The sequence below is a fragment of the Gouania willdenowi genome, unplaced genomic scaffold (genome assembly GCF_900634775.1).
Source record: "Gouania willdenowi unplaced genomic scaffold, fGouWil2.1 scaffold_62_arrow_ctg1, whole genome shotgun sequence".
Classification (NCBI taxonomy): domain Eukaryota; kingdom Metazoa; phylum Chordata; class Actinopteri; order Blenniiformes; family Gobiesocidae; genus Gouania; species Gouania willdenowi.
The window spans coordinates 497,220-558,999 of NW_021145227.1; the positions used below are offsets into that span (position 1 = coordinate 497,220).

The 61,780-nt window shown below is 37.2% G+C and overlaps 1 protein-coding gene and 4 long non-coding RNA genes across 6 annotated transcripts; 2 read left to right on the forward strand and 3 right to left on the reverse strand.

Annotated features, from left to right (window-relative positions):
- Positions 1–20,376: 20,376 nt before the first annotated feature.
- Positions 20,377–21,010, forward strand: LOC114460719 (uncharacterized). Its single transcript, XR_003673716.1, has 3 exons — positions 20,377–20,489; positions 20,598–20,725; positions 20,840–21,010. It is a non-coding gene; the product is annotated as an uncharacterized LOC114460719 (long non-coding RNA).
- Positions 21,011–40,540: 19,530 nt separating this feature from the next.
- LOC114460713 (uncharacterized) lies at positions 40,541–42,379 on the reverse strand. Its single transcript, XR_003673708.1, has 3 exons — positions 42,144–42,379; positions 41,914–42,046; positions 40,541–40,636 (listed from the first exon to the last, which is right to left on the reverse strand). It is a non-coding gene; the product is annotated as an uncharacterized LOC114460713 (long non-coding RNA).
- Positions 42,380–43,390: 1,011 nt separating this feature from the next.
- LOC114460714 (uncharacterized) lies at positions 43,391–45,226 on the reverse strand. Its single transcript, XR_003673709.1, has 3 exons — positions 44,991–45,226; positions 44,761–44,893; positions 43,391–43,486 (listed from the first exon to the last, which is right to left on the reverse strand). It is a non-coding gene; the product is annotated as an uncharacterized LOC114460714 (long non-coding RNA).
- Positions 45,227–46,237: 1,011 nt separating this feature from the next.
- LOC114460711 (uncharacterized) lies at positions 46,238–49,790 on the reverse strand. 2 transcript variants are annotated; one of them, XR_003673706.1, is made up of 4 exons: positions 49,493–49,790; positions 47,837–48,075; positions 47,607–47,739; positions 46,238–46,333 (listed from the first exon to the last, which is right to left on the reverse strand). It is a non-coding gene; the product is annotated as an uncharacterized LOC114460711 (long non-coding RNA). The 2 variants fall into 2 exon arrangements; XR_003673705.1 differs by lacking the exon at positions 49,493–49,790 and adding an exon at positions 48,660–49,277.
- Positions 49,791–55,839: 6,049 nt separating this feature from the next.
- Positions 55,840–60,156, forward strand: LOC114460698 (uncharacterized). The gene is made up of 15 exons (XM_028442622.1): positions 55,840–56,374; positions 56,489–56,558; positions 56,731–56,834; positions 56,931–57,206; positions 57,309–57,402; positions 57,541–57,608; positions 57,729–57,947; positions 58,035–58,100; positions 58,194–58,322; positions 58,520–58,585; positions 58,696–58,776; positions 58,993–59,070; positions 59,172–59,249; positions 59,332–59,415; positions 60,025–60,156. The coding sequence occupies exons 1-15, from the start codon at positions 56,246–56,248 to the stop codon at positions 60,118–60,120; spliced, it is 1,638 nt and encodes a 545-aa protein (XP_028298423.1). The 5' UTR covers positions 55,840–56,245; the 3' UTR covers positions 60,121–60,156.
- The last annotated feature ends 1,624 nt before the right edge of the window (positions 60,157–61,780 follow it).

Consider the following 61,780-nt stretch of genomic DNA (forward strand, 5'->3'; position numbering starts at 1 on the left):
AGCCATTCACAGCGGGGGGTGCGCCCCCCCCCCCTCACTATCACTAGTATCAGCACAGTCAGACTCCTTAATACACTGTTGATAAATCTGGGCGTTTGGATTTTTAAAAAATGCAGAGCCAAGAGGCCACCAATCAGCAACAGCCTCTGAGCATCCTGCTCTGTCATTGGCTATTTGCTCTGGCCTTCCGGTTAAAACCAATCTCCTCTGCTGAGCTCATTGTTCATCGGTCTTCACAGAGGTAAGGGTGTGGTTTTTTTTTTATCAGCTATGCTAGCTTTAGCATAGCTTAATGTGCTATTAAGTTTGAAGCTGCAAATGTATGTTGAATGCTGAAAGTTAGAGGAACAATTGTATAGTCGATTCTGAAGTGAAAAAAACTATGATTAGAAGAGTTTAGACTTTTTTTGTCGATGAAAATATGTTAGTTCATGTTCACGTTGCTATTATACGATTTATTAGCATTAAACTTGGCCTTTGGTGTTTGTAAGATGGTGATAAAATGTTTCTTGTGTCTCATAATGTTAGTTTAATGTAGTGTGTGCTTTAATGGGAAGGTTGAAACATTATTGATTGTTGAGAATGGTTTAGCTTTGCTAGGTGCTAGCTGTAGCACATGATGGCTTCCACATGGTACAGATACATGATACTTCACACATTTAACCTGAAGCCATGAAGGATAAACGTTTTTACATCACTTTATGCGGTGAGTCCATGCACGTGGCTGTGTGCGTGATGCTTTCACGGACTGTTGGAGAGAGACGTGTGTGCAGCTCAAACCATCAAAATGTCCGACTTTAAATAGTTTTCAGTGTCTCATGGTGGTCTGATATCAAACATTCTGAGGCTGATACAATAGACACATCATGATTGGATTGTAAACTTGTTAAATTGGATTGATTTGATAGATTACAGTGATTTGATTTAATGTTTAGGATGTGGAGGTTTAAAAGTTGAATGAAAGATCATTTATTTATTGTTACAGTTGCATTAGGTAATATAAACAGGTATATTATGTAATGGCTTTTAACAAATTATACTGATAGGTTAACATTAAATACCAGAATATTTTATTTCATTACATGTATTCCCTAGGTTGTTTTTGACAAAGGTTATTAATGATAAATGACATTAACACCAAATAAAATCATGATATAATAATGTCAACCTAAAAATAAATAGCATTGTGCAATAAATATCATTAACCAAATTCCTGGTAAGATAACTAAACCAACAAAAAGACTATTCTGGAAGAAAATACAGATTTTATTGTGTGGGGAAATATTTAATTAACTGCCAACGTGCAGGATTAATAAGCATATGTTGCAAGAAATTAGCAATGAGTATGTTGACTAACATAATCATGTGTTATCAAATTCAAGTAATTTTTTGTAGCACTAGAAATACATCAACTAAAACATATATATATATATATATATATATATATATATATATATATATATATATATATATATATATATATATATATATATATATATATATATATTATTTGTCATAATTGTAACGATGTATAGAATTTTCTACACTGTTTTGTCTTCATTGAGCAGGTATTTTTTTATATCCATCAATCATAATTTGTTGCACAACTCTTTAAAATCCACCAAAAGGTGAAGTTTAAGTTCTAAAATGAGCAAAAATAATCAGAAGTAAATGAATAAAAAGGCCTAAATTCAAGGTTAATGTTGGCTGAGACACAGGAAAGAGTTTAGACGCGCCTACAGACACTAATAGATCATGTATAACATGAGCTAAGGGGTACATGGGACAATAACGTTTAAGAAACACTGTTCTATGTCAAAATGGTTCTATTTGAGGATCCTGTTAGATTGGGAATCAATAATTTTAGCAATGCAGTTTATTTTATCATTACAAAACTTGTAAGTGCAGTATTTATAAACAGCCAGGAGATGGTGGTAATGAGAGGAGAAAAAAGTTTATATTTATATTACACAATATAAATGTACTTTAAACTTATTGTTATTTTTAATGTCATGTTATAAGTAAATATGCAATAATTTTCTATATATAAATTAAAAGCTTAAACAAATTGTATCTTTATATATTTTTTTTAACACACATTAAAATATATTCATGACATACATTTGTTTAAGTATTGACTTTTCAAGTATACTGAACCTAAATATGAGAAAACTAGTGAACAGTACAGAATGTGGAGTGAGTGATGATCCAGAACCTGCTTTGCTTTGATTAATACTGAAATGCTCTGAGATATTGTGGCTTGTATATGTTTTTTGTTTGAATTCCAATTATTCTTTCATCTATTAAAACATCCAAGAAATTTATTATCATACACTCTTTCAATGTTAACCCTATCTACTTGTATTTCAACCTTAGTATTAGTTTTTCTTCTTTATGACTGTGTTTAGTCTCTCTTTTTTTTTTTTTTTTTTTTTTTTTTTTTACTAATTATATGCAATGCAGAATTGTTTCTTTTAATTCTCCTTTTGCCAAACTACTGTTTAAATGATTTGAAATGCATTTGCTGGAAAAAATGCCTGTAATTGGTTTTACTAGTACAGTGCCCGTCGGAAGTATGCATTCATGTGGGAACGTAAGGGAAATAATTGCCTATTTTTGTATCTTTCTGTTGTGTTTTTGTGCATTTTTTGTATAATTATAGTTTTTTTTTGTTGCCAATGCAGTGTGATTCTGGATTCTTTTTGTGTATTTTTAGTGTAGTTTTGTGCATTTCTGTTATTTTGTGTATTTTTGTATAAATATTTAGTTTTGTCTATTTTGAGTCATTTTCATATGTATGTAGTTGTTTGGTGTATTTTTCTGTAATATATGTATTTTGGAGTAATTTTGTGTGTTTTTGGAGCCTTTTAGTATATTTTTATGCATTTCTGTTGTCATTTTGTGTTTTTTTTGTATAAATATTGTTTAATATTTATAGTTTTATTATACTGTGTGTGTCATATCCTCCGTGCGTTGTCTATCACACATGCGCGTGCGCTTCTTGCACATAAACCATCGCAGGTTAAGAGAGACACGGTAACTACGGTAACCAGTTAAGTCAACTATTCATCAGCATGTATGTCTATGCTGTACAACCCCTCGACTAACAGAGAAAGTTTGTCACACCAGTGCCACCACTGGATAAGTTTGTGTAGAGCCCTGATAATAATAAATATGTTAATAGGGATATAATATTAATAGTGAAACTATTAATAGTAATAAAAGTAATGTTGTAATGGTATTAATGGTAATAATTGCAATGACAAAATAATAATGTACTAAAAACAATATTAATAATAAACAATATTAAATAATTATAAGGTAATATAATGATTATATAGCAATGCTAATAATACAATGATAACACCAGTAACTATAATAAAAAAATATATATCAATAATGAAAAAGAATATAATGGTTATTATAAGAATAGCAATAACTTCAATACAATAGTAAAATTATACAATAGCAATAACAATAATATAATGAAAATCCAGTAACTATAATACAATAACAAAGGAGGAAGTGACATCTGTGACCCGAGATTTAAAGAAAGTTTGGAATCATGGGAATAATATTAAATAACCATGAAATATTAACTTAAATGACTTTTAGCGGTACAAAAACCTTTTTAATATCGACCAAATTACTCCAAAATAACAGATACACACTCAGGGTATTTGGAACGTGGATGAATAACAGTTGATTCACAGTTCATCTGTTTCGCCTTCAAAATGGATGCCGGAAGTCGTCTCTCAACACATGGTGCGCTAGCGCCCCCTCACACCCTGAGGTCAAAAGCTGAATAGGTTTGTTTTCGAGGCCATCCAGAAGTGAAATAAAATTAAAATAAACATTTTGAAATGACCAAATTACTCCAAAATAACAGATACACACACTCGGGGTATTTTGAACCCGTCGACCGAGTTTCAAATTGAACTTGCACTGCGTACTGGAGATATTTGCTCCACACACATCCCCACAGACCGCCCTTGCTTTTTAGTTAGATATATAATGTATTTTGAAGTGAAAAAACTAAAGTAGCTTTAAGTGACTTAATTAAGGTTGAACCATTTTCTTTGTAAAATGGTGACTGATTAAATATTGCCTGTGCCTCGTAATACCTGTTTGCTTAAAAAAATAATGTGGTTAAATGAGCAAACGTGTTTGATATGACTTTTAAGCAAAAAACAATTTAGCACTTTAATTCAGTAGTTGTTGTCAGGCCTTTATCTGTCATATTGTAAACTGGTTGTGAGCTATTTCAGTTTGTGAGTCAGCAGTGACGGTAGATTATAGATGTTTTTTACTGTAGTTTAATTATTGTTAAGTTGTTGTGAATATGAAAAACAATCATAGCAATGCTGACATAGTGGAGACATTAGATATTTAGTTATTGTGTATTGTTGCTAATATTGTGGTTTACTGATTTATATCAGGGATTTCAGCTAACGGATTTGTATTTTCTTTGTTCTTTTCAGCCTTTGGACACCCTTTGGTCAGCCTTTTGGTCAGCCCTTTGGTCAGCCCTTTGGTCAGCCCTTTGGTCAGCCCTTTGGTCAGCCCTTTGGTCAGCCCTTTGGTCAGCCCTTTGGTCAGCCCTTTGGTCAGCCCTTTGGTCAGCCACTTCATCTCACTTCATATTGCTTCACGTTATTTTAAGAGTTTTTTTCATTGTTATTGTTAGTATATTAAGTTAGATTAGATAAATATTATTAGATAGCTCAGAGTTCACTTTAGGTTAGCTTAAATTAGTTTAGGTTAGATTAGGTTTTGCTTTGTCTCTCTCTCCCCCCCCCCCCCCACTCTTTTTGTTTCAGGATGCCTCGGAAGGGAAGACGCTCCCAGGCCCAGAAGCAGCGCTGGAGGAAGCTGGATGCGTCTGAGCTGCCCGCCCCAGCTCCTCATCCCAGTGACGCAACCCCCTGCCCCCGCTCTCCTCTGAACAAGGTATGTTTGCACCAGAACTGACATGCTGACTTATACAACCCACAGGCTATTCAGTGTGACACGTTGACATAATTCACACAATGTGGAGTTTAATATGTTTATTATTTTCAACAGAAGGTTGGTTCGTCCCTGCCAGCTGGACCGTTCTGGAGAGTGGGTGACACGCGTGCCACCTTTCAAGCACGTAAGTATTCGATTGTTTTTATCATTAAATATCTTAACTAATTATTTTGTGTATCACACTTTTTTTTTTTTTTTACTAGTGTCTTCATTCACTAGTAAAAAACAGTTATAGTTGTATGTTATCTCTATGTCTGAAATCCCTTTTTAATTCTCTTTTGCTCTGTCTTTTTGTAAACAGGCGGCGGTACTGGTCACCGCCACAGGGTCCTGAAATGGCCAACTTCGCCCCTAACCGGGCGCCGCTACAAGTTGGTCAAACCGCCTGAGCTCCCTGGCAAGAAGGTATTACTGTTATTGAATTTTTCACTCTGTTAAAGAAGTACTTTATATTGTATTTTAATTGTGATTTTAATACTAAAGCTGTGGTATTTGTTTTGCAGACTGTTCTGATTGTCGGGAACTCCCATCTACGCGCCATTGTAGATGGCTTCGTCCGGATGCCAGAGTCTCAGCTGAGCTTTGGTTTCCTGTCGGCATGCGGGGCTTCTGGTTCAGAGATCCGCACTGAGGTTCTGCACGCTGCAGTTCCTCACGCGCCTGATGCCGTCTGCGTCATGGCCCCCGGCAACAACCTGACCAGCACCACCGTTGACGTGGCTGGTGGGGACTTTAAAAACCTCCTCACCACTTGCAGCAACCGCTGGCCAAAGTCTAAGGTAAGCTTTTCTTTCATACCTTGTAGCTTTTGACTTGGTGAACATGTGTGTAATTTTGCATGATGGTGTAATCTTAATTTTGTCACATTTTATTTTGTGCAGGTTTTTGTTGTCGACTTCCCGCCGCGCCTGGCTGTTGAGCCCCAACACCAGGACTTGCTACGGCAAGAATACCGCCGTGTGACTGCTCGTTTGGGTAAGAGAAAAAAATATTATCTACATCCATTCATTGAGAAATCAAAAGAAAAAATATATGAACGACATTTTAACAATTCATGAGTCTAAATGGATATATTGGTACTATGATGACTCATGTTTTATTTTGTTTTTCAAGGTGTGAAGTACTTCAGCGCTACAGAGCACTTTCCCCTGAGCAACTTGGCGCTGTGGAGCAAGGATGGTGTGAGTACAATATCTTAAGAAAAACAAAGTTGTTGACTTAAAATGAGTTCACACCAGATGCTCATTGACACATTGATATTAAAATATTTTGTCTTTCTCTTTTAATGTCTTATTTCTGTAGGTCCATCTGAGTGATGATAAGGGGATGCCCATCCTCGTCCAGTTGTTCTGGTCCGCTGCCAGCCAACATCTGGCGACACCACCTCCTACGCCCTGGGTCTCTCCCAAGCCATCACCTCCAGTTAGGAAAGTCACTCCTATACTGGTTGTGAGGGAGAGCTCCCCAGCTCCACGCAGCCCTGATACCCACCAGTGGCGGACCATCGGTCAGGGTGGCAAGGTAAAATGTGGCATCATACAATGATCACTTTAGGACTAGTGACAGTTTACCTGTTTTAATTCAATTTGATGCTTTTCATCATTGCAGACGAGCCCTCCTGGAGAATCTCCTAAGTCCAGAGGTTCTCCGCAGCGCAGGATGGCTCATCAGCAGGTTTGTGATTCTTCAAATGTTCCTTTAAGATGCTGTTGGATGGTTTTTGACAGGACAAACTGTAAGTAGTAGTGTCTGCTTTGTGTTTTACAGGAGGAGGAGAGCTTCCTTCCACTGAACCCCGTCTGGTTCAGCGGCACAGCGCTAAGTGCCATGGAGAAAGTCTCTCCCTCTCATCTCTCTTGCCTGGCGGACTTCCAGCTTTCTCCTAAAGCAAAGAAGGTAAGTTGATTGATTCACATTTTATCTCTTGCAGAAGACTTTTACATAAAACGTTAAACATTTAATTCTGAATGTTTCTTAATATCACCTGTAATAAAGTAAAACCAATAATAAATCATCTTTGATTGCTACAGTAAAATATATTTTTACATTGTTCTTTAGCTCTTCAAGTAATTGGTATCTTGTTGGTTGCACAGGTGGCGTCCCCTGCACCTAAACGTCGCTCCCGCCCGCGGGACAACCCACGATCTCCAGCGATCAAGGTAAAAGTGATGCACATTTGCAGCTCATTTATTTGCAGCATTCACAGTCCTCACAGAGACAAGTAGAATGTCTTCACCATCTAAAATGCTTTTCTATGATATTTTGTTAGGTGGCTGGAACGCCTCCAGCCCCCCGTTCCTGGAGATCGGAGGAGGACGCCCCTTTGGGCCCTTCTTCCTCAGCTCAGACAGTACGTTTTCTTTATATATATATGATCAATGCAGTTGTTGGTTCAATTTTCTGTGAATTACTGATTTTTTTGTTTTTGTTTTGGAAATTAGTATGATTTCATTGTCTAAGAGAAAAGCTGTTTGAAGAGTGGTTTGTGTAACTTTAATGATTAATGTTTCTATGTCTGACACAGACAGCAGCTCCGGCAGCACCCAGACAGCCCAGCACCCCAGACGGGCACCCACCCCGCTTTCCAACTGCAGTGGCCAATGTAAGCTTCCTCTGGCACACACAAACACACACACACTGACGGCTTACTCAGTATCTTCATTGAAATATCTACATTGTCACACTTACATTTATTATGTGTTTTTTTCATCTGTCATCAGTTGGTTGACTTAACCCCAGCCATATTGCCCTGCCTTTGGAGTGATACAGACACCCCCATCTGTTCTCCCATTGCAAAGGTAAGGATTAGTGCTCATCAATAATATGTATCATGTGACTGAAAATGTTTGTTTCACTGACATTTTGTTGCTATGTATTCAGACGGCCAAGATTGTCCCACCTTCTCCAGATGGTCAGACCTGGATCATTACGGATGTGGGCTGTGATCCACCTTCACCTGACAAGGTATATTGTCCTCACCACAATAAACAAAAACATTATTTACAAAACATAGCTACATCTGTGCCCAGCCTTACTATTATTTTTTTTGTAGTAGTATTTTACTATGTTTTTAAAAATGTACAACAAACATTTCTTTTCAATACAAGCTCATTTCTCCCAAACTCATTGTTCTTTATACTGTCCATACTTGTATTAAAAGGAAAGCTTAAAAGAAAAGAAAATAAACAGACAAGAAAAACAGGGAAAAAAAAAAAGTTGTAGCCCAAAACCAGGGGTGTAATTGACAAAATTAAAAAATTATCTTTTCGGTCTCTGTAGAATAGAGAACCGTCCTCAAACTTGCATCACACAGACAAAAAAATCTACAAAAGCAGACATACATTTCAGTAGTCCTACACAGTCACGTCTATGTTGTCCAACATATAGTTAATACATCTTTTCCAGATGTCATTAAATTTGTCAACCTCCAGTCTAAGTGAGGCTGTAAATTTCTCCATATTATAAATGTTTAACATTATATTTAACCATTCATCAACAGTAGGCACCAGATCACAGCGCCATCTCCTGGTTGGTTTTTTACAGACCTCATAATCCTCAGTAACTTAACATGTTTATTTTTAAAGTATTTAATATTCCCACATCCAAAATCTTAAAACTATTTGGAATTTTAATTCCAATGACCTCCTTTATTTTCACTATATCTGACCAATATTGATTTATCAAGGTGCATCCCCTTCCCAGCCATACTACTATGAAAAATGTATGCTTCAATTATCAGTTCCTTTTCAGCACATCTCATTTGTGTGCTAGTGATTAAAAATTACAATTATTAGCTTTGTTTAATTAATGTAATGCATGTGCTGATTTATCTTTGCAAGGAGTTGTTTCATATTTGAACATTCATTGATATTTATTTTCATTTATCAGACAAACCAACCATCCACTCCATCCCAAGCCAAGGAGCCTTGGTTCATGACGGCTGCATCCACCTCAGCTGGACCACCCACAGAACCAGTAAGTTCATTCGTTTTCAATGTACACACTAAATATTACATTCAGGTACACCTTTATTGTTGGTAAAGTTTTGTCTGTGTGGTTTACTTCATTTTGAAAGCATAAAGATTTGTAATTGCAATAAATGTTGAGAAAATGTGTAGCATAGAACCAGTGTAAGGTGCTCTTTAAAATTCCTAATAAAATAGTTCAATATAGGGTTCAGGGAATTATACTTGGTATAATTATCATAAATATTAATGAAATATTAGCATTCTGTTTCCCTTATAGTTCTGAATAATACTAAATAATATAAATAAATCTTAATATTGGTAATAATAATGATAGTAATAAATAACATTAATAATAATAAATACTATTTTCACTAATGCTAAAAGTGATAAATTAAAACAAGAAAACTTTTTGGGAACTCTTGCTTAGTTGTTAACAACAGTGAACACTAATCCTGAATATAAAAATATTACATTACAGAATCGGAAATATTTTATTAATCCCTGAAGGAAATTATTTGAATAATCTGAAATAATAAACAATAGACATTTTTTTCTGTAATTATATATGATCATTATTGTTGAATATATGGTAGTAATAGTGATACTTAAAATAATTCCATAGTATTGAATAATATTATATTTTGACTAAGTTAATGCAATTCCAAAATTTTACTTTAGTATGTATTTGAAGTATTAAATATAATTACATGTTTAAATATAATTAATGATTTTATTATACATTTTATATACAATATATATTTAATATAACATATTACATACTTAATTCTATATTATTAAAATCATATATATATATATATATATATACACACAACTGGTCAAGTTTTAGAACTCCACACTTTTTCCAGTTGTTTATTGTGTCAATGCACTCTGAAATGAAAGCATAGAACAAATAAGCAACTTGAGTTGAAAAAAAAATCATAGAATCCATTCATAGACCCAAATGTATTTTAAACTTTTGACTCATCAATGTACAGTGTTCCAACACTGTTTTTATGCAGATACAGGGGATTGGAAGTAACTAAGAAAAGTTGGAACACCTGTTGAAATTAGTAGCACCAGCTTTCAAGGCTGATTCAACCTTTATTGCTGCAGAACAGCTTTAAATTGTTAACACACTTTGTATTCCCTGAAAAAGGATTATATGTATAATTCTGAAATGTAGATTATTTTTCAGTTTTGGGTAACAAAACCTTTTTTTTAATTTTTTTTACTTTTGGATTTTCAGTACTTTTGTACCATTTAAAGCTATTCATTAGACTTGCACAACTTAAATTGCATTAAATAACTGGAAATATTGTGGTGTTCTAGAATTTTTGACTGGTAGTGTGTGTGTGTACATGTATATAATGTATATTAATTATTATGATAAATTCAATTTCACCTCAATTTGAAAGCATAAAGATTTGTAATTTATTTCAATTTAGAGACAATATGTAGCATAGAACCAGTGTGAGGTGCCCTTTAAAATTCATAACAAAATGGTTCAATATAGGGTACTGCAAATTATAGTTAGTATGATTATCATAAATATGAATGAATATAGTTGCTGGTAATAATGCTAAATAATATAAATAAATAGTATAAATATTGAATATTAGTAGTAATTGTATTAACATTTATGACAATAAATACAATTTTCACTAATGCCAAAAGTAATAAGTTAAAATAAGAATACTTATTGGAACCCATGCTTGGTTATTTACAGCAGTGATCACTAATCCTAAATATAAAAATATTACATTTCAGAATCAGAAATATTTTATTTAATCCAGAAATAAATTATTTAAACTATAAACGATGGAAATAATTTCTGTAATTATATATGATCATTATTATTGAATATGTGGTAGTAATAATGATACAAAAAAATATTTTATATAGTGACTAACATAATCGAATGTTTAGGAAGTATTAAAAATATTTACATTGTAAATAAAATATAAATTAATGATTTAATTATATATAAAATATATATTTAATGACATATAGTACATATTTAATTATATATTAATATGTGTGCATGTATATGTACTGTATATTAAATTGTATTATAATCAATTTGTTTTATTATTTTTAAATATATAGTTTATATAAATTATGTAATTTTAAGTCAGTATTGAAACTATGTACAATAATTTTTTAGAATAATAAATCGCTGAATAATACAATTACTAGTATTAATAGAAACTTAAAAGACAATATTTTAACAAATGAAAAACGTTAATACAGAAAAAGAAAGCCCTTAAAAAATTATTAAAGCTCAATTTTTAACATTATTTCAGGAGAAAACCAGGAACGAGACTCTGCGTGTGGAGTCAGTCCGTGCCAGTCATTCACAAAACGACAAAAGGTACAAGGACTTCTCTCGCAACCATCAGTGTGCCTGTAACGTACTGACATTCCTAGCATACCAGAGTGAGGATTGTCTGTTCACCAGTACTGCACTCGATAGAGTCCTGGCTCAGGGAGATTCTCTGTATGTAGGAGTCAAACAGCAGCTGATTCATGACAACACCTTCCGGAGCAATCACCTTGCAGTCGAAGAGATGCCAAAACAAGTCTTCACAGACAGGCGTTTGTATAATGTTAGCATGGGTGACATCAGGTGTGGCTTCCTCAAAACCCAAGTGTCTAGCCCTGATAGACGGCAGTGGTGGCTTCCGCTTGCTACCCAGCTAGAATGTCTCTCAACAGATGTCAGCCAGGCTTTAATTATAATCACGCCGGAGTGTATCGCTGTTTTCCGTGACACGTCTGGTAGGTACGGAGTGTTTGATCCCCACTCCAGAGACCAAAGAGGCTTACCCACCTATCAAGGAAAAGCCATCGTCTTGACTTTTGCGGAACTCAGTGACTTGGCTGACCACCTTCACGCACTCTTCAGAGATCGTGGCGACTCTGCTAGTTACGAGTTTGTCCCCATTTCTTTTCACACCGACAGCAACACTGAAATTCTTCATAATCCTACGGAAATTGAGATCCAAGATAATGTGTGTGAACCTGCGCTCCCGGTATTACAGGTAGACCATGAGACAGCTGTCTTTGACAAGATTAATGTGGTCGTTAAAGACTCCTCAGCTGTCCCACAAACAGCAAATAAATTGTCTAAACTTAGCAAAGACCAAAGGCGAAAAGCCGTTAGAAAAGCCTGTCGGCAAAAAACCCTAACAGAACACAACGTGGTGTCTCCTGGCCTCAGTCAGGTTAAACAACGCCGTGAACGGATGAAGTATGCCACTTGTGCAGAATTTCAAAAGAAAAAGATTCAGGCACAGAGAACTCGATATATGGACGACAGCCATCGCCAACAACGACTGTCATCATTTAAACATTACTATACGAAGTTCAGTATCAAAATAAAAGAACGATTAAAATTGAGATACAAGAGAGATCCTGCATTTAAGAGCAGACAGAAAAATTACCATGTCCAGAGATACAGGACGAATCCTGCTTTCCGGATTAATCAGAAAAATTACCATGTCCAGAGATACAGCACAGATCCAGCTTTCCGGATGAAACAGAAAAATTACCATGTCCAGAGATACAGAACTGATCCAGCTTTCAGGACCCGACAGAAAGAGCACTTTATGAAGAGGTACAAGATGGATCCAGAGTTCAGACTACGTTATAATCAACACCGTCGCCTGCTCAGAAAAGGCAGGTTGACCACCGACGCTACTTTTCACTTGCATCTGAAATTGCAGAAAGCACTGAGCATCAAGAGGAAATATCAACACCTCAGAACCCCTGGCCAGCCAGTGCTAAATTCACTCATGGCAACAGCGATTGCAGCGTTTCGTGAAACCATCAGTCAAGGACCCACATATATCTGCACCGTCTGCCACAGGACAATGTTTCCGAATCAAGTCAAGCCATGTAACAGAAACAAATACTCTGCCAACATTCAAGTGGCAGAAGCATGCTTGACCAGAATCTACTTGCACATCTGTCATGCTGAGTGCTCATCCCCCTGTTCTCTGCCACCCGAAAGACTGCAGGAGTGGATTTGCCACAACTGCGACAGCCACCTCAGCAGTGGGAGGATCCCTACACACGCAGTAGCAAACAATTTGGAGTTGGCACCCATTCCCCCAGAATTGGCACAACTCAACGTGCTGGAAAGACAACTCATTGCGAAAATTCTCCCATTTGCCAAGATTATTGCATTGCCAAAAGGACAACAGCGAGCAGTCCACGGAGCTGTCGTGTGTGTTCCATCAGAGGTGGAAAGCGTCGTCAACAGTCTTCCACGTCCACGCACCGAAACACAGCTTCTACAGGTGAAATTAAAGCGTCACATTCGTTTCAAAGGCTACCAGCACTTCTACAACGTCAACATGAAGAACGTGTTGGCAGCCCTAGAGAACCTCAAAGAGCAGCACTCTGAGTACGCCGATGTGACCATTGACGAGGAGGCTGCATTCCAAAACCTCCTCCAAGATGACCACGCAGATGCTGCACAGTGGGGAGAAGACGGCATGCTCGACCAGGAAATGCTGGAAGTGGCAGGCAGCTATGCTGACAGCTATGCTGAGCCCAACCAGGCTGAAACGGTCCTCGACCAGTCTGCTTACAACAGAGACTTGCAGCAAGACATTGCGGATGCTGCACAGTGGGGAGAGGACATCCTGGACGAGGTGCTGCTACAAGCTTGTGACAGCTCCACTGAATTGCAACAGGCCGAAAAAGACACCCAACAGCAGGAGGATCTAAGACCTGGTCTTGCTCTTGACACCTGCATGCAACCGCCTGATATTGCACAGGAAATACTTTCGTACGGTGACGGCATTTTCAGCGTTGCACCCGCACAAGGCAACAAACCCATTGGATTTTTCGCCATTCCTAAACTGGAAGCCATGGCATTCCCCGTTCAGTTTCCCACCGGGAAGAACACGCTGGACGAAGGTCGACCCATCAAACTTTCTCCAAGCCGGTATTTCAACGCCAGGCTTTTTGGAGCAGACACACGGTTTGCCGAGGACCAAAGCTATCTTTTCTTTGCGCAATTTGTAACAGAGACCAACATCGCGCGAGGTAGCATGTCCATTCAAATGCGAAAAGGGAAGACCCACACTAAAGACGGGCGTGTTGTCAAAAACTCCATGCTCCAGGACAAAGAGGAGGTGGAGAGGTTAATTCAAACCAAAGAGGCCACACGATTCATGCAACCTCTTAGAGGCACGCCCGCTTATTGGCAAAAGAGCTTGAAAGACCTGCATGGCATGCTGAGGCAACTAGGCAAACCGACGTTTTTCTTGACTTTTTCTGCGGCTGAGATGAGATGGCCTGAAGTCATTGAGGCCATCAAAGCTCAGCAAGGTGAGACACTTGGAGACTTTTCAGAGATGGATTGGAAAGCCAAGTGTGACATTCTGCGCAGCAACCCCGTCACGGTCATGCGCATGTTTGAAAAGCGTGTGGACGCTCTAATGGCAAATCTGATCCTGTCACCTGCGCAGCCCATCGGCGAGGTGGAGGATTACTTTTATCGAGTGGAATTCCAGGCCCGAGGAAGCCCACACATTCACATGCTCGTGTGGGTCAAGGATGCTCCAGTATACGGCGAGGTTATTAACGAGACGGTGTGCGACTTCATCGACCGTTACATTTCCTGCCAGATGCCTGACGCCGAGACGGAACCGGAGCTCAACAAAATTGTCTCCGAGGTTCAAGTACACAGCAAAAGCCACTCGTCCTCATGCAAAAAGGGAAATGTGACGTGTCGATATGGCTTCCCCAAGCTGCCGTTTGACATCACCTGGATCACAGAGTTTTGCCCTTTGGATTTGGGGGAAGAAGAGGGTCAAGATCAGGAAGACCAGAGAAAGGCAGAGAAAGAACTGATCCAAAAGCGGCAAAAAGAAGCCAAGGACAAACTCAAACATGTGAGGGACCTCCTCTCGGATCCAAAGGTCTCGTTCGACACCTTTTCAGATTTCCTCCGCCTTTGTAACTTGGAGCGTGAGGAGTACATGACTTACGCAGAAAACTTAACAAGCGGGAGTGTGGTCATGCTGAAGCGACATCCGAACGACTCCTGGGTCAATGCCTACAACCCAGATCTACTCCGTGCTTGGAACGCCAACATGGACATCCAGTACGTCCTTAATGACTATTGCTGCGCCCAGTACATGATGTCATACATTACCAAGCCGGAGCACGAGATGACTGAATTCTTGGACTCTGTGATCAAGGCGACAAGGGAATTGGACATCAACCAGTCTGACGAAATGAAGAAGATCATGCAAGCCTACGCAAAACACAGAGAAGTAAGCGCTCAGGAGGCTGTGGCTCGCACGTGCAGCTTGCCGCTGAAAAAGTGCTCGCGGGCGGTAATCTTCCTTAACACCGACGAAGATGCCTTAAAGATGAGTCTTCCCATGAGTCGACTGAAGGAGATGGCTTCCGAGTCAGATGAGATCTGGATGCTGGGGGTACCCGACAAGTACTTGTACAGACCTAATACTCGAGAATTTGACTATATGTGCTTGGCTGAGTTTGCGTCGGAATACAGAGTAGTCTACGGTCAACAAGCAAATCGAGAAAGCGCCATCGCCCTCCTAGACGACAAAGGTTTTATTGCGAAGAGGACAGCTGGCAAACCTGCAGTCATCCGATACGCCCGCTACTCAGAGACCAAGGCTCCAGAAAAGCACTTCAGACGACTGCTGAAGCTGTACTTCCCGCACAGATCTGACGACGAACTTAAGGACGATAATCACCCCACGTATGAAGAATTCTACAAAGGTTCGGATATAAACCAACGCATCGTGGACTACAACAGGAAGCGGTACGAAGGGCGCGGCGCAGGAATGGACAAGGCATTTAAAAACGCAGATCGTAATCCGGTCGTCAATGCTTGGAACACGTTTGCACCCGAGGTCGAGGTGGACCGCGACGAGTGTCTCGAGCTCCGTGATGATATCGTAGAGGAGCAGGGAGAAGATGAAGTACCTGACTTTGCAATCTTGGATGGTAGAGAATCACTTCCCCGAATCGAGGCGCCTCAGTTGAGTCCCGACTTTGTCCGCAAGATGTTTCAGAGTCTGAACGAGACCCAGTCGTGCATCTTCTATGCCGTAAGGCAGTGGTGCCTTTTGCGCGTGTGGGGCCAGGATCCAGAACCGTTCCACTACTTTGTTTCTGGCGGAGCTGGATGCGGCAAATCCCACGTCATTAGGTGCATTTATGAGGAAGCGACAAGGATTCTGCGGGAGCTCCCCAGATTCCGAGACATAGCAGACATGTCCCAGCCCGCCGTGCTGCTGACTGCCTTCACGGGCACGGCAGCCTTCAACATCGGCGGCAAAACGCTGCACTCTGTCCTCAAGCTCCCAAGGTCACTGGAGCCACCGTACCAGGGCCTAGGAAATACACTTGACGAACTGAGAGCGGTCTTGTCATCCGTCGAAATTCTCATCATCGACGAGATCTCCATGGTTTCCAAGAAGCTGTTTGCCTATGTCAACTGGCGATTCCAGCAGCTGAAGGGAAACCGAAAACCTTTCGGCGGCTTGTCCGTTCTGGTGGTTGGCGACTTTTACCAACTGCCGCCACTGGGCCGGGCCAAGCCGCTGTGTGTCTACGAGGAGACGGAGTTTGATCTCTGGAGAGATCATTTCACCGTGATTAACCTCACAGAGATCATGCGGCAGAAGGATGACCAAGCTTTTGCCCAACTCCTCAACCGACTGCGTGTGAAGCGCAAGGAAGATCCCCTGAGCAACTCGGACAGAAGGTTGCTTATGCAGGCCGTCTCTGACGGCAAAGGTTGCCCAGCGGGAACGCTGCACGTCTTTGCCACCAACAAGCAGGTTGACAGTCACAACGCGGCCACCGTGGAAGCCCTGCTGGAAGACAACATCACAATCCTTGCACAAGACTTCAGGAAGGACGCCGCGACTGGAAGGAAGGTGCCTGTGCCGAACGTCAAAGGCAACAAGAGAGATTTGCCGGACAGCATAATGGCTGCTCAAGGAGCACGCGTTATGCTGACCAGAAATCTCAACGTGGAGGATGGTCTTGTCAACGGGACCTTTGGGACCATTGCCACCATTGTTACTCACAGACAGAATCCCAAGGATGTGAGGCTTCTGGGACTGCAACTGGACAACCCCACGGCAGGACAGACTCTGCGCAAGAAGCTGACGGGACCATCTGACGACTTGGTGTACATCGAAAGATCCGAGGAGAACATCGGCACCAAGGGCGGAGTCGTGAGACGTCAGTTCCCCCTGAAGTTGGCCTTTGCGTGCACGGCCCACAAAGTTCAGGGAATGACCGTGACGTCGGCTGTCGTGAGCCTGAAACGCATCTTTCAACCTGGCATGGCGTACGTGGCTCTCAGCCGCACGACTTCTCTTCAAGGTCTGTCCATCATCGATTTTGACGAGAAAAAGATCTACGCCGACCCCGCCATCACGTCAGCTTTGCAACAGATGCGCAGCGCCAGTTTCAAGAGCGTAACTCCTCTATTACATCACACGGAGCGACCGGAAGCCGCTGTAACGATTGTGCACCACAACACGCAAGGGCTTCCATCTCACATGGTGGACCTGAGGGTACATCACGAGCTCAAGTTGGCAGATGTTTTGTGTCTCACCGAGACCCATCTGTCAGGGTCCCCCGTATCCTCGGATTTTGTCCTGGAGGGTTACACCGTGTTCGATCGTTGCAGGCGGGCTTCTTACGGCACCTGCGCAGACATGGCAGCGAAGGCCGGTGGTGGCGTTGCTGTGTACTGCAGGAGCGCTCTGATGGCAGAGGCTCAGATGTGCACGGAACGCATCACTGACCTTGAATGTTTGATCGTAAAGGTGGGGACGCCAGTCAAAGTGCTTGTAGCTACTGTGTATAGACCCCCAGATTTTGGTTTGCAAAAATTTTTGCCAAACCTCAACGCCCTCTTGGACACATTAGAACACATGAAGCACCAGCCCATTGTTGTTTGCGGTGACTTCAACGAAGACCTCCTTTCACCAGGCACAAAAAGCATCAGAGATGCATTCCTGTCCAGAGGCTACACACAATTGGTCACGGAGTCTACCACAGACAGGAACACTCTGATTGATCACATTTACATTTCCCATCCTGAGAAATGTGTTCAATCAGGTGTTCTCCAAACATATTATAGCTACCACAGTCCTGTCTACTGCATTTTGACTGGCTAAATCTGTCCAGTTGCCTTGGCATGGCACGTCACACAATTCCTCTATGTTCCTTGTCTCCTGTTTGTTCATTAACCCAATTGTGTCAAATGTCTGAGAATTCACTGCGGCTTGGGCACCAGTAAAATCAAACACAGTACCAGAATTCGGGGAGAAGAGCTCCACAGCCTGCCTACACACGTCTCAGGTAAGAACAAATACCAGATTGAGATTTATAGCAATCACATATTTACATTTGCTTAATTGATGAGAAAAACTAATGTATATGAATTTGTCACTCTCATTTCTTCACCTCGCTTTAGAATGTGTGGAACAGTCGCCGTCCAGGAGCAGATGCCATCGAGACATGCCATTCCTGGAGCAGTGTGTACCTTCTCCTCGCTCTTCTCTGTTTTGTGTTTCAGGTGTCTTGGAGCTAGCAGTTCCTAAGCTGTGGTAGGGTTAGGGTTAGTGTGGTCTGTTGTGTGTGTGTCTGTGTTTGTCTGTTTCTGTCAGTCTATCTCTGTGTCTCTTTGTGTCTGTCTCTGTCTTTTTCTGTGTTTGTGTGTATCTTTGTGTCTGTGTGTGTGTTTGTCTGTTTCTAAGTGTGTGTGTCTGTTTCTGTCTGTGTGTGTGTGTGTGTGTCTGTCTTTTTCTGTATGTGTATGTGTATTATGTCTGTTTCTGTCTCTTTGTGTGTGTCTGTTTCTGTGTGTGTGTGTGTGTGTCTCTGTCTGTCTTTTTCTGTGTATCTGCATGTCTCTTTGTGTCTGTTTCTGTCTGTGTGTGTGTGTGTCTCTGTCTTTTTCTGTGTGTGTTTGTGTGTCTTATGTCTTTGTCTGTCTGTTTCTGTCTCTGTCTGTGTGTGTGTCTGTCTGTCTGTTTCTGTCTCTGTGTGTGTGTGTGTATTTGTCTGTTTCTGTCTGTGTGTGTCTGTTTCTGTCTGTGTGTGTGTCTCTGTCTGTCTGTTTCTGTCTGTGTGTGTGTCTCTGTCTGTGTGCGTCTTATGTCTTCGTCTGTCTGTTTCTTTGTGTGTGAGTGTTTGTTCCTCTGTGTGTGTTTCTGTCTGTCTGTGTGTGTGTCTCTGTCTCTGTGTGTGTCTATTTCAGTGTGTGTGTACTAACTAACCTGTGTGTTTGTCTGTGTCTGTCTGTGTGTGTGTCTCTGTTTGTTTCTGTGTGTGTTTCTGTGTCCGTCTGTTTCTGTCAGTCTATCTCTGTGTCTCTCTGTCTGTCTTTTTCTGTGTATCTGCATGTCTCTTTGTGTCTGTTTCTGTCTGTGTGTGTGTGTGTCTCTGTCTTTTTCTGTTTGTGTGTCTTATGTCTTTGTCTGTCTGTCTCTGTCTGTGTGTGTGTCTGTGTCTGTCTGTTTCTGTCTCTCTGTGTGTGTATTTGTCTGTTTCTGTCTGTGTGTGTGTCTCAGCCTGTCTGTTTCTGTCTGTGTGTGTCTCTGTCTGTCTGTTTCTGTCTGTGTGTGTGTCTCTGTCTGTCTGTTTCTGTCTGTGTGTGTCTTATGTCTTCGTCTGTCTGTTTCTTTGTGTGTGTGTGTGTGTGTGTGTGTGTGTGTGTTTGTTTCTGTCTGTCTGTGTGTGTGTCCCTGTGTGTGTCTGTTTCAGTGTGTGTGTACTAACTAACCTGTGTGTTTGTCTGTGTCTGTCTGTGTGTGTGTGTGTACTAACAGGGTGTGGTGGTGGGAATCCAGCCACAAAAGACACTCACTCAGTGTGTTCTTTTGTGCCAGTCCCAAGCCTGGTTAAATGGAGAGGGGCACCTTGAGTGAAAAACTCACCAGTTTTGTGTCTCTTATCTATGGTAGTATGTTGGATGTACATGACATGTTTGTGTGTAATACATTTTCCCACTGTTTCTTTTTTTTTAATTGAATTTTTCTTGTTGAAGGAGGGTCTAAGGACAGGGGATTCTCTGGGACATTTATTATTAATTTGCATAAGTTCAGCAAACATTCATGTCCCATAGAATTAAACCAGGGAAATCACACAGACAGGTTGCAGTGGTGAGATCACATGCAAAAGTGCAGACCAAAAAAGCACATTTGAAACCTATTTGTGCAGACAATCACAATTGTTATCCTGCTACATTTTTATTTCTTTTTCTTGTTGCAGAGGAGAAGTTATACTCCAGGAGATTGGAGATGCTTCCTGGACCATCTCTGCCATTGATGACCTGAGTTTATCGCCTCATGTTTTATCCCCAAAAATATTTTATTATTTGACATACTGCCTTAAATTGACACCATTTCTCTTCATTACATGCAGGTGGTCCACCCAGAAGTCCTCTCTTCCCAGATGCTCCCTCCTTCAGGAAGATGTCCACAGGCATGTCAGGTAAAAACAAATACCAGATTGAGATTTTCATTAGTCATATATTTCCATTAGCTCAATTGATGAGATGTCTAACTAATCTATATGAATTTGCCACACTTGTTTCTTTAGAATGTTGAACTTGGCTTCTGGTAGTAGATTGGGCAGCGGATGTTGCGGTGTCGGCCGACAGCCTAAATGGGTCCGGTAATGGCCACAGCTCCATGTCTGCATGACGGCTGCGACGAGGAATGTCTGAGGTAAGGAAACTAAGAACGCAATATGGATTTGCACTTGTCTGACATTTCAGTTTGCTTAATTGATGTCAAACTACTGCATGGCATTTATTCACTTTTTTGTGCCCACCACAACAGGACAATGAAGCTGTGGATGCTAACCGGACCACCAGAAAGAAGATGATCCAGGAAGAAGAAGAAATTTAAAAAAAACAAAAACTAAGGAAGGTTTAGCAGTGCATTTTGACTGACAGTAGTGTTGAAATGGATTTTTTTTCAGTGTAGAGTGGACCTTTAATCACTGACTGAGTTATACATTTTTCCTTTTTTCTAGTAATAACCTCTGCCTCCCTTTATGTATCAATATATCTTTAGGGATTGGTGGTAATAACATTTTCAAGTTAAATCATGTTAATTTTTTTCATGTACTTTAAATACCTTTTTTTTTTTTTTTTTACTGTTTTTTGAATTAAAAAAATGTTTATATGCATATTACTCCATTCTGTGCTTTGTTTTTTCTCTTGTCATTACTGCAGGAGTATTTTTCATTCATGTGTTGATATGACTTGGTGGTTTTATTTCCTTTAAAGGAGTTTTTGCTTGTTGCTGTCAATAAATGACCTTGTAATGACAAGTGGGATATTACTATAAATGAGCTTAGAATCAAATGCTGCGTCAGCATCTAGCAGGTTTTTTGGTATGTGAAGCAATTATAGATTGGGAATCAATAATTTTAGCAAAGCAGTTCATTTTATCAGTTAAAAATATTGTAAGTGCAGTATCTATAAACAGCCAGGAGGTGGTGGTAGAGCTACAATATAGAAGTGCTTGTTACAGAGGGTGGACCATTACAATAGATTATGAATTTTCCATGTGACCAGCAGTGATTAGAACTCAGTGAAGGAGAACCAGCAGCACAACAAGGATGCTTTAAAACCAGAGTCAGTTAAACTCAGGACCAGAGCAGCTAATCTGGAGGACTGGTCTGATGTCAGCTGGTAAGTGATGGAGGTTGTGAGAGATTGAAGCACTAGAAATAGGAAAGTGTTTGTCAGCAATACATAATAACTCTCCTTATGATTGCAACTTTGGGCTACATAATTATAACACTCACTTATATATGATTGTGTTAACAGTCTTTTTTTTAACTTGATATTATATACAATGCAGAATTGCTTGTCTTTTCATTCTCCTTTTGCCAAATCTCATAGTACTTTAAATTATGTTTAATGCATTTGCTGATAAAAACATTCCTGCAATTAATTTTTTTCCACAAATGAACTGAATTTGTTATAAATGTTTTGGAAATTCATTTAAACTATATATTTTAGATAAAGTAATCCATACTTTCATCGGTGGTTATGTGATCATATTCATGGTTTTCTTCAGAAAGCCGTGAACACCCACTTATCTCAAACATCCATAGCCAGCTTCACTTTAAGCCAATTGTTGCATGACACGTCACAACATGGTGTTCATGGAAAATGTAGGATTAGTGCAACCAGCAGTGTTGCCAGAAATGCATTCTGTTTTCATATCTAAACACACACAAAAACCCCTCAAATTTATTCACAGAAAAACAGCCCAATCTGGCAACAATGATGTGTCACATCGTTTCTTGCCAATTCAAATAAATGCAGTGGTATGTATTGTTCCTTACTAACAACATAGCAATAACAATATATTTTGAATTTGGAATACGTTAATAATCCAAGAAGGTAAATACAATATTAATAATACAATGAGAATACGAGTAGCTACAATATAAAATGCAATAATATGACAATATGATTATAAAAACACCATTGTATTTGTGTAAGCACATCATCCCTCTATAGATGTACTGCGCTGTACACTCTAGGTTAATGCTACTGCTAGGATAATGTTAATGCTAATATTAGGCTAAAGCAATAGCTAGGCTAATGCTTCAGAGTCCAACCGGTGTGTGTAGTTTGCAGGTTCTCATTTCTCAACCAATTTCCACCATTCAAACTCTGAAATGTTTAAAAATGGGAATTAAAAAAATCAATAAATAATCAACATTTTCTCTCTGAGTAGTTTACAGGTTCTCTGAGTGGTTTCAACTGATTTCACCCAGTCAAATCTTCATCACCACTGTTCCTCTTCATCATGAAATTTCCTTTAGTTTGGAGTTTGCAGGTTCTCCTTTCCAACTTACAACTTAAATTGTTAATAACTTGGCCATTTATTAACCAATTTTCACCATTCAAATGTTGAAATCTGTCAAAAAATCAGCTCTTCATTATCACCCATCCTCTTCATCATCAATTTCCCTTTAGTGTGGAGTTTGCAGGTTCTCATTCAGACTCAGAACTTAGTTCTTTCACAGCTCAGCCATTTTCCAACGGATTTCCACCATTCAAACTTTGACATGTTCAGCTCTTTGTTCACTTTCAGGTCATACTGGGATTTTTAAACACACTACTGTGTGAACTGGACTTCTAACTGGTTTAACTGGTTTTCTCCTTCAAACTGGGATTTTGACACATACTGCTGTCTAAACTGGACATTTCACTGGTTACACTGCTTTTTCCCTTCATACTGGGGTTTGTACACATACTACTGTATAAACTGTACTTCTAACTGGTGGTACTGGTTTTACTGGGTTTAATGGTTTTACTGTTTACTGGGGCTAATGTTAATGGTAGTGTAATGCTAATGCTAGGGTAATGGTAATACAAGGCTATTGCTAATGCTAGGCTATTGCTAATACTAGGTTAATGTTAATGCTAGGTTAATGCTAATGCTAAAACAATGCTAAAGCTAGCACAATACTAATGCTAGCGCAATGCTAATGCTAGCGTAATGATAATACTAGCGCCATGCTAGCACATTGCCAATGTTAGCACAATGCCAATGCTAGCACAATGCCAATGCTAGCGCAATGCTAATGCTAGCGCAATGCTAACGCTAGCGCAATACTAATGCTAGCACAATGCTAATGCTAGCGCAATGCTAATGTTAGCGCAATGCTAAGGTTAACGCAATGCTAGCGCAATGCTAATGCTAGCGCAATGCTAATGCTAGCCCAATGCTAATGCTAGCGCAATGCTAACGTTAGCACAATACTAATGTTAGCGCAATGCTAATGTTAGCGCAATGCTAATGCTAGCGCAATGCTAATGCTAGCGCAATGCTAATGTTAGCGCAATGCTAACTTAATGCTAATGCTAGCGCAATGCTAATGCTAGCGCAATGCTAATACTAACGCAATGCTCATGCTAGCGCAATGCTTATGCTAGTGCAATGCTAACACAATGCCAATGCTAACGCAATGTTAATGCTAGCACAATGTTAATGTTAACGCCATGCTAATGCTAACGCAAGGAAAAACACCTAAAACGTAAAACTATAACTGTTTGGCCATTTTTGAACCTTTCGAACCGGCAACCGCCCACGAGCCCCTCCCACGATTTCCGCGGAAATTGTCTAGTGTTCTCTTTACCGCCCCACTAATGAAAAGTTTGGCGGTTAACTCCTTCCAGGGCGTTGAGACAACCCACGCAAATTATACATCAAAACGTCCGGCTTGGCCGGGCATCGCGTGCTATGACTTTTCTAAGCGATTCGTGAATTTTTCGCAAAATAAATCGCAAAAAACTGCGATCAAATTTCCCCATAGGAAATGAATGGGGATTTTTTTAAAAATCAATAAATAATCAACATTTTCTCTCTGAGTAGTTTACAGGTTCTCTGAGTGGTTTCAACTGATTTCACCCATTCAACTCTTCATCACCACTGTTCCTCTCCATCACTCATCCTCTTCATCACCAATTTTCCTTTATTGTGGAGTTTGCAGGTTCTCCTTTCCATCTTAAAACTTAAATTGTCAATTACTCAGCCATTTTTCAACCGATTTCCACCATTTAAACTTTGAAATGTGTCATAAATTCAGCTCTTCATCATCACTCATCCTCTTCATCATCAATTTTACTTTAGTGTGGAGTTTGCAGGTTCTCCTTTCCAACTTAAAACTTGAATTGTTAATAACTTGGCCATTTATTAACCAATTTTCACCATTCAAATGTTGAAATGTGTCAAAAATTCAGATCTTCATCATCACTCATCCTCTTCATCAAAAATTCACCTTCAGTGTGGAGTTTGCAGGTTCTCCTTTCCAACTTAAAACTTAAATTGTTAATTACTTAGCAATTTTACAACCAATTTCCACCATTCAAACTTTGAAATGTGTCAAAAATTCAGCTCTTCATTATTACCCATCCTCTTCATTACCAATTTCCCTTTATTATGGAGTTTGCAGGTTCTCCTTTCCAACCTAAAACTTAAATTGTTTATTACTTAGCCATTTTTCAACCAATTTCCACCATTCAAAGCTTGAAATGTATAAAAAATTCAGCTCTTTATCCCCGCCCCCTTTTCTTCATCACTAATCCTCTTCTTGTGTGTATTTTGCATGTTCTCATTTTACACCTAAAACTTAAAAATGCAACTGTTTGCCCAATTTTGAATGTTTTTCCACCTTTCGAACCGGCAACCGCCCACGAGCCCCTCCCACGATTTCCGCGGAAATTGTCTAGTTAGGGGCTCGTGGCATCGCATCGAGCCACTCACTACACTCCATTACATGGAGTGCAGTGAGTGGCTCGAGGCGAAGCCTCGAGCCACTATAGTTCTCCCGTTCGCGTCTTATTATAATAATAATTTTTCATCTTCCGCCTAAAGTTTGGCGCGTAACTAGTCCCAGAGTTTTGAGAAAACCCACGCAAAAGTTACATCAAAACGTGCGTCCCGGTCGGGACACGCGTGCTATGACTTTTATAAGCGATTCGTTAAAAATTCGCAGAAAAAATCGCAAAAAAGTGCGATTTTAAGGCCCATTGAAATGAATTGAAACCTGAGATTTTTCAAAAACACTTAGGAAAATTTCACCAAAAAACAGGAGTCTCCCATTGAAATGAATGGGGTAACCATGGCAACAAGGCCTCTGAGAGCCCAAAACTGCTTCTCAATGGGGAATTTACAGGGTTTTTGACTGGTTTCAACTGATTTCAACCAGTCAAACCTTCATATTCACTCTTCCTCTTCATCACCCATCGTCTTCATCACCAATACTCCTTTAGTGTGGAGTTTGCAGGTTCTCCTTTCACATTCAAAACTTAAATTGTTAATAACTTGGCCATTTATTAACCAATTTTCACCATTCAAATGTTGAAATGTGTCAAAAAATCAGCTCTTCATCATCACTCATCCTCTTCATCATCAATATTCCTTTAGTGTGGAGTTTGCAGGTTCTCCTTTCCAACTTATAACTTAAATTGTTAATAACTTGGCCATTTATTAACCAATTTTCACCATTCAAATGTTGAAATGTGTCAAAAATTCAGATCTTCATCATCACCCATCCTCTTCATCACAAATTCACCTTCAGTGTGGAGTTTGCAGGTTCTCCTTTCACCATTAAAACTTAAATTGTTAATAACTTGGCCATTTATTAACCAATTTTCACCATTCAAATGTTGAAATGTGTCAAAAATTCAGATCTTCATCATCACCCATCCTCTTCATCACAAATTCACCTTCAGTGTGGAGTTTGCAGGTTCTCCTTTCACCATTAAAACTTAAATTGTTAATAACTTTGCCATTTATTAACCAATTTTCACCATTCAAATGTTGAAATGTGTCAAAAATTCAGATCTTCATCATCACTCATCCTCTTCATCATGAAATTTCCTTTAGTGTGGAGTTTGCAGGTTCTCAATTCACATTCAAAACTTAAATTGTTGATTACTTAGCCATTTTTCAACCAATTTTCACCATTTAAACTTTGAAATGTGTCAAAATTTCCACTTTTCATCATCACCTATCCTCTTCATCACTAATTCTCCTTTAGTGTGGAGTTTGCAGGTTCTCCTTTCACAATTAAAACTTAAATTGTTAATTACTCAGCCATTTATTAACCAATTTACACCATTCAAATGTTGAAATGTGTCAAAAAATCACCTCTTCATCATCACTCATCCTCTTCATCATCAAATTTCCTTTATTGTGGAGTTTGCAGGTTCTCCTTTCCAACTTAAAACTTAAATTGTTAATAACTTGGCCATTTATTAACCAATTTTCACCATTCAAATGTTGAAATGTGTCAAAAATTCAGATCTTCATCATCACTCATCCTCTTCATCATCAATTTTCCTTTAGTGTGGAGTTTGCAGGTTCTCATTTCTCACCTACAACTTTAAACTTTAACTGTTTGGCCATTTCTCGACCAATTTTCACCGTTCAAATGTTGAAATGTGTCAAAAATTCAGCTTTTCATCATCACCCATCCTATCTTTCACAAATTCACCTTTAGTGTGGAGTTTGCAGGTTCTCATTCAGACTCAGAACTTAGTTCTTTCACAGCTCAGCCATTTTCCAACCGATTTCCACCATTCAAACTTTGACATGTTCTGCTGTTTGTTCACTTTCAGCTCATACTGGGATTTTTAAACACACTACTGTGTGAACTGGACTTCTAACTGGTTTAACTGGTTTTCCCCTTCACACTGGGATTTATACACATACTGCTGTCTAAACTGGACTTCTAAGTGGTTACACTGCTTTTTCCCTTCATACTGGGGTTTGTACACATACTACTGTATAAACTGGACTTCTAACTGGTGGTACTGGTTTTACTGGGTTAAATGGTTTTACTGTTTACTGGGCTAATGTTAATGATAGTGCAATGCTATTGCTAGGGTAATGGTAATACAAGGCTATTGCTAATGTTAGGCTATTGCTAATGCTAGGCTATTGCTAATACTAGGCTATTGCTAATGCTAGGCTATTGCTAATACTAGGCTAAGGCTAATGCTAGGACAATGCTAAAGCTAGCACAATACTAATGCTAGCGCAATGCTAATGCCAGCGCAATGCTAATGCTAGCGCAATACTAATGCTAGCGCAATGCTAATGCTAGCGCAATGCTAACACAATGCCAATGCTAGCGCAATGCTAATGCTAGCGCAATGCTAACGCTAGCGCAATACTAATGCTAGCGTAATGCTAATGCTAGCGCAATGCTAGCACAATGCCAATGCTAGCGAAATACCAATGCTAGCGCAATGCTAATGCTAGCGCAATGCTAACGCTAGCGCAATGCTAATGCTAGGTTAATGCTAATGCTAGGACAATGCTAAAGCTAGCACAATATTAATGCTAGCACAATGCTAATGCCAGCGCAATGCTAATGCTAGCGCAATGCAAATGGTAGCGTAATGCTAATGCTAGCGCAATGCTAGCACAATGCCAATGCTAGCGCAATACCAATGCTAGCGCAATGCTAACGCTAGCGCAATGCTAATGCTAATGCTAGCGCAATGCTAATGCTAGCGCAATGCTAATGCTAGCGCAATGCTAACGTTAGCGCAATGCTAATGCTAGCGCAATGCTAACGTTAGCGCAATGCTAATGCTAGCGCAATGCTAACGTTAGCGCAATGCTAATGCTAGGTTAATGCTAATGCTAAGTTAATGCTAATGCTAGCACAATGTCAATGTTAGCGCAATGCTAATGCTAGCGCAATGCTAACGCTAGCGCAATGCTAATGCTAGCGCAATGCTAACGTTAGCGCAATGCTAATGCTAGCGCAATGCTAACGTTAGCGCAATGCTAATGCTAGCGCAATGCTAACGTTAGCGCAATGCTAATGCTAGTGCAATGCTAATGCTAGCGCAATGCTAACGTTAGCGCAATGCTAACATTAGCGCTATGCTAACATTAGCGCAATGCTAATGCTAACGCAATGCTAATGTTAGCGCAATGCCAATGCTAGCGTAATGCTAATGCTAGCGCAATGCTAATGCTAGCGCAATGCTAATGTTAGCGCAATGCTAATGCTAGCGCAATGCTAATGCTAGCACAATGCTAGCGCAATGCTAATGCTAGCGCAATGCTCATGCTAACACAATGCCAATGTTAGCGCAATGTTAATGCTAGCATAATGCTAATGCTAGCGCAATGCTAATGCTAGCACAATGCTAATGCTAGCACAATGCCAATGCTAGCGCAATGCTAATGTTAGTGCAATGCTAATGCTAGCGCAATGCTAATGCTAGCGCAATGCTAATGCTAGCGCAATGCTAATGCTAGCGCAATGCTAACACAATGCCAATGCTAACGCAATGCTAATGCTAGCGCAATGCTAATGCTAATGCTAACGCAAGGAAAAACACCTAAAACTTAAAACTATAACTGTTTGGCCATTTTTGAACCTTTCGAACCGGCAACCGCCCACGAGCCCCTCCCACGATTTCCGCGGAAATTGTCTAGTTAGGGGCTCGTGGCATCGCATCGAGCCACTCACTGCACTCCATTACATGGAGTGCAGTGAGTGGCTCGAGGCGAAGCCTCGAGCCACTATAGTTCTCCCGCGTGTCTCTTATTATTCTCCATCTTCCGCCTAAAGTTTGGCGCGTAACTAGTCCCAGAGTTTTGCGAAAACCCACACAAAAGTTACATCAAAACGTGCGTCCCGGTCGGGACACGCGTGCTATGACTTTTATAAGCGATTCGTTAAAAATTCGCAGAAAAAATCGCAAAAAAGTGCGACTTTAAGGCCCATTGAAATGAATGGGGAATGAGAATTTTCAAAAAGACTTAGAAAAATTTCACCAAAAAACAGCCGTCTCCCATTGAAATGAATGGCGTAACCATGGCAACAAGGCCTCTGACAGCCCAAAACTGCTTCTAAATGGGGAATTTACAGGGTTTCTGACTGGTTTCAACTGATTTCAACCAGTCAAACCTTCATCATCACTCTTCCTCTTCATCACCCATCGTCTTCATCACCAATACTCCTTTAGTGTGGAGTTTGCAGGTTCTCAGTTGACATTCAAAACTTAAATTGTTAATAACTTGGCCATTTATTAACCAATTTTCACCATTCAAATGTTGAAATGTGTCAAAAATTCAGATCTTCATCATCCCTCATCCTCTTCATCATCAATTTTACTTTAGTGTGGAGTTTGCAGGTTCTCCTTTCCAACTTAAAACTTAAATTGTTAATAACTTGGCCATTTATTAACCAATTTCCACCATTCAAATGTTGAAATGTGTCAAAAATTCAGATCTTCATCATCACTCATCCTCTTCATCATGAAATTTCCTTTAGTGTGGAGTTTGCAGGTTCTCAATTCACATTCAAAACTTAAATTGTTGATTACTCAGCCATTTTTCAACCAATTTTCACCATTTAAACTTTGAAATGTGTCAAAAATTCCACTTTTTATCATCACCCTTCCCCTTCATCATGACATTTCCTTTAGTGTGGAGTTTGCAGGTTCTCCTTTCCAACTTAAAACTTAAATTGTTAATAACTTGGCCATTTATTAACCAATTTTCACCATTCAAATGTTGAAATGTGTCATAAATTCAGATCTTCATCATCAACCATCCTCTTCATCATCAATTTTACTTTAGTGTGGAGTTTGCAGGTTCTCATTTCTCACCTACAACTTTAAACTTTAACTGTTTGGCCATTTATTAACCAATTTTCACCATTCAAATGTTGAAATGTGTCAAAAATTCAGATCTTCATCATCACCAATCATTTTCATCACAAATTCACCTTTACTGTGGAGTTTGCAGGTTCTCATTTCCCACCTACAACTTAAATTGTTAATAACTTGGCCATTTGTCAACCAATTTTCACCATTTAAACTTTGAAATGTGTCATAAATTCAGCTCTTCATCATCACTCATCTTCTTCATCATCAATTTTACTTTAGTGTGGAGTTTGCAGGTTCTCCTTTCCAATTTAAAACTTAAATTGTTAATAACTTGGCCATTTATTAACCAATTTTCATCATTCAAATGTTGAAATGTGTCAAAAATTCAGATCTTCATCATCACTCATCTTCTTCATCATCAATTTTACTTTAGTGTGGAGTTTGCAGGTTCTCCTTTCACCATTAAAACTTAAATTGTTAATAACTTGGCCATTTATTAACCAAATTTCACCATTTAAATGTTGAAATGTGTCAAAAATTCAGATCTTCATCATCACCAATCATTTTCATCACAAATTCACCTTTACTGTGGAGTTTGCAGGTTCTCCTTTCTAACTTAAAACTTAAATTGTTAATAACTTGGCCATTTATTAACCAATTTTCACCATTCAAATGTTGAAATGTGTCAAAAAATCAGATCTTCATCATCAACCATCCTCTTCATCACCAATTTTCCTTTAGTGTGGAGTTTGCAGGTTCTCCTTTCACCATTAAAACTTAAATTGTTAATTACTCAGCCATTTTTCAACCAATTTTCACCATTCAAATGTTGAAATTTGTCAAAAATTCAGATCTTCATCATCAACCATCCTCTTCATCATCAAATTTCCTTTAGTGTGGAGTTTGCAGGTTCTCATTCAGACTCAGAACTTAGTTCTTTCACAGCTCAGCCATTTTCCAACGGATTTCCACCATTCAAACTTTGACATGTTCAGCTGTTTGTTCACTTTCAGCTCATACTGGGATTTTTAAACACACTACTGTGTGAACTGGACTTCTCACTGGTTTCACTGGTTTTCCCCTTCAAACTGGGATTTTGACACATACTGCTGTCTAAACTGAACTTCTAACTGGTTACACTGCTTTTTCCCTTCATACTGGGGTTTGTACACATACTACTGTATAAACTGGACTTCTAACTGGTGGTACTGGTTATACTGGGTTTAATGGTTTTACTGTTTACTGGGCTAATGTTAATGATAGTGTAATGCTAATGCTAGGGTAATGGTAATACAAGGCTATTGCTAATGCTAGTTTATTGCTAATACTAGGTTAATGTTAATGCTAGGTTAATGCTAATGCTAGGTTAATGCTAATGTTAGGACAATGCTAAAGCTAGCACAATACTAATGCTAGCGCAAAGCTAATGCCAGCACAGTGCTAATGCTAGTGCAATGCTAATGCTAGCACAATGCCAGCGCAATGCTAATGCAAGCGCAATGCTAATGCTAGCGCAATGCTAATGCTAACGCAATATCAGCGCAATGCTAATGCTAGCGCAATGCTAATGCTAACGCAATATCAGCGCAATGCTAATGCTAGCGCAATGCTAATGCTAGCGCAATGCTAATGCTAGCGCAAAGCTAATGCTAGCGCAATGCTAATGCTAGCACAATGCTAACGTAATGCTAATGCTAGCGCAATGCTAATGCTAGCACAATGCTAACGTAATGCTAATGCTAGCACAATGCTAATGCTAGCGCAATGCTAACGCTAGCGCAATGCTAACGTTAGCGCTATGCTAACGCTAGCGCAATGCTAACGTTAGTGCAATGCTAACGTGAGCGCTATGCTAACGTTAGCGCAATGCTAACGTTAGCGCAATGCTAACGCTGGCGCAATGCTAACGCTAGCGCAATGCTAACGCTAGCGCAATGCTAACGTTAGCGCAATGCTAATGTTAGCGCAATGCTAACGTTAGCGCAAAGCTAACATTAGCGCAATGCTAACGTTAGCACAATGTTAACGTTTGCGCTATGCTAACATTAGTGCAATGCTAACGTTAGCGTAATGCTAATGCTAGCGCAATGCTAACGTTAGCGTAATGCTAATGCTAGCAAAATGCTAACGTTAGCGCAATGCTAACGTGAGCGCTATGCTAATGCTAGCGCAATGCTAACGTTAGCGCAATGCTAATACTAGCGCAATGCTAACGCTAGCGCAATGCTAACGCTAGCGCAATGCTAATGTTAGCGCAATGCTAACGTTAGCGTAATGTTAATGTTAGCGCAATGTTAATGTTAGCGCAATGCTAATGTTAGCGCAATGCTAATTTTAGCGCAATGTTAATGCTAGCGCAATGCTAATGCTAGTGCAATGCTAATGCTAGCGCAATGCTAACGCTAGTGCAGAGCTAAACACATAAAACTTAAAACTGTAACTGTTTGGCCATTTTTGAACCTTTCGAACCGGCAACCGCCCACGAGCCCCTCCCACGATTTCCGCGGAAATTGTCTAGTGTTCTCTTTACCGCCCCACTAATGAAAAGTTTGGCGGTTAACTCCTTCCAGGGCGTTGAGACAACCCACGCAAATTATACATCAAAACGTCCGGCTTGGCCGGGCATCGCGTGCTATGACTTTGCTAAGCGATTCGTGAATTTTTCGCAAAATAAATCGCAAAAAACTGCGATCAAATTTCCCCATAGGAAATGAATGGGGATTTTTAAAAAAATCAATAAATAATCAACATTTTCTCTCTGAGGAGTTTACAGGTTCTCTGAGTGGTTTCAACTGATTTCACCCATTCAACTCTTCATCACCACTCTTCCTCTTCATCACCCATCCTCTTCATCATCAGTTTTCCTTTATTGTGGAGTTTGCAGGTTCTCCTTTCCAACTTAAAACTTAAATTGTTAATTACTTAGCCATTTTACAACCAATTTCCACCATTCAAACTTTGAAATGTGTCAAAAATTCAGCTCTTCGTTATTACCCATCCTCTTCATTACCAATTTCCCTTTATTGTGGAGTTTGCAGGTTCTCCTTTCCAACCTAAAACTTAAATTGTTCATAACTTAGCCATTTATTAACCAATTTTCACCATTCAAACGTTGAAATGTGTCAAAAATTCAGCTCTTCATCATCCCCTCTCTTCATCATCACTAATTTCCCTTTATTGTGGGGTTTGCATGTTCTCCTTTTCAACTCAAAACTTAAATTGTTAATTACTTAGCCATTTTTTAACCGATTTCCACCATTCAAACTTTGAATTGTTTCAAAATTTCAGCTCTTCATCATCCCTCCTCTTCTTCATCACTAATCCTCTTCTTGTGTGTAGTTTGCAGGTTCTCATTTTACACCTAAAACTTAAAAATTCAACTGTTTGGCCATTTTTGAACCTTTCGAACCGGCAACCGCCCACGAGCCCCTCCCACGATTTCCGCGGAAATTGTCTAGTTAGGGGCTCGTGGCATCGCATCGAGCCACTCACTACACTCCATTACATGGAGTGCAGTGAGTGGCTCGAGGCGAAGCCTCGAGCCACTATTGTTCTCCCGTGTGTCTCTTATAATAATAATTATTCATCTTCCGCCAAAAGTTTGGCGCGTAACTAGTCCCAGAGTTTTGAGAAAACCCACACAAAAGTTACATCAAAACGTGCGTCCCGGTCGGGAATCGAGTGCTATGACTTTTATAAGCGATTCGTTAAAAATTCGCAGAAAAAATCGCAAAAAAGTGCCATTTTTAGGCCCATTGAAATGAATTGAAACCTGAGATTTTTCAAAAACACTTAGGAAAATTTCACCAAAAAACAGGAGTCTCCCATTGAAATGAATGGCGTAACCATGGCAACAAGGCCTCTGAGAGCCCAAAACTGCTTCTCAATGGGGAATTTACAGGGTTTTTGACTGGTTTTAACTGATTTCAACCAGTCAAACCTTCATCATCACTCTTCCTCTTCATCACCCATCGTCTTCATCACCAATACTCCTTTAGTGTGGGGTTTGCAGGTTCTCCTTTCACATTCAAAACTTAAATTGTTAATTACTCAGCCATTTTTCAACCGATTTTCATCATTCAAACTTTGAAATGTGTCATAAATTCAGCTCTTCATCATCACTTATCCTCTTCATCATCAATTTTCCTTTAGTGTGGAGTTTGCAGGTTCTCCTTTTCATCCTAAAACTTAAATTGTTAATAACTTGGCCATTTATTAACCAATTTTCACCATTCAAATGTTGAAATGTGTCAAAAATTCAGATCTTCATCATCACTCATCCTCTTCATCATCAATTTTCCTTTAGTGTGGGGTTTGCAGGTTCTCATTTCTCACCTACAACTTTAAACTTTAACTGTTTGGCCATTTCTCGACCAATTTTCACCGTTCAAATGTTGAAATTTGTCAAAAATTCAGCTCTTCATCATCACTCATCCTCTTCATCATCAATTTTACTTTAGTGTGGAGTTTGCAGGTTCTCCTTTCCAACTTAAAACTTAAATTGTTAATAACTTGGCCATTTATTAACCAATTTTCACCATTCAAATGTTGAAATGTGTCAAAAATTCAGATCTTCATCATCACTCATCCTCTTCATCACAAATTCACCTTCAGTGTGGAGTTTGCAGGTTCTCATTTCCAACTTAAAACTTAAATTGTTAATTACTCAGCCATTTATTAACCAATTTTCACCATTCAAACTTTGAAATGTGTCAAAAATTCTGCTCTTCATCATCCCCCATCCTCTTCATCATCAATTTCCCTTTAGTGTGGGGTTTGCAGGTTCTCATTTCTCACCTACAACTTTAAACTTTAACTGTTTGGCCATTTATTAACCAATTTTCACCATTCAAACTTTGAATTGTGTCAAAAATTCACCTCTTCATCATCCCCCATCCTCTTCATCATCAATTTACCTTTAGTGTGGAGTTTGCAGGTTCTCCTTTTCATCCTAAAACTTAAATTGTTAATAACTTGGCCATTTATTAACCAATTTTCACCATTCAAATGTTGAAATGTGTCAAAAATTCAGATCTTCATCATCACTCATCATCTTCATCATCAATTTTACTTTAGTGTGGAGTTTGCAGGTTCTCCTTTCACCATTAAAACTTAAATTGTTAATTACTCAGCCATTTTTCAACCGATTTTCACCATTCAAACTTTGAAATGTGTCAAAAATTCAGTTCTTCATCATCACCCATCCTCTTCATCATGAAATTTCCTTTAGTGTGGAGTTTGCAGGTTCTCCTTTTCATCCAAAAACTTAAATTGTTAATAACTTGGCCATTTATTAACCAATTTTCACCATTCAAATGTTGAAATTTGTCAAAAATTCAGATCTTCATCATCACTCATCCTCTTCATCATCAATTTTCCTTTAGTGTGGGGTTTGCAGGTTCTCATTTCTCACCTACAACTTTAAACTTTAACTGTTTGGCCATTTCTCGACCAATTTTCACCGTTCAAATGTTGAAATTTGTCAAAAATTCAGCTCTTCATCATCACTCATCCTCTTCATCATCAATTTTACTTTAGTGTGGAGTTTGCAGGTTCTCCTTTCCAACTTAAAACTTAAATTGTTAATAACTTGGCCATTTATTAACCAATTTTCACCATTCAAATGTTGAAATGTGTCAAAAATTCAGATCTTCATCATCACTCATCCTCTTCATCACAAATTCACCTTCAGTGTGGAGTTTGCAGGTTCTCATTTCCAACTTAAAACTTAAATTGTTAATTACTCAGCCATTTATTAACCAATTTTCACCATTCAAACTTTGAAATGTGTCAAAAATTCTGCTCTTCATCATCCCCCATCCTCTTCATCATCAATTTCCCTTTAGTGTGGGGTTTGCAGGTTCTCATTTCTCACCTACAACTTTAAACTTTAACTGTTTGGCCATTTATTAACCAATTTTCACCATTCAAACTTTGAATTGTGTCAAAAATTCACCTCTTCATCATCCCCCATCCTCTTCATCATCAATTTACCTTTAGTGTGGAGTTTGCAGGTTCTCCTTTTCATCCTAAAACTTAAATTGTTAATAACTTGGCCATTTATTAACCAATTTTCACCATTCAAATGTTGAAATGTGTCAAAAATTCAGATCTTCATTATCACCCATCCTCTTCATCATCAATTTTCCTTTAGTGTGGGGTTTGCAGGTTCTCAATTCACATTCAAAACTTAAATTGTTAATTACTCAGCCATTTTTCAACCGATTTTCATCATTCAAACTTTGAAATGTGTCCAAAATTCAGATCTTCATCATCACTCATCCTCTTCATCATCAATTTCCCTTTAGTGTGGAGTTTGCAGGTTCTCATTCAGACTCAGAATTTAGTTCTTTCACAGCTCAGCCATTTTCCAACGGATTTCCACCATTCAAACTTTGACACGTTCAGCTGTTTGTTCACTTTCAGCTCATACTGGGATTTTTAAACACACTACTGTGTGAACTGGACTTCTAACTGGTTTCACTGGTTTTCCCCTTCAAACTGGGATTTTCACACATACTGCTGTCTAAACTGAACTTCTAACTGGTTACACTGCTTTTTCCCTTCATACTGGGGTTTGTACACATACTACTGTATAAACTGGACTTCTAACTGGTGATACTGGTTATAATGGGTTTAATGGTTTTACTGTTTACTGGGCTAATGTTAATGATAGTGTAATGCTAATGCTAGGGTAATGGTGATACAAGGCTTTTGCTAATGCTAGGCTATTGCTAGGTTATTGCTAATACTAGGTTAATGTTAATGCTAGGTTAATGCTAATGGTAGGTTAATGCTAATGTTAGGACAATGCTAAAGCTAGCACAATACTAATGCTAGCGCAATGCTAATGCCAGCACAGTGCTAATGCTAGTGCAATGCTAATGCTAGCACAATGCCAGCGCAATGCTAATGCTAGCGCAATGCTAATGCTAGCGCAATGCTAATGCTAGCGTAATATCAGCGCAATGCTAATGCTAGCACAATGCTAACGTAATGCTAATGCTAGCGCAATTCTAGCGCAATGCTAATGCTAGTGCAATGCTAATGCTAGCGCAATGCTAACACTAGCGCAATGCTAATGCTAGCGCAATACTAATGCTAGCATAATGCTAACGCTAGCACAATGCTAACGCTAGCGCAATGCTAACGCTAGCGCAATGCTAACGCTAGCGCAATGCTAACATTAGCGCAATGCTAATGCTAGCGCAATGCTAACATTAGCGTAATTCTAATACTAGCACACTGCTAACGCTAGCGCAATGTTAATGTTAGCGCAATGCTAACGTTAATGCAATGCTAACATTAGCGCAATGCTAACGTTAGCGCAATACTAATGTTAACGTAATGTTAATGTTAGCGCAATGTTAATGTTAGCGCAATGCTAATGTTAGCGCCATGCTAATTTTAGCGCAATGCTAATGCTAGCGCAATGCTAATGCTAGCGCAATGCTAATGCTAGCGCAATGCCAATGCTAGCGCAATGCTAATGCTAACGCAATGCTAATGCTAGCGCAATGCTAATGCTAGTGCAATGCTAACGCTAACACAATGCTAACGCTAACGCAATGCTAATGCTAGCGTAATGCTAACGCTAGCGCAATGATAATGTTAGCGCAAAGCTAATGTTAGCTAGCTAATGTGTGTATATAATGTGTGTATATAATTTAAATACTTGAAAATGTCAGTTGATTTTAATGTCAATGGTAACTTTAAAATTAAAAATATAAATTGGTAAAACAGAGTTACATGGAATTTCAAAATTGCTGTCTGCTACAATCCGCCATGTTTTCTTTCCCCTCTGACCTCACACTGTCTCACCACGCCATTGGCTAAACCGCCTGTAACCTATGACACCGCCCGCCGCAATGCATTTTGGTACTTGTTGTCTACTCTGAAATTGTCCGCTCCATGAAACTGCTGCTTGTCATTTGATTAAACTCTAATAACATTACGAGAACACATTGACTGACATTAAAAATGCAAAGAAGTTAGGTGTCACAAAAATTGTTTTTTATAAACATGTAAACCATATCTGTAGTTTTATTAAATGCATTTTTTAATCAACTTATTTTTTATTTACATGCTATTGCTGATTTTATGCACTGTAGAGTAACTGATTTTAGACAGGATTACACATTAAAAAGTTAGGGATTAAAAACATTGGGTACCATTATAAAAGTAAATAAAAGGGAAAAAATAAAAACTATAAATATTTTTTTAAATAGAAAAAAAAAAATCAACTATTAAACAATATCTTTACAACAAATCTTGAAAACATTTCACTTGCAGCTTTCACAAACTGGGAATCCTTGTTATAGGATAGCATCAACTTACCTCACTTTTTTTTTTATATTGATCAATCATCTTACTATTTGTAGATAATATTTACCATGCATGACAACCAGAGGTGATTAGACAGAGAGATGGAGAAAGACACAGTGCTTATGGGCCACAGTTTATTTGTAGGGGTCGGTTTCAATAACAAAACAAATTCCTTAAATAAAGTGATTCTTTTCTTTGTCTGGTGATGGTCACAATTACACAATAAAATAAATTCATTTCATTAATTGCAATAATAAGAGGCATTGTGGTTGCAAAAATATTGCACTCCATATAGTATTGACTTTTGACAGCATGTGCAGACAAAGTATAAATAAATATGAGGTTGAATAAATAAATTTGGTAATTTATGGATTTTTTTTAATGAATATCCCCACTGTGGGATAACAAACGATAATCTAATGTAATGTAATCAAAAACTCCTTATGTTTCTAGCTTTGGGCTATATAATTAGAACAGTCACATCTTTATTATCTCAGTAATTTCTCTAATATATATATAGCTTACCTTTATAAAACTACAAAATGCTTTGTGCATCAAAGCAATTATTGTATTTTACATCGACAGATCTGAGGAAACGAATAGATATAGAATCCAGACAAGGGCAACACAGTGTAAAGTTTGTTTTTTTTTTTTTTTTTTTTTAAATAAAGCTCTACTTTCAATAGTATGTTCAATATGTTCCTCTTGTCTCTGTTATTCTTAATAAACTGCTATCGTGATTTTAATGTCAATGGTAACTTTAAAATTAAAAATATCAATTGATAAAACACAGTTATATGGAATTTCAAAACTTTATTGAAAAACTGAGAAAATGGATATTAATGCAACATGTAAAAGAGCCTTAAAAACCTCAGGAAATACTTTCTCCTCTAAAAGCACAACATTAAAGCACTTTGGTAAAACAGTTTTTAAAACCACTTTCCTTGAGAAATGAGAAACCACACCTTGGAAACATCTAAAGGCACAGGGCCATAAAATGTTCATGACTTAGTACAGGACCTCATTAACAGTGAACAGTTACATACTGTTCAGTTATGAATAAGTCACAGCTATACTCATCTGACCAGCTTCCCCACAAATACAGGAACAAGCTGTTTTTAGTCTTACCACCTTTGTTGAAAGGTTTCCTGCATCCACTTCCACAAGCATCTTTTGAAATACTTCAAAAATGTATTTCAGAGTTTTTGGGTACTTCAGATCCAAGGCATAAGTCAGTCCTAGCAGGTAGAAACAAGCTCTGCTGAGATCCCCAAGATGACCAAGAACAGCTGAACCTTCAATGATGATCCCAACATCGCTGATTGTCCACTCCCATCCTGGAGCTGGTGTATCACCATCACTTCAGCTGCCAAGTCTTCTTCCACTTTAATGGCAGACCCATCAACATTCTGCTGACAATATAAAAGAAACAATTTAGAGAGGCCAGGCAGGATGTCCACAACACAATAAGTATTGGAAAAACTAAAACATTACAAACATACTAAACACATTAGTTTTCCAAACATTGTATAGTCATTGTATTGCTTTAACTAGACTGAGGTTCACTTTTTTGACCCACAACAAATCTGAATGTCAACAAACAAATATGCAATTAATTTTATCTAGTGAGTACCTTGCTTTTGTCAGCAGCTAAAATTATTAATTTCAAGTAGTAGTAAATATGTCAACCAAACAAAGTAATAATGATGATATTGAGTAGTGTTTGTGGCTTAAAAAAAAGAAATATGTTTTAGACTTAACAGCAACCCAAGTGTGAACGTAGTGACAATATACTGTGGCATGTAGCCTAAGATGGAACTATAATTAATGGTATTTACATCAGTTGTACAGTAGAGTGATATGATCCATAAGAAATCCTGGTGCCATTGTTGCTTTATATCAGCACTCTTGAAATGTCTGTTGTCCAATCAAATCATTTGGTCAGAACTAACTGTTGTAAAATAGCATATATAAGTAGAGGAATTAATGACATACTAACAGATACATTGTAGGGAGAACCCACAAAGTCATTAACTGCACTTGCCTTTAACTCCTTGATTAAAGCATTATCATCTTCCACAGGGTGATCAATGGGACATCGGATGAAGAATTCTCTGGTTTTCTCAACAGCAACTCCACTCTGTTAAAGAGAAAATGTATTATAAAAACATCACATATACCAGTGGTTCCCAACCAGGGGTACGTGTACCTCTAGAGGTACTTGAACACACATAGGGGGTACTTGGAAACATTGATGAATCTATTTCTAACAAACTGAGTCATTTTTAAGCCTATTTCAGACACTACATGCTCATCCAACAGCTTTTCCACCATAAAAATCCACAATAAACTGCATTAATGAAATTAACAATATTGTGGCTTTAATATCCTACTAATTTGTTACTAACATGTTATGCACATTACTAAAAATTTAGGTAAATATATTCTCTGCTATACAATATTTAGAATGCACAAAATTGATAGTAAGTGTGCGTTAAACGTACATGTTGACATTTTCAAGCTATTAACATGTAAATACAACAAGAAAGGTTACTAAATTGAAGAGATGAAGGGGTTCTTCTAATCTGAAGAGAGGCCTCGGGGGGCAACATGAGACAAAAAGGTTGGGAAACACTGACATATACAACGAGGGCTGGGCAATAAAATAACAATATATTTCACCACAAAATGTCTGATCATTTCAATGAACTCCAAAAAAATCCAGAAAAAAACCATGACCCAGAACTGCAAGGCATTCTGGGGGATGAAGGCAGATGAACAGATTTAGCAGTTTAATGGTTTGTCACCTGGAATGATTTATTATATACATTTCAAAAAAAAAAAAAAAAAAAAACAGAATTTGTAAAATAAAATAAATGAATTTTATAGGGCTCTACTTTAAGCCTAAGGTGAAACACTTGTCTTTGCACTGAAGCCATGTTTTTTTTCCCAACAATTTTATGCTGGTTTAATGCTGACATTACTCTTTGTTTAATGTCACAGATGTTAGTTCTACCTCAGCTATTATTATTTTCTAAATACTTTGCACATTGTGTGATTAAGCATGTATTTAATTTATATATATATATATATGTACATAACCAGTTTACTTATTTTATAGTTTCTGTTTTTTCCCATAGTTGTGTTGATGTCTTTTTAAAAGTAAAGATTACATTTAAAATTTTAATTCAGCCTTTTTTTCTTGTGGTTGTTATTTTGAATGGGTAAAAATAAGTAAATCAATAATTATGGAAATCAACTGATATGAAATATTTATAATGTGATACATTTTCTAGCCATATCACCCAGCCCTATGTACAACTTAGTCATCAGTGCAACATTCTGTCTTGGAGAAGGAGAAATGGTAATGACAGGAATAGCAGAGTAGCAGCGTTAGAGAAAAGTAATATCAAATACCTGGAGAACAGCATCAGTTCTTGCACGGTGTCAGGCTCCAGCAGCACTTTTCTTAGCTTGGAAGATGGACAGCAGTTGAAATGAATTTGGCCTCAACATTTACTGTGGTGATCTGCTGGAACTCTGCATTGACCTTAAAAAACAACAGAAAACACAAATACACAGAGGCCACATTAGTGGGTGGAGCTTGTGTAGCTTCAACCTCAGATGGAATTGTTTCAAATCCTGACCTCAGACACATCAAACAAGGAAGACCACCTCTCCACCATCTCCTGGATGCTCATCTGAAGACTGATGATGTCATGTCTTCTAAACACAAATGCTGAGCTTCTTCTTAACCTCAGACAGGATTTGGAGCTGCTGTTGTTCCTGGTGATCACTGCTTTTACCTGAAGGCTAGTCTGGTAGATAGTTTATGGATGATGCCTGAAAAGTGCAGATCTTACATTTCCATCCCATAAACTGATACCTGAAAGGAAGAAGAGAAGAAGAGGATTGAGAGCTGATTTGTCCTGGCCTCAGACTGATGTCCTCTGTCTGTCCCTACTGGTATCCCTGTCATGTTAAACATATGTAACCCTTGTCCCACATAGCTATGTTATATTTCCCATACTGTAAGTGTGAAGTATTATGGGACAGGACCTGAGTTCATTGTTTAAACTGTTTAATTTATTATTATCCTCAAATTTACCTCCTTTAAATTTTAACACCATTTAACTTTGTACACTTAGTCAATTAAGATAAATAAAGACATCACATAACTGTACTTTAAATGCAATAATCCTGTCAGATATTTATTTATAAAACAATAAAAAATACATCTTTTTATAAGTCTCTCTTTGGGAAACAAAACACAAGCACTTAAAGTGTTACATAAAAAAAATTGCTCAAATAAAATATAAAAGTTATTTAGTGTTATTTTAAAAAATTTGACCTTCTAATAAAAAAAAAAAAAATTCTTCTTATAACTTTTTTGTAAGAGGAAGAAAAAAACTAATAAAATTTAAAAAAAAAAAACCACACACACGCACGCGCGCACACACACACGGTAGAACTGACTGAGTACCTTGCTTTTGTCAGCAGCTAAAATTGTTAATTTCAAGTAGTAGTAAATATGTCAACCAAACAAAGTAATAATGATGATATTGAGTAGTGTTTGTCGCTTAAAAAAAAGAAATATGTTTTAGACTTAACAGCAACCCAAGTGTGAACGTAGCGACAATGTACTGTGGTGTGTAGCCTAAGATGGAACTATAATTAATGGTATTTACATCAGTTGTACAGTAGAGTGATATGATCCATAAGAAATCCTGGTGCCATTGTTGCTTTATATCAGCACTCTTGAAATGTCTGTTGTCCAATCAAATCATTTGGTCAGAACTAACTGTTGTAAAATAGTATATATAAGTAGAGGAATTAATGACATACTAACAGATACATTGTAGGGAGAACCCACAAAGTCATTAACTGCACTTGCCTTTAACTCCTTGATTAAAGCATTATCATCTTCCACAGGGTGATCAATGGGACATCGGATGAAGAATTCTCTGGTTTTCTCAACAGCAACTCCACTCTGTTAAAGAGAGAATGTATTATAAAAACATCACATATACCAGTGGTTCCCAACCAGGGGTACGTGTACCTCTAGAGGTACTTGAACACACATAGGGGGTACTTGGAAACATTGATGAATCTATTTCTAACAAACTGAGTCATTTTTAAGCCTATTTCAGACACTACATGCTCATCCAACAGCTTTTCCACCATAAAAATCCACAATAAACTGCATTAATGAAATAAACAATATTGTGGCTTTAATATCCTACTAATTTGTTACTAACATGTTATGCACATTACTAAAAATTTAGGTAAATATATTCTCTGCTATACAATAATAAGAATGCACAAAATTGATAGTAAGTGTGCGTTAAACGTACATGTTGACATTTTCAAGCTATTAACATGTAAATACAACAAGAAAGGTTACTAAATTGAAGAGATGAAGGGGTTCTTCTAATCTGAAGAGAGGCCTCGGGGGGCAACATGAGACAAAAAGGTTGGGAAACACTGACATATACAACGAGGGCTGGGCAATAAAATAACAATATATTTCACCACAAAATGTCTGATCATTTCAATGAACTCCAAAAAATCCAGAAAAAAACCATGACCCAGAACTGCAAGGCATTCTGGGGGATGAAGGCAGATGAACAGATTTAGCAGTTTAATGGTTTGTCACCTGGAATGATTTATTATATACATTTCTGAAAAAAAAAAAAAAAAAAACAGAATTTGTAAAATAAAATAAATGAATTTTATAGGGCTCTACTTTAAGCCTAAGGTGAAACACTTGTCTTTGCACTGAAGCCATGTTTTTTTTCCCAACAATTTTATGCTGGTTTAATGCTGACATTACTCTTTGTTTAATGTCACAGATGTTAGTTCTACCTCAGCTATTATTATTTTCTAAATACTTTGCACATTGTGTGATTAAGCATGTATTTAATTTATATATATATATATGTACATAACCAGTTTACTTATTTTATAGTTTCTTTTTTTTCCCATAGTTGTGTTGATGTCTTTTTAAAAGTAAAGATTACATTTAAAATTTTAATTCAGCCTTTTTTTCTTGTGGTTGTTATTTTGAATGGGTAAAAATAAGTAAATCAATAATTATGGAAATCAACTGATATGAAATATTTATAATGTGATACATTTTCTAGCCATATCACCCAGCCCTATGTACAACTTAGTCATCAGTGCAACATTCTGTCTTGGAGAAGGAGAAATGGTAATGACAGGAATAGCAGAGTAGCAGCGTTAGAGAAAAGTAATATCAAATACCTGGAGAACAGCATCAGTTCTTGCACGGTGTCAGGCTCCAGCAGCACTTTTCTTAGCTTGGAAGATGGACAGCAGTTGAAATGAATTTGGCCTCAACATTTACTGTGGTGATCTGCTGGAACTCTGCATTGACCTTAAAAAACAACAGAAAACACAAATACACAGAGGCCACATTAGTGGGTGGAGCTTGTGTAGCTTCAACCTCAGATGGAATTGTTTCAAATCCTGACCTCAGACACATCAAACAAGGAAGACCACCTCTCCACCATCTCCTGGATGCTCATCTGAAGACTGATGATGTCATGTCTTCTAAACACAAATGCTGAGCTTCTTCTTAACCTCAGACAGGATTTGGAGCTGCTGTTGTTCCTGGTGATCACTGCTTTTACCTGAAGGCTAGTCTGGTAGATAGTTTATGGATGATGCCTGAAAAGTGCAGATCTTACATTTCCATCCCATAAACTGATACCTGAAAGGAAGAAGAGAAGAAGAGGATTGAGAGCTGATTTGTCCTGGCCTCAGACTGATGTCCTCTGTCTGTCCCTACTGGTATCCCTGTCATGTTAAACATATGTAACCCTTGTCCCACATAGCTATGTTATATTTCCCATACTGTAAGTGTGAAGTATTATGGGACAGGACCTGAGTTCATTGTTTAAACTGTTTAATTTATTATTATCCTCAAATTTACCTCCTTTAAATTTTAACACCATTTAACTTTGTACACTTAGTCAATTAAGATAAATAAAGACATCACATAACTGTACTTTAAATGCAATAATCCTGTCAGATATTTATTTATAAAACAATAAAAAATACATCTTTTTATAAGTCTCTCTTTGGGAAACAAAACACAAGCACTTAAAGTGTTACATAAAAAAAATTGCTCAAATAAAATATAAAAGTTATTTAGTGTTATTTTAAAAAATTTGACCTTCTAATAAAAAAAAAAAAAATTCTTCTTATAACTTTTTTGTAAGAGGAAGAAAAAAACTAATAAAATTTAAAAAAAAAAAACCACACACACGCACGCGCGCACACACACACGGTAGAACTGACTGAGTACCTTGCTTTTGTCAGCAGCTAAAATTGTTAATTTCAAGTAGTAGTAAATATGTCAACCAAACAAAGTAATAATGATGATATTGAGTAGTGTTTGTCGCTTAAAAAAAAGAAATATGTTTTAGACTTAACAGCAACCCAAGTGTGAACGTAGCGACAATGTACTGTGGTGTGTAGCCTAAGATGGAACTATAATTAATGGTATTTACATCAGTTGTACAGTAGAGTGATATGATCCATAAGAAATCCTGGTGCCATTGTTGCTTTATATCAGCACTCTTGAAATGTCTGTTGTCCAATCAAATCATTTGGTCAGAACTAACTGTTGTAAAATAGTATATATAAGTAGAGGAATTAATGACATACTAACAGATACATTGTAGGGAGAACCCACAAAGTCATTAACTGCACTTGCCTTTAACTCCTTGATTAAAGCATTATCATCTTCCACAGGGTGATCAATGGGACATCGGATGAAGAATTCTCTGGTTTTCTCAACAGCAACTCCACTCTGTTAAAGAGAGAATGTATTATAAAAACATCACATATACCAGTGGTTCCCAACCAGGGGTACGTGTACCTCTAGAGGTACTTGAACACACATAGGGGGTACTTGGAAACATTGATGAATCTATTTCTAACAAACTGAGTCATTTTTAAGCCTATTTCAGACACTACATGCTCATCCAACAGCTTTTCCACCATAAAAATCCACAATAAACTGCATTAATGAAATAAACAATATTGTGGCTTTAATATCCTACTAATTTGTTACTAACATGTTATGCACATTACTAAAAATTTAGGTAAATATATTCTCTGCTATACAATAATAAGAATGCACAAAATTGATAGTAAGTGTGCGTTAAACGTACATGTTGACATTTTCAAGCTATTAACATGTAAATACAACAAGAAAGGTTACTAAATTGAAGAGATGAAGGGGTTCTTCTAATCTGAAGAGAGGCCTCGGGGGGCAACATGAGACAAAAAGGTTGGGAAACACTGACATATACAACGAGGGCTGGGCAATAAAATAACAATATATTTCACCACAAAATGTCTGATCATTTCAATGAACTCCAAAAAATCCAGAAAAAAACCATGACCCAGAACTGCAAGGCATTCTGGGGGATGAAGGCAGATGAACAGATTTAGCAGTTTAATGGTTTGTCACCTGGAATGATTTATTATATACATTTCTGAAAAAAAAAAAAAAAAAACAGAATTTGTAAAATAAAATAAATGAATTTTATAGGGCTCTACTTTAAGCCTAAGGTGAAACACTTGTCTTTGCACTGAAGCCATGTTTTTTTTCCCAACAATTTTATGCTGGTTTAATGCTGACATTACTCTTTGTTTAATGTCACAGATGTTAGTTCTACCTCAGGTATTATTATTTTCTAAATACTTTGCACATTGTGTGATTAAGCATGTATTTAATTTATATATATATATATGTACATAACCAGTTTACTTATTTTATAGTTTCTGTTTTTTCCCATAGTTGTGTTGATGTCTTTTTAAAAGTAAAGATTACATTTAAAATTTTAATTCAGCCTTTTTTTCTTGTGGTTGTTATTTTGAATGGGTAAAAATAAGTAAATCAATAATTATGGAAATCAACTGATATAAAATATTTATACTGTGATACATTTTCCAGCCATATCACCCAGCCCTATGTACAACTTAGTCATCAGTGCAACATTCTGTCTTGGAGAAGGAGAAATGGTAATGACAGGAATAGCAGAGTAGCAGCGTTAGAGAAAAGTAATATCAAATACCTGGAGAACAGCATCAGTTCTTGCACGGTGTCAGGCTCCAGCAGCACTTTTCTTAGCTTGGAAGATGGACAGCAGTTGAAATGAATTTGGCCTCAACATTTACTGTGGTGATCTGCTGGAACTCTGCATTGACCTTAAAAAACAACAGAAAACACAAATACACAGAGGCCACATTAGTGGGTGGAGCTTGTGTAGCTTCAACCTCAGATGGAATTGTTTCAAATCCTGACCTCAGACACATCAAACAAGGAAGACCACCTCTCCACCATCTCCTGGATGCTCATCTGAAGACTGATGATGTCATGTCTTCTAAACACAAATGCTGAGCTTCTTCTTAACCTCAGACAGGATTTGGAGCTGCTGTTGTTCCTGGTGATCACTGCTTTTACCTGAAGGCTAGTCTGGTAAATAGATTATGGATGATGCCTGAAAAGTGCAGATCTTACATTTCCATCCCATAAACTGATACCTGAAAGGAAGAAGAGAAGAAGAGGATTGAGAGCTGATTTGTCCTGGCCTCAGACTGATGTCCTCTGTCTGTCCCTACTGGTATCCCTGTCATGTTAAACATATGTAACCCTTGTCCCACATAGCTATGTTATATTTCCCATACTGTAAGTGTGAAGTATTATGGGACAGGACCTGAGTTCATTGTTTAAACTGTTTAATTTATTATTATCCTCAAATTTACCTCCTTTAAATTTTAACACCATTTAACTTTCTAAACTTAGTCAATTAAAATAAATAAAGACATCACATAACTGTACTTTAAATGCAATAATCCTGTCACAGATATTTATTTATAAAACAATAAAAAAAACATCTTTTTATAAGTCTCTCTTTGGGAAACAAAACACAAGCACTTAAAGTGTTATATAAACTTAATTGCTCAAATAAAATATAAAACTTATTTACTATTATTTTACACATTTGACCTTCTAATAAAAAAAAAATTATTCTTATAACTTTTTTGTAAGAGGAAGAAAAAAACTAATAAAATTTTAAAAAATAAACCCCACACACGCACACGCACACACACACAGTAGAACTGACCTGAATAAAGATGGTTTAATCCCATAACAACAGATGCTGCTCATGTTGCTAGTATTTCCAGACCACTATCTCACTAGCAGTGTTTACATATAGTCCATCTTTTCTCCTTTATGGTTCTGTTGATGCTGAAACAAAACGTTTCCACTCCTCTGACGTGTTGCCGCTGCATTATGCACAATCCGCCATGTTTTCTTTCCCCTCTGACCTCACACTGTCGCACCACGCCATTGGCTAAACCGCCTGTAACCTATGACGCCACCCGCCGCAATGCATTATGGTACTTGTTGTTTACTCTGAAAAAGTCCGACCCATCAAAATACTGTAACTTATTAAATTAAACTCTAATAACATTACAAATGTAGCCCTTTTTTGCTTAATGTGATTTAAATGAGTGGGCTCTGAGTTCTTTTTAAAGCGTACTCACGTACTAATCAAATCTAACCTAATTTTATTTAATAATTTGAATTATGGGAACACAACCAGAAGCAACACCACACACTAAATGTAACTGACTTTGACACAGATTAACACCAGACACAAGGTAAAATATAAAAAAAGATCACTGTCTCTTTAATGAGTAAAATAAACTCAGAAATAAAATAATAATGTCCGACTTCCACTCTGTTAATAAACACAGCAAGATCAACTGTAAAATGAACCCTTGCTCACACACAAGGCAAACAAACAGAAAAAAATAACACAAACTAGTTCTAAAGCCGACACAATACATCCTACGTTACAGGCTTGTATCGCTGCTTGTTTACGTGCAGGACTAAAACACCTTGGCTGCTTCACTCACAGAGCATGAATAAAAATAAAATAAAACTCCATACCTGGTGCAAACGTGTTTTCTCCATCCAGATTAGATCAGGCAACGACTTATCCCCAGCTCAGACTACAGCAGTACTAACAGCGTGTGAGCTGATTTAGCCACGCACAATGTAACAAGACTCCGTGATAAAACTCAGTTCACAAGCCTCGTGTTCAACCTTTACGATGTCCTCACTCACTCCAGTCTTTGTAAAACACCAGCAGCTTCTTCTTTCCAATAAAACCACCGTATATCTCATTTAAAAGTCACTAAAACAAGTTAATTCCATCGCTGCTGCTGCTACTGCTGCTCCGTGACTCCTTACACTAGAACAAAACAGCATATACCCCACCTGTGTTGCCTTCACGGACCTACACAGCGTAGGAAATCACAATTTCCGCAGGTAAAACATAGTAATTGGACTTAACATATAATATATTATTCTTTTCACAATGAACATGTTTTAGACATTTTGTCATTAACTTATAGGTATTTTAATTAAATTAAACAACACAAATAATTATAAATCTCTTTCATATTTATAATTTTTTATGCTTCACTTGCTTTTCTTTTAATAATAATAATAATAATAATAATAATAATAATAATAATAATAATAATAATAATAATAATAATAATAATGTTGAATAAATAAATTAGGCAATTTATGGATTTTTTTTAATGAATATCTCCACTGTGGGATAAAATAAAGGATAATCTAATGTAATCTAATCTCATTTGGGCTATATAATTAGAACATACATCTTTATTATCTGAGTAATTTCTCTCTCTCTCTCTCTCTCTCTCTCTCTCTCTCTCTCTCTCTCTCTCTCTATATATATATATATATATATATATATATATATATATATATATATATATATATATATATATATATAGTTTACCCTTATAAAAATAAGTGCTTTGTGCTAATGTAATTATTGTTCTTTACATCGACCAATCATCTGAGGACATGAATAGATAAATAGAATTCAGATAAGGGCAATACAGTTTAAAGTTTGTTTTTATTATTTTTTTTACTTTCAATATGTTCCTCCTGTCTCTCTTATTCTTAATACATTGCTATTGTGATGTGTAGTTCTCACTAAATAATATTAGCAATAATAATAATGATTAGTATCATTAATATTATAATTAATATTTGTATTATTATTATAATAAAAATGGGAGAGACAAATATGACCTTACTAACAGTGACCAATGATTCTGTCTAATCACAGGTGATTTTACTTCTGCACTGTCTGTGGTTTCATCCAAAGGTTGGTTAGTTTCATTCAGGCAGGTTAGACATTGAGATGCTAATTAATGACAGCCATTCACAGCGGGGGGTGCGCCCCCCCCCCCTCACTATCACTAGTATCAGCACAGTCAGACTCCTTAATACACTGTTGATAAATCTGGGCGTTTGGATTTTTAAAAAATGCAGAGCCAAGAGGCCACCAATCAGCAGCAGCCTCTTGGCATCCTGCTCTGTCATTGGCTATTTGCTCTGGCCTACCGGTTAAAGCCAATCTCCTCTGCTGAGCTCATTGTTCATCGGTCTTCACAGAGGTAAGGGTGTGGTTTTTTTTTATCAGCTATGCTAGCTTTAGCATAGCTTAATGTGCTATTAAGTTTCAAGCTGCAAATGTATGTTGAATGCTGAAAGTTAGAGGAACAATTGTATAGTCGATTCTGAAGTGAAAAAAACAATGAGTAGACGACGTTTAGACTTTTGTTGTCGATGAAAATATGTTAGTTCATGTTCATGCTGCTATTATACGATTTATTAGCATTAAACTTGGCCTTTGGTGTTTGTAAGATGGTGATAAAATGTTTCTTGTGTTAGCTTAATGTAGTGTGTGCTTTAATGGGAAGGTTGAAACATTATTGATTGTTGAGAATGGTTTAGCTTTGCTAGGTGCTAGCTGTAGCACATGGTGGCTTCCACATGGTACAGATACATGATACTTCACACATTAAACCTGAAGCCATGAAGGATAAACGTTTTTACACCACTTTATGCGGTGAGTCCATGCACGTGGCTGTGTGCGTGATGCTTTCACGGACTGTTGGAGAGAGACGTGTGTGCAGCTCAAACCATCAAAATGTCCGACTTTAAATAGTTTTCAGTGTCTCATGGTGGTCTGATATCAAACATTCTGAGGCTGATACAATAGACACATCATGATTGGATTGTAAACTTGTAAGATTGGATTGATTTGATAGATTAGTGTTTTGATTTAATGTTTAGTTTTTTTTTTTTTTTTTTAACTTGTCTGCACATGTTGATTTAATGTTTAGGATGTGGAGGTTTAAAAGTTGAATGAAAGATCATTTATTTATTATTACAGTTGCATTAGGTAATATAAACAGGTATATTATGTAATGGCTTTTAACAAACATTATACTGATTGGTTAACATTAAATACCAAAATATTTTATTTCATTACATGTATTCCCTAGGTTAAAAAATGTTTGGAGAGATTTGTGTATATTCTAGTGCTTCCCAAACTAAGGCACTAACAGGTGTGTGCAACCTGTGGCTCTTTGACTCTTTTGCAAAGCTCACTATTAGCTATAAGAAAATATTAAAATAACAGTTATTTCTTACAAAGGTTATTAATGATAAATTACATTGACACCAAATAAAATCATGATATAATAATGTCAACCTAAAAATAAATCGCATTGTGCAATAAATATCATTAACCAAATTCCTGGTAAGATAACTAAACCAACAAAAAGACTATTCTGGAAGAAAATACAGATTTTATTGTGTGGGGAAATATTTAATTAACTGCCAACGTGCAGGATTAATATGTTGCAAGAAATTAGCAATGAGTATGTTGACTAACATAATCATGTGTTATCAAATTCAAGTAATTTTTGTAGCACTACAAATACATCAACTAAAACAAATACATATATATGTATATATATATATATGTATATATATGTATAATTATGTCAAATAATGTATATGTATATATATGTATAATTATGTCAAATAATGTATATGTATATATATGTATAATTATGTCAAATAATGTATATATATATATGTATAATTATGTCAAATAATGTATATATATATATGTATAATTATGTCAAATAGTATATATATATGTATAATTATGTCGAATAATGTATATATATATATATGTATAATTATGTCAAATAATGTATATATATATATATATGTATGTATAATTATGTCAAATAATATATATATATGTATAATTATGTCAAATAATATATATATATATGTATAATTATGTCAAATAATATATATATATATATATATATATGTATAATTATGTCAAATAATATATATATATATGTATAATTATGTCAAATAATATATATATATATATATATTATTTGACATAATTGTAACTATGTGTAGAATTTTCTACACTGTATTGTCTTCATTGAGCAGGTATTTTTTTATATCCATCAATCATAATTTGTTGCACAACTTTTTAAAATCCACCAAAAGGTGAAGTTTAAGTTCTAAAATGAGCAAAAATAATCAGAAGTAAATGAATAAAAAGTCCTAAATTCAAGGTTAATGTTGGATGAGACACAGGAAAGAGTTTAGACGCGCCTACAGACACTAATAGATCATGTATAACATGAGCTAAGGGGTACATGGGACAATAATGTTTAAGAAACACAGTTCTATGTCAAAATGGTTCTATTTGAGGATCCTGTTAGATTGGGAATCAATAATTTTAGCAATGCAGTTTATTTTATCTTTAAAAACCTTGTAAGTGCAGTATTTATAAACAGCCAGGAGATGGTGGTAATGAGAGGAGAAAAAAGTTTATATTTATATTACACAATATAAATGTACTTTAAACTTATTGTTTTTTTAATGTCATGTTATAAGTAAATATGCAATAATTTTCTATATATAAATTAAAAGCTTTAACAAATTGTATCTTTATATATTTTTTTTTAACACACATTAAAATATTTTCATGACATACATTTGTTTAAGTATTGACTTTTCAAGTATACTGAACCTAAATATGAGAAAACTAGTGAACAGTACAGTGTCTTTCTGTTGTGTTTTTGTGCATTTTTTGTATAATTATAGGTTTTTTTTGTTGCCAATGCAGTGTGATTCTGGAATCTTTTTGTGTATTTTTAGTGTAGTTTTGTGCATTTCTGTTATTTTGTGTATTTTTGTATAAATATTTAGTTTTGTCTTTTTTGAGTCATTTTCATGTGTATGTTGTTGTTTGGTGTATTTTTCTGTAATATATGTATTTTGGAGTAATGATGTGTGTTTTTGGAGCCTTTTAGTATATTTTTATGCATTTCTGTTGTCATTTTGTGTACTTTTTGTATAAATATTGTTTAATTTTTATAGTTTTATCTTACTGTGTGTGTGTGTCATATCCTCCGTGCGTTATCTATCACACATGCGCGTGCGCTTCTTGCACATAAACCATCGCAGGTTAAGAGAGACACGGTAACTACGGTAACCAGTTAAGTCAACTATTCATCAGCATGTATGTCTATGCTGTACCCCTCGACTAACAGAAAGTTTGTCACACCACTGGATAACTTTGTGTAGAGCCCTGATAATAATAAATATGTTAATAGGGATATAATATTAATAGTGAAACTATTAATAGTAATAAAAGTAATGTTGTAATGGTATTAATGGTAATAATTGCAATAACAAAAATAATAATGTACTAAAAAACAATATTAATAATAAACAATATTAAATAATTATAAGGTAATATAATGATTATATAGCAATGCTAATAATACAATGATAACACCAGTAACTATAATAAAAAAATATATATCAATAATGAAAAAGAATATAATGGTAATTATAAGAATAGCAATAACTTCAATACAATAGTAAAATTATACAATAGCAATAACAATAATATAATGAAGATCCAGTAACTATAATACAATAACAACATAAAATAATAAGGTTATAGCAATAATAATTATACAATGAGAATACCAGTCACTATAAGATAAAATAATATAACAAAAAAGAATAATATAAGAATAGCAATAACAATAATATAATATTGTGTGTGTGTAAAAGAGATCAGAAAGTACCACAAAAAAAAAAACGTTTTGCAACACCAAAGTCGCAAATCTCTCTCAACGGCTCTGAGTTCACCATGTACATCCCGATGTAGTGCACGCACGCACATCAACCGTGTGTGTGTTTGTTTACATTGTAGCTGCTAGCATCTTTCTTGGCACATAGTAGAATATGAGAAGAAACACTCACTGTTGCGCAGAACAAACAATAATCATAGTGGACTCATCCGCTCACAAAAACGTTACATTCCTCTGTCTGAAGAAGCAGAATGTTTGCGATATGGTAATGACCATCAGCACAGGCACCGCCCACACTCATGGAGACGAAGGAGGAAGTGACGTCTGTGACCCGAGATTTAAAGAAAGTTTGGAATCACGGGAATAATATTAAATAACCATGAAATATTAACTTAAATGACTTTTAGCGGTACAAAAACCTTTTTAATATCGACCAAATTACTCCAAAATAACAGATACACTATTTGGAACGTGGATGAATAGCAGTTGATTCACAGTTCATCTGTTTCGCCTTCAAAATGGATGCCGGAAGTCATCTCTCAACACATGGTGCGCTAGCGCCCCCTCACACCCTGAGGTCAAAAGCTGAATAGGTTTGTTTTCGAGGCCGTCCAGAAGTGAAATAAAATTAAAATAAACATTTTGAAATGACCAAATTACTCCAAAATAACAGATACACACACTCGGGGTATTTTGAACCCGTCGACCGAGTTTCAAATTGAACTTGCACTGCGTCCTGGAGATATTTGATCCACACACATCCCTACAGACCGCCCTTGCTTTTTAGTTAGATATATAATGTATTTTGAAGTGAAAAAACTAAAGTAGCTTTAAGTGATTTATGGCTTAATTAAGGTTGAACCATTTTCTTTGTAAAATGGTGACTCATAAAATATTGCCTGCACCTCGTAGTACTATCTGCTTAAAAAAATAATGTGGTTAAATGAGCAAACGTGTTTGATATGACTTTTAAGCAAAAAGCAATTTAGCACTTTAATTCAGCAGTTGTTGTCAGGCCTTTATCTGTCATATTGTAAACTGGTTGTGAGCTATTTCAGTTTGTGAGTCAGCAGTGATGGTAGATTATAGATGTTTTTTACGGTAGTTTAATTAAGTTGTTGTGAATATGAAAAACAATCATAGCAATGATGACATAGTGGAGACATTAGATATTTAGTTATTGTGTATTGTTGCTAATATTGCGGTTTACTGATTTATATTAGGGATTGCAGCTAACGGATTTGTATTTTCTTTGTTCTTTACAGCCTTTGGACACCCTTTGGTCAGCCCTTTGGTCAGCCCTTTGGTCAGCCCTTTGGTCAGCCCTTTGGTCAGCCCTTTGGTCAGCCCTTTGGTCAGCCCTTTGGTCAGCCCTTTGGTCAGCCCTTTGGTCAGCCCTTTGGTCAGCCCCTTGGTCAGCCCCTTGGTCAGCCCCTTGGTCAGCCCCTTGGTCAGCCCCTTGGTCAGCCCCTTGGTCAGCCCCTTGGTCAACCACCTCATCTCATCTCACCTCACTTATTGCTTCACGTTATTTTAAGAGTTTTTCATTGTTATTGTTAATATTTTAAGTTAGATTAGATAAATATTATTAGATAGCTCAGAGTTCACTTTAGGTTAGATTAGGTTTTGCTTTGTCTCTCCCTCCCCCCCCCACTCTTTTTGTTTCAGGATGCCTCGGAAGGGAAGACGCTCCCAGGCCCAGAAGCAGCGCTGGAGGAAGCTGGATGCGTCCGAGCTGCCCGCCCCAGCTCCTCATCCCAGTGACGCAACCCCCTGCCCCCGCTCTCCTCTGAACAAGGTATGTTTGCACCAGAACTGACATGCTGACTTATACAACCCACAGGCTATTCAGTGTGACACATTGACATCATTCACACAGTGTGAAGTTTAATATGTTTATTATTTTCAACAGAAGGTTGGTTCGTCCCTGCCAGCTGGACCGTTCTGGAGAGTGGGTGACACGCGTGCCACCTTTCAAGCACGTAAGTATTAGATTGTTTTTATTATTAAATATCTTAACTAATTATTTTGTGTATCACACATTTTTTTTTTACCAGTGTTTTCATTCACTAGTAAAAAACAGTTATAGTTGTATGTTATCTCTATGTCTGAAATCCCTTTTTAATTCTCTTTTGCTCTGTTTTTTGTAAACAGGCGGCGGTACTGGTCACCGCCACAGGGTCCTGAAATGGCCAACTTCGCCCCTAACCGGGCGCCGCTACAAGTTGGTCATACCGCCTGAGCTCCCTGACAAGAAGGTATTAGTTATTGAATCTTTCACTCTGTTAAAGAAGTACTTTATATTGTATTTTAATTGTGATTTTAATGCTAAAGCTGTGGTATTTGTTTTGCAGACTGTTCTGATTGTCGGGAACTCCCATCTACGGGCTATTGTAGATGGCTTTGTCCGGATGCCAGAGTCTCAGCTGAGCTTTGGTTTCCTGTCGGCATGCGGGGCTTCTGGTTCAGAGATCCGCGCTGAGGTTCTGCACGCTGCAGTTCCTCACTCGCCTGATGCCGTCTGCGTCATGGCCCCCGGCAACAACCTGACCAGCACCACCGTTGACGTGGCTAGTGGGGACTTTAAAAACCTCCTCACCACTTGCAGCAACCGCTGGCCAAAGTCTAAGGTAAGCTTTTCTTTCATATCTTGTAGCTTTTGACTTGGTGAACATGTGTGTAATTTTGCATGATGGTGTAATCTTAATTTTGTCACATTTTATTTTGTGCAGGTTTTTGTTGTCGACTTCCCGCCGCGCCTGGCTGTTGAGCCCCAACACCAGGACTTGCTACGGCAAGAGTACCGCCGTGTGACTGCTCGTTTGGGTAAGAGAAAAAAATATTATCTACATCCATTCATTGAGAAATCAAAAGAAAAAATATATGAACTACATTTTAACAATTCATGAGTCTAAATGGATATATTGGTACCATGATGACTCATGTTTTATTTTGTTTTTCAAGGTGTGAAGTACTTCAGCGCTACAGAGCACTTTCCCCTGAGCAACTTGGCGCTGTGGAGCAAGGATGGTGTGAGTACAATATCTAAGAAAAACAAAGTTGTTGACTTAAAATGAGTCAACACCAGATGCTCATTGACACATTGATATTAAAATATTTTGTCTTTCTCTTTTAATGTCTTATTTCTGTAGGTCCATCTGAGTGATGATAAGGGGATGCCCATCCTCGTCCAGTTGTTCTGGTCCGCTGCCAGCCAACATCTGGAGACACCACCTCCTACGCCCTGGGTCTCTCCCAAGCCATCACCTCCAGTTAGGAAAGTCACTCCTAAACTGGTTGTGAGGGAGAGCTCCCCAGCTCCACGCAGCCCTGATACCCACCAGTGGCGGACCATCGGTCAGGGTGGCAAGGTAAAATGTGGCATCATACAATGATCACTTTAGGACTAGTGACAGTTTACCTGTTTTAATTCAATTTGATGCTTTTCATCATTGCAGACGAGCCCTCCTGGAGAATCTCCAAAGTCCAGAGGTTCTCCGCAGCGCAGGATGGCTCATCAGCAGGTTTGTGATTATTCACATGTTCCTTTAAGATGCTGTTGGATGGTTATTGACAGGACAAACTGTAAGTAGTAGTGTCTGCTTTGTGTTTTACAGGAGGAGGAGAGCTTCCTTCCACTGAACCCTGTCTGGTTCAGCGGCACAGCGCTAAGTGCCATGGAGAAAGTCTCTCCCTCTCATCTTTCTTGCCTGGCGGACTTCCAGCTTTCTCCTAAAGCAAAGAAGGTAAGTTGATTGATTCACATTTTATCTCTTGCAGAAGACTTTTACATAAAACGTTTAACATTTAATTCTGAATGTTTCTTAATATCACCTGTAATAAAGTAAAACTAATAATAAATCATCTTTGATTGCTACAGTAAAATATATTTTTACATTGTTCTTTAGCTCTTCAAGTAATTGGTATCTTGTTGGTTGCATAGGTAGCGTCCCCTGTACATAAACGCCGCTCCCGCCCGCGGGACAGCACACGATCTCCAGCGATCAAGGTAAAAGTGATGCACATTTGCAGCTCATTTATTTGCAGCATTCACAGTCCTCACAGAGACAAGTAGAATGTCTTCACCATCTAAAATGTTATACTATGATATTTTGTTAGGTGGCTGGAACGCCTTCAGCCCCCCGTTCCTGGAGATCGGAGGAGGACGCTCCTTTGGGCCCTTCTTCCTCAGCTCAGACAGTACGTTTTTTTTTTCTCTCCATATATGATGAATGCAGTTGTTGCTTCATTTTTCTGTGCATTAATGATATTTTTGGTTTGGAAATTGGTATAATTTCATTGTCTAAGAGAAAAGCTATAAAAAACTAAGAATTTTACAGCAATGATGGTGTTTGAAAAGTGCTTTGTGTAACTTTAATGATTAATGTTTAATTGATGTTTCTATGTGTGACACAGACGGCAGCTCCGGCAGCACCCAGACAGCCCAGGACCCCTGACGGGCACCCACCCCGCTTCCCAACTGCAGTGGCCAATGTAAGCTTTCTGACACACACACAGACAGCTTACTCAGTATCTTCATTGAAACATCTACATTGTCACACTTAAATTTATTGTTTCTTCTCATCTGTTACCAGTTGGTTGACTTAACCCCAGCCATATTGCCCTGCCTTTGGAGTGATACAGACACCCCCATCTGTTCTCCCATTGCAAAGGTAAGGATTAGTGCTCTTCAATAATATGCATCATGTGATTGAAAATCTGTGTTTCGCTGACGTTTTGTTGCTATGTATTCAGACGGCCAAGATTGTCCCACCTTCTCCAGATGGTCAGACCTGGATCATTACGGATGTGGGCTGTGATCCACCTTCTCCTGACAAGGTATATTGTCCTCACCACAATAAACAAAGACATTATTTACAAAACATAGCTACATCTGTGCCCAGCCTTACTATTATTATTTTTTTTTTATAGTAGTATTTTATTATGTTTTCAAAAATGTACCACAAACATTTCTTTCCAATACAAGCTAATTTCTCCAAACTCATTATCCTTATACTGTTCATACTTGTATTAAAAGGAATGCTTTAAATAAAAGAAGTAGGCACCAGATCACAGCGCCATCTCCTGGTTGGTTTTTTACAGACATCATAATCCTCAGAAACTTTACATGTTTATTTTTAAAGTATTTAATATTCCCAGATCCACAATCTTAAAACTATTTGGAATTTTATTTCCAATGACCTCCATTATTTTCACTATATCTGACCAATATTGATTTATCAAGGTGCATCCCCTTCCCAGCCATACTACTATGAAAAATGTATGCTTCAATTATTAGTTCCTTTTCAGCACATCTCATTTGTATGCTAGTGATTAAAAATTACAATTATTAGCTTTGTTTAATTAATGTAATGCATGTACTGATTTATCTTTGCAAGGAGTTGTTTCATATTTGAAGATTCATTGATATTTATTTTCATTTATCAGACAAACCAACCATCCACTCCATCCCAAGCCAAGGAGCCTTGGTTCATGACGGCTGCATCCACCTCAGCTGGACCACCTACAGAACCAGTAAGTTAATTCCTTTTCCCTGTATACACTAAATATTACATTCAGGTACACTTTTATTGTTAGTTAGTAAAGTTTTGTCTGTGTGGTTTACTTCATTTTGAAAGCATAAAGATTTGTAATTGCAATAAATGTTGAGAAAATGTGTAGCATAGAACCAGTGTAAGGTGCCCTTTAAAATTTATAATAATATAGTTCAATATAGGGTTCTGGGAATTATACTTGGTATAATTATCATAAATATGAATGAAATGGCATTCTGTTTCCCTTATAGTTGGTAATAATACAGAATAATATAAATAAATATTAATATTGGTAATAACAATAATAATAGTAATAAATAACATTAATAATAATAAATACTATTTTCACTAATGCTAAAAGTGATAAATTAAAACAAGAGAACTTTTTGGGAACTCTTGCTTAGTTATTAACAACAGCGATCACTAATCCTGAATATAAAAATACTACATTACAGAATCGGAAATATTTTATTAATCCCAGAAGGAAATTATTTGAATAATCTGAATTAATAATCAATAGACATTTTTTTCTGTAATTATATATGATCATTATTGTTGAATATATGGTAGTAATAGTGATACTTAAAATAATTCCATAGTATTGAATAATATATTATATTTTGACAAATTTAATACATTTCCAAAATTTTACTTTAGGATGTATTTGAAGTATTAAATATAATTACATGTTTAAATATATTTAATGATTTAATTATACATTTTATATACAACATATATTTAATATAACATATATATTACATACTTAATTCTATATTATTAAAATCATATATATACACAACTGGTCAAAAGTTTTAGAACTCCACACTTTTTCCAGTTGTTTATTGTGTCAATGCACTCTGAAATGAAAGCATAGAACAAATAAACAACTTGAGTTGAAAAAAAAAATCATCGAATCCATTCATAGACCCAAATGTATTTTAAACTTTTGACTCATCAATGTACAGTGTTTCAACACTGTTTTTATGCTGATACAGGGGATTGGACGTAACTAAGAAAAGTTGGAATTAGTAGCACTAGCTTTCAAGGCTGATTCAACCTTTATTGCTGCAGAACAGCTTTAAATTGTTAACACACTTTGTATTCACTGAAAAAGGATTATATGTATAATTCTGAAATGTAGAATATTTTTCAGTTTTGGGTAACAAAACCTTTTTTTTAATTTTTTTTACTTTTGGATTTTCAGTACTTTTGTACCATTTAAAGCTATTCATTAGACTTACACGACTTAAATTGCATTAAATAACTGGAAATATTAGGGTGTTCTAAAACTTTTGACTGGTAGTGTGTGTGCATGTATATAATGTATATGTATATATAATGTTTATTATGATGAATTCATTTTACCTCAATTTGAAAGCATAAAGATTTGTAATTTATTTCAATTTAGAAATATGTAGCATAGAACCAGTGTGAGGTGCCCTTTAAAATTCATAACAAAATAGTTCAATATAGGGTACTGCAAATTATAGTTAGTATGATTATCATAAATATGAATGAATTATTAGCATTCTGTTTCCCTTATAGTTGCTGGTAATAATGCTAAATAATATAAATAAATAGTATAAATATTGAATATTGGTAATTGTATTAATATTTATGATAATAAATACAATTTTCACTAATGCCAA

What these genes read in the sequence shown, in the direction of transcription:
- LOC114460698 (XM_028442622.1), top strand. Translation starts at nt 56,246, where the DNA reads ATGCCTCGGAAGGGAAGACGCTCCCAGGCCCAGAAGCAGCGCTGGAGG. An exon ending in CCCGCTCTCCTCTGAACAAG is followed by an intron (nt 56,375 to 56,488) that starts GTATGTTTGCAC and finishes TATTTTCAACAG; the next exon opens with AAGGTTGGTTCGTCCCTGCC. An exon ending in CTGAGCTCCCTGACAAGAAG is followed by an intron (nt 56,835 to 56,930) that starts GTATTAGTTATT and finishes TTTGTTTTGCAG; the next exon opens with ACTGTTCTGATTGTCGGGAA.